Source organism: Pseudophryne corroboree, chromosome 2 (assembly GCF_028390025.1).
Source record: "Pseudophryne corroboree isolate aPseCor3 chromosome 2, aPseCor3.hap2, whole genome shotgun sequence".
Classification (NCBI taxonomy): Eukaryota; Metazoa; Chordata; class Amphibia; order Anura; family Myobatrachidae; genus Pseudophryne; species Pseudophryne corroboree.
Window position 1 is genome coordinate 987,961,519 of NC_086445.1, and position 72,089 is coordinate 988,033,607.

General features: G+C 48.6%; 2 protein-coding genes across 2 annotated transcripts; both read left to right on the top strand.

The window, feature by feature from the left end:
• Positions 1–30,866: 30,866 nt before the first annotated feature.
• On the top strand, positions 30,867–42,408 carry LOC135028554 (uncharacterized). The gene is made up of 3 exons (XM_063953785.1): positions 30,867–34,744; positions 37,173–37,810; positions 38,227–42,408. The coding sequence occupies exons 1-3, from the start codon at positions 31,044–31,046 to the stop codon at positions 42,090–42,092; spliced, it is 8,205 nt and encodes a 2,734-aa protein (XP_063809855.1). The 5' UTR covers positions 30,867–31,043; the 3' UTR covers positions 42,093–42,408.
• Positions 42,409–46,052: 3,644 nt separating this feature from the next.
• On the top strand, positions 46,053–57,005 carry LOC135028570 (uncharacterized). The gene is made up of 3 exons (XM_063953786.1): positions 46,053–49,378; positions 52,079–52,407; positions 52,824–57,005. Exons 1-3 carry the CDS (start codon positions 46,158–46,160, stop codon positions 56,687–56,689), a joined length of 7,416 nt encoding a protein of 2,471 aa, XP_063809856.1. The 5' UTR covers positions 46,053–46,157; the 3' UTR covers positions 56,690–57,005.
• Positions 57,006–72,089: the final 15,084 nt, after the last annotated feature.

Consider the following 72,089-nt stretch of genomic DNA (forward strand, 5'->3'; position numbering starts at 1 on the left):
CACCACAGGTATACAATGTAGATGGATGGATAGTATAGTATTATATTACTTATGGACGACGAGTGCACTGACGACACAGAGGTAGGTACAGCCGTGGCCTACCATACTGCTATATATAATATACTGTATAATAATAACGGACCTGGTGGACACTGTCAGCAGACTGCTAAACTAGTATGAAGAAAAAAAAAGCCACCACATTTATACAATGTAGATGGATGGATAGTATAGTATTATATTACTAATGGAGGACGAGTGCACTGACGACACAGAGGTAGGTACAGCCGTGGCCTACCGTACTGCTATATATATATATAATATACTGTATAATAATAACGGACCTGGTGGACACTGTCAGCAGACTGCTAAACTAGTATGAAGAAAAAAAAAGCCACCACATTTATACAATGTAGATGGATGGATAGTATAGTATTATATTACTAATGGAGGACGAGTGCACTGACGACACAGAGGTAGGTACAGCCGTGGCCTACCGTACTGCTATATATATATATAATATACTGTATAATAATAACGGACCTGGTGGACACTGTCAGCAGACTGCTAAACTAGTATGAAGATAAAAAAAGCCACCACAGGTATACAATGTAGATGGATGGATAGTATAGTATTATATTACTTATGGAGGACGAGTGCACTGACGACACAGAGGTAGGTACAGCCGTGGCCTACCGTACTGCTATATATATATATAATATACTGTATAATAATAACGGACCTGGTGGACACTGTCAGCAGACTGCTAAACTAGTATGAAGAAAAAAAAAGCCACCACAGGTATACAATGTAGATGGATGGATAGTATAGTATTATATTACTTATGGACGACGAGTGCACTGACGACACAGAGGTAGGTACAGCCGTGGCCTACCGTACTGCTATATATATATATATATATATATATATAATATACTGTATAATAATAACGGACCTGGTGGACACTGTCAGCAGACTGCTAAACTAGTATGAAGAAAAAAAAAAGCCACCACAGGAGTGTTTTTCAGGCAGACAAACGTATACTGGACTGGTGGTCACTGTCAGCAAAACTGTGCACTGTACTCCTGCTATAACTGCTCCCCAGTCCCCACAATTAGTCAGTGTGAGCAGTGCACTCAGCACAGATATATCATGCAGCAGTGCAGCACACTGAGCACAGATATGGTGGAGCATTTTTTCCAGGAAGAGAAACAACGGATTAAACTCACTGGTGGTATTATAATCAACACCCTGCACTGTACTCCCTAACAGCTGCTCCCCGTCCCCAATCCTCCCCACAATTATAACTAAGTCACTCTTTTCTACTATAACGGAGAGGACGCCAGCCACGTCCTCTCCCTATCAATCTCAATGCACGTGTGAAAATGGCGGCGACGCGCGGCTGCTTATATAGAATCCGAATCTCGCGAGAATCCGACAGCGGGATGATGACGTTCGGGCGCGCTCGGGTCAACCGAGCAAGGCGGGAGGATCCGAGTCTGACCCGTGTAAAAAGGCTGAAGTTCGGGTGGGTCGGTTTCCGAGAAACCGAACCCGCTCATCAATATACAAAATTGGATGGGATGTGGTATAGAAGATCTACAGTATTTAGGTTGACACCATATGGTCGACATACATTTGGTCGACAGGTACAAAAGGTTACAGAAAGGGGGGTGATTCTCCCCCCCCCCCCCCACCCGTATTACCCTGCACACTAAATAGTACTTGCAACTTTACTTGAAAGCTATATGAAAAATACATGGACCTGATGGTTTTATTGGAACCCTACTCTGAACCTAAGGACTCTGCAATCTCCCCGTTTGTGTTCTCTTTTAGGGGTGGACTATTCCACCCTGGGTAACCCTACGCAGAGCGCCTAAGATGGCTGCCACACCTGGTACCTTGTGAGGGTGGAATACACAACCCCTGGAGGTTATTACCCAAAATGCTTACACCAACCCCGCATTATGCTTTCTGTCTTTATTGTCTGTGTGGTTTATCTTTTGATGTAATACTTAAATCTTCTGTATTATGTGCATTGTTTGAGTTCTAGTTGGCGCCGCGGATGGCTGCCTCGATGCTGCTCTGCCAAGCAGCCTTTGTGTTTAGTCCTACGTGTATAATATGTCTAATATGTTGAGTCTATTGTACAGTTGCAATGTGCAGTATCAACTCATACGTGTAATGTGTGTAATGTATGCTATGTTCTTCCCCCTTCGTATGCTATGCATTCCCCCTTCATGTTGCAGCTTGGCGATGCATTGTACCACAAAGAATTCCTAGTGTACGTGAGTACACCTGGCCAATAAAGCTGATTCTGATGGTAATAGAAGTTCAGAGATACTGTATTTGTTGCATATATTTGCAAATACATGGTAGGCTGTCGAGCTACTTCAAGACTTCTCTGATTACCGGCAGTCCCTACACTGCCAGTCATAGTCCACGTGGATAGTGAGCAAATGTTGGGAAAACATGGGGAAAAAAACAAGAAATGTGTCAACCATTTGTGTGTCGACCATTGTCTTGTCGACCTATTGAACCTGACGACCTTAAGTACTGTCAAGCTTTCATCTGTTGACCTTTTGCACCTGTCGATCTAATGGGTGTCGACCTATTGACTGTCTGCCTAGACACTATAGATCTATCATTCGGATACCATATGGATGCGTGGTACCAGAAATGTAAGGGGCATTCCTGGAGGGTGACTGTAATTAGAGATGAGCGCCTGAAATTTTTCGGGTTTTGTGTTTTGGTTTTGGGTTCGGTTCCGCGGCCGTGTTTTGGGTTCGAACGCGTTTTGGCAAAACCTCACCGAATTATTTTTGTCGGATTCGGGTGTGTTTTGGATTCGGGTGTTTTTTTCCAAAAACACTAAAAAACAGCTTAAATCATAGAATTTGGGGGTCATTTTGATCCCAAAGTATTATTAACCTCAAAAACCATAATTTACACTCATTTTCAGTCTATTCTGAATACCTCACACCTCACAATATTATTTTTAGTCCTAAAATTTGCACCGAGGTCGCTGTGTGAGTAAGATAAGCGACCCTAGTGGCCGACACAAACACCGGGCCCATCTAGGAGTGGCACTGCAGTGTCACGCAGGATGTCCCTTCCAAAAAACCCTCCCCAAACAGCACATGACGCAAAGAAAAAAAGAGGCGCAATGAGGTAGCTGTGTGAGTAAGATTAGCGACCCTAGTGGCCGACACAAACACCGGGCCCATCTAGGAGTGGCACTGCAGTGTCACGCAGGATGGCCCTTCCAAAAAACCCTCCCCAAACAGCACATGACGCAAAGAAAAAAAGAGGCGCAATGAGGTAGCTGTGTGAGTAAGATTAGCGACCCTAGTGGCCGACACAAACACCGGGCCCATCTAGGAGTGGCACTGCAGTGTCACGCAGGATGGCCCTTCCAAAAAACCCTCCCCAAACAGCACATGACGCAAAGAAAAAAAGAGGCGCAATGAGGTAGCTGACTGTGTGAGTAAGATTAGCGACCCTAGTGGCCGACACAAACACCGGGCCCATCTAGGAGTGGCACTGCAGTGTCACGCAGGATGTCCCTTCCAAAAAACCCTCCCCAAACAGCACATGACGCAAAGAAAAAAAGAGGCGCAATGAGGTAGCTGTGTGAGTAAGATTAGCGACCCTAGTGGCCGACACAAACACCGGGCCCATCTAGGAGTGGCACTGCAGTGTCACGCAGGATGTCCCTTCCAAAAAACCCTCCCCAAACAGCACATGACGCAAAGAAAAAAAGAGGCGCAATGAGGTAGCTGTGTGAGTAAGATTAGCGACCCTAGTGGCCGACACAAACACCGGGCACATCTAGGAGTGGCACTGCAGTGTCACGCAGGATGTCCCTTCCAAAAAACCCTCCCCAAACAGCACATGACGCAAAGAAAAAAAGAGGCGCAATGAGGTAGCTGACTGTGTGAGTAAGATTAGCGACCCTAGTGGCCGACACAAACACCGGGCCCATCTAGGAGTGGCACTGCAGTGTCACGCAGGATGTCCCTTCCAAAAAACCCTCCCCAAACAGCACATGACGCAAAGAAAAAAAGAGGCGCAATGAGGTAGCTGTGTGAGTAAGATTAGCGACCCTAGTGGCCGACACAAACACCGGGCACATCTAGGAGTGGCACTGCAGTGTCACGCAGGATGTCCCTTCCAAAAAACCCTCCCCAAACAGCACATGACGCAAAGAAAAAAAGAGGCGCAATGAGGTAGCTGACTGTGTGAGTAAGATTAGCGACCCTAGTGGCCGACACAAACACCGGGCCCATCTAGGAGTGGCACTGCAGTGTCACGCAGGATGTCCCTTCCAAAAAACCCTCCCCAAACAGCACATGACGCAAAGAAAAAAAGAGGCGCAATGAGGTAGCTGACTGTGTGAGTAAGATTAGCGACCCTAGTGGCCGACACAAACACCGGGCCCATCTAGGAGTGGCACTGCAGTGTCACGCAGGATGTCCCTTCCAAAAAACCCTCCCCAATCAGCACATGATGCAAAGAAAAAGAAAAGAAAAAAGAGGTGCAAGATGGAATTGTCCTTGGGCCCTCCCACCCACCCTTATGTTGTATAAACAAAACAGGACATGCACACTTTAACCAACCCATCATTTCAGTGACAGGGTCTGCCACACGACTGTGACTGATATGACGGGTTGGTTTGGACCCCCCCCAAAAAAGAAGCAATTAATCTCTCCTTGCACAAACTGGCTCTACAGAGGCAAGATGTCCACCTCATCTTCACCCTCCGATATATCACCGTGTACATCCCCCTCCTCACAGATTATCAATTCGTCCTCACTGGAATCCACCATCTCAGCTCCCTGTGTACTTTGTGGAGGCAATTGCTGCTGGTCAATGTCTCCGCGGAGGAATTGATTATAATTCATTTTAATGAACATCATCTTCTCCACATTTTCTGGATGTAACCTCGTACGCCGATTGCTGACAAGGTGAGCGGCGGCACTAAACACTCTTTCGGAGTACACACTTGTGGGAGGGCAACTTAGGTAGAATAAAGCCAGTTTGTGCAAGGGCCTCCAAATTGCCTCTTTTTCCTGCCAGTATAAGTACGGACTGTGTGACGTGCCTACTTGGATGCGGTCACTCATATAATCCTCCACCATTCTATCAATGTTGAGAGAATCATATGCAGTGACAGTAGACGACATGTCCGTAATCGTTGTCAGGTCCTTCAGTCCGGACCAGATGTCAGCATCAGCAGTCGCTCCAGACTGCCCTGCATCACCGCCAGCGGGTGGGCTCGGAATTCTGAGCCTTTTCCTCGCACCCCCAGTTGCGGGAGAATGTGAAGGAGGAGATGTTGACAGGTCGCGTTCCGCTTGACTTGACAATTTTGTCACCAGCAGGTCTTTCAACCCCAGCAGACCTGTGTCTGCCGGAAAGAGAGATCCAAGGTAGGCTTTAAATCTAGGATCGAGCACGGTGGCCAAAATGTAGTGCTCTGATTTCAACAGATTGACCACCCGTGAATCCTTGTTAAGCGAATTAAGGGCTGCATCCACAAGTCCCACATGCCTAGCGGAATCGCTCCCTTTTAGCTCCTTCTTCAATGCCTCCAGCTTCTTCTGCAAAAGCCTGATGAGGGGAATGACCTGACTCAGGCTGGCAGTGTCTGAACTGACTTCACGTGTGGCAAGTTCAAAGGGCATCAGAACCTTGCACAACGTTGAAATCATTCTCCACTGCACTTGAGACAGGTGCATTCCATCTCCTATATCGTGCTCAATTGTATAGGCTTGAATGGCCTTTTGCTGCTCCTCCAACCTCTGAAGCATATAGAGGGTTGAATTCCACCTCGTTACCACTTCTTGCTTCAGATGATGGCAGGGCAGGTTCAGTAGTTTTTGGTGGTGCTCCAGTCTTCTGTACGTGGTGCCTGTACGCCGAAAGTGTCCCGCAATTTTTCTGGCCACCGACAGCATCTCTTGCACGCCCCTGTCGTTTTTTAAAAAATTCTGCACCACCAAATTCAAGGTATGTGCAAAACATGGGACGTGCTGGAATTTGCCCATATTTAATGCACACACAATATTGCTGGCGTTGTCCGATGCCACAAATCCACAGGAGAGTCCAATTGGGGTAAGCCATTCCGCGATGATCTTCCTCAGTTGCCGTAAGAGGTTTTCAGCTGTGTGCGTATTCTGGAAAGCGGTGATACAAAGCGTAGCCTGCCTAGGAAAGAGTTGGCGTTTGCGAGATGCTGCTACTGGTGCCGCCGCTGCTGTTCTTGCGGCGGGAGTCCATACATCTACCCAGTGGGCTGTCACAGTCATATAGTCCTGACCCTGCCCTGCTCCACTTGTCCACATGTCCGTGGTTAAGTGGACATTGGGTACAACTGCATTTTTTAGGAGACTGGTGAGTCTTTTTCTGACGTCCGTGTACATTCTCGGTATCGCCTGCCTAGAGAAGTGGAACCTAGATGGTATTTGGTAACGGGGGCACACTGCCTCAATAAATTGTCTAGTTCCCTGTGAACTAACGGCGGATACCGGACGCACGTCTAACACCAACATAGTTGTCAAGGACTCAGTTATCCGCTTTGCAGTAGGATGACTGCTGTGATATTTCATCTTCCTCGCAAAGGACTGTTGAACAGTCAATTGCTTACTGGAAGTAGTACAAGTGGGCTTACGACTTCCCCTCTGGGATGACCATCGACTCCCAGCGGCAACAACAGCAGCGCCAGCAGCAGTAGGCGTTACACGCAAGGATGCATCGGAGGAATCCCAGGCAGGAGAGGGATGCATCGGAGGAATCCCAGGCAGGAGAGGACTCGTCAGACTTGCCAGTGACATGGCCTGCAGGACTATTGGCATTCCTGGGGAAGGAGGAAATTGACACTGAGGGAGTTGGTGGGGTGGTTTGCGTGAGCTTGGTTACAAGAGGAAGGGATTTACTGGTCAGTGGACTGCTTCCGCTGTCACCCAAAGTTTTTGAACTTGTCACTGACTTATTATGAATGCGCTGCAGGTGACGTATAAGGGAGGATGTTCCGAGGTGGTTAACGTCCTTACCCCTACTTATTACAGCTTGACAAAGGGAACACACGGCTTGACACCTGTTGTCCGCATTTCTGGTGAAATACCTCCACACCGAAGAGCTGATTTTTTTGGTATTTTCACCTGGCATGTCAACGGCCATATTCCTCCCACGGACAACAGGTGTCTCCCCGGGTGCCTGACTTAAACAAACCACCTCACCATCAGAATCCTCCTGGTCAATTTCCTCCCCAGCGCCAGCAACACCCATATCCTCCTCATCCTGGTGTACTTCAACACTGACATCTTCAATCTGACTATCAGGAACTGGACTGCGGGTGCTCCTTCCAGCACTTGCAGGGGGCGTGCAAATGGTGGAAGGCGCATGCTCTTCACGTCCAGTGTTGGGAAGGTCAGGCATCGCAACCGACACAATTGGACTCTCCTTGTGGATTTGGGATTTCAAAGAACGCACAGTTCTTTGCGGTGCTTTTGCCAGCTTGAGTCTTTTCAGTTTTCTAGCGAGAGGCTGAGTGCTTCCATCCTCATGTGAAGCTGAACCACTAGCCATGAACATAGGCCAGGGCCTCAGCCGTTCCTTGCCACTCCGTGTGGTAAATGGCATATTGGCAAGTTTACGCTTCTCCTCCGACAATTTTATTTTAGGTTTTGGAGTCCTTTTTTTACTGATATTTGGTGTTTTGGTTTTGACATGCTCTGTACTATGCCATTGGGCATCGGCCTTGGCAGACGACGTTGCTGGCATTTCATCGTCTCGGCCATGACTAGTGGCAGCAGCTTCAGCACGAGGTGGAAGTGGATCTTGATCTTTCCCTAATTTTGGAACCTCAACATTTTTGTTCTCCATATTTTAATAGGCACAACTAAAAGGCACCTCAGGTAAACAATGGAGATGGATGGATTGGATACTAGTATACAATTATGGACGGGCTGCCGAGTGCCGACACAGAGGTAGCCACAGCCGTGAACTACCGCACTGTACTGTGTCTGCTGCTAATATATAGACTGGTTGATAAAGAGATAGTATACTCGTAACTAGTATGTATGTATAAAGAAAGAAAAAAAAACCACGGTTAGGTGGTATATACAATTATGGACGGGCTGCCGAGTGCCGACACAGAGGTAGCCACAGCCGTGAACTACCGCACTGTACTGTGTCTGCTGCTAATATATAGACTGGTTGATAAAGAGATAGTATACTCGTAACTAGTATGTATGTATAAAGAAAGAAAAAAAAACCACGGTTAGGTGGTATATACAATTATGGACGGGCTGCCGAGTGCCGACACAGAGGTAGCCACAGCCGTGAACTACCGCACTGTACTGTGTCTGCTGCTAATATATAGACTGGTTGATAAAGAGATAGTATACTCGTAACTAGTATGTATGTATAAAGAAAGAAAAAAAAACCACGGTTAGGTGGTATATACAATTATGGACGGGCTGCCGAGTGCCGACACAGAGGTAGCCACAGCCGTGAACTACCGCACTGTACTGTGTCTGCTGCTAATATATAGACTGGTTGATAAAGAGATAGTATACTCGTAACTAGTATGTATGTATAAAGAAAGAAAAAAAAACCACGGTTAGGTGGTATATACAATTATGGACGGGCTGCCGAGTGCCGACACAGAGGTAGCCACAGCCGTGAACTACCGCACTGTACTGTGTCTGCTGCTAATATATAGACTGGTTGATAAAGAGATAGTATACTCGTAACTAGTATGTATGTATAAAGAAAGAAAAAAAAACCACGGTTAGGTGGTATATACAATTATGGACGGGCTGCCGAGTGCCGACACAGAGGTAGCCACAGCCGTGAACTACCGCACTGTACTGTGTCTGCTTCTAATATATAGACTGGTTGATAAAGAGATAGTATACTCGTAACTAGTATGTATGTATAAAGAAAGAAAAAAAAACCACGGTTAGGTGGTATATACAATTATGGACGGGCTGCCGAGTGCCGACACAGAGGTAGCCACAGCCGTGAACTACCGCACTGTACTGTGTCTGCTGCTAATATATAGACTGGTTGATAAAGAGATAGTATACTCGTAACTAGTATGTATGTATAAAGAAAGAAAAAAAAACCACGGTTAGGTGGTATATACAATTATGGACGGGCTGCCGAGTGCCGACACAGAGGTAGCCACAGCCGTGAACTACCGCACTGTACTGTGTCTGCTGCTAATATATAGACTGGTTGATAAAGAGATAGTATACTCGTAACTAGTATGTATGTATAAAGAAAGAAAAAAAAACCACGGTTAGGTGGTATATACAATTATGGACGGGCTGCCGAGTGCCGACACAGAGGTAGCCACAGCCGTGAACTACCGCACTGTACTGTGTCTGCTGCTAATATATAGACTGGTTGATAAAGAGATAGTATACTCGTAACTAGTATGTATGTATAAAGAAAGAAAAAAAAACCACGGTTAGGTCACTGGTATATACAATTATGGACGGGCTGCCGAGTGCCGACACAGAGGTAGCCACAGCCGTGAACTACCGCACTGTACTGTGTCTGCTGCTAATATAGACTGGTTGATAAAGAGATAGTATACTACTAATATTATATACTGGTGGTCAGGTCACTGGTCACTAGTCACACTGGCAGTGGCACTCCTGCAGCAAAAGTGTGCACTGTTTAATTTTAATATAATATTATGTACTCCTGGCTCCTGCTATAACCTATAACTGGCACTGCAGTAGTGCTCCCCAGTCTCCCCCACAATTATAAGCTGTGTGAGCTGAGCAGTCAGACAGATATATAATATATATAGATGATGCAGCACACTGGCCTGAGCCTGAGCAGTGCACACAGATATGGTATGTGACTGAGTCACTGTGTGCTGTGTATCGCTTTTTTCAGGCAGAGAACGGATTATAAATAAAAGTGGTGGTCACTGGTCACTATCAGCAAAACTCTGCACTGTACACTACTGAGTACTCCTAATGCTCCCCAAAATTAGTAAATCAAGTGTCTCTCTAATCTATTCTAATTCTAAACGGAGAGGACGCCAGCCACGTCCTCTCCCTATCAATCTCAATGCACGTGTGAAAATGGCGGCGACGCGCGGCTCCTTATATAGAATCCGAGTCTCGCGATAGAATCCGAGCCTCGCGAGAATCCGACAGCGTCATGATGACGTTCGGGCGCGCTCGGGTTAACCGAGCAAGGCGGGAAGATCCGAGTCGCTCGGACCCGTGAAAAAAAACATGAAGTTCTGGCGGGTTCGGATTCAGAGAAACCGAACCCGCTCATCTCTAACTGTAATGCAGTGATGAGCGGGTTCGGTTTCTCAGAAACCGAACCCCCCCGAACTTCACCCTTTTTACACGGGTCCGAGGCATACTCGGATTCTCCCGTATGGCTCGGTTAACCCGAGCGCGCCCGAACGTCATCATCCCGCTGTCGGATTCTCGCGAGATTCGGATTCTATATAAGCAGCCACGCGTCACCGCCATTTTCACTCGTGCATTGGAAATGTTAGGGAGAGGACGTGGCTGGCGTCCTCTCCGTTTATTGTTGAACTTGATTGTGCTTTATTGCTTAATTGTGGGGAGGACTGGGGAGCAGCTGTATAATATAAGAGGAGTACAGTGCAGAGTTTTGCTAATCAGTGACCACCAGTTTTATCCGTTCTCTGCCTGAAAAAAACGCTCCTTATCTGTGCTCAGTGTGCTGCATATATCTGTGCTCACACTGCTTAATTGTGGGGACTGGGGAGCAGCTGTATTATATAGCAGGAGTACAGTGCAGAGTTTTGCTGACAGTGACCACCAGTATACGTTGTCTGCCTGAAAAACACTCCATATCTGTGCTCAGTGTGCTGCTTTATTGTGGGGACTGGGGACCACCAGTATAATATTATATAGGAGGAGTACAGTGCAGAGTTTTGCTGACCAGTGACCACCAGTATACGTTGTCTGCCTGAAAAACACTCCATATCTGTGCTGCATTGTAGACAGTATATAGTAGGAGTACAGTGCATAATTTTGCTGACCACCAGTATATAATATATAGGAGTACGGTACAGAAGGCCACTGCTGTACCTACCTCTGTGTCGTCAAGTATACTATCCATCCATACCTGTGGTGCATTTCATTTTTGCACAGTTTGCTGACCACCAGTATATAATATATAGCATTACGGTACAGTAGGCCACTGCTGTACCTACCTCTGTGTCGTCAAGTATACTATCCATCCATACCTGTGGTGCATTTCATTTTTGCACAGTTTGCTGACCACCAGTATATAATATATAGCAGTACGGTACAGTAGGCCACTGCTGTACCTACCTCTGTGTCGTCAAGTATACTATCCATCCATACCTGTGGTGCATTTCAGTTTTGCACAGTTTGCTGACCACCAGTATATAATATATAGCATTACGGTAAAGTAGGCCACTGCTGTACCTACCTCTGTGTCGTCAAGTATACTATCCATCCATACCTGTGGTGCATTTCAGTTGTGCGCAGTATATATAGTAGTAGGCCATTGCTATTGATACTGGCATATAATTCCACACATTAAAAAATGGAGAACAAAAATGTGGAGGTTAAAATAGGGAAAGATCAAGATCCACTTCCACCTCGTGCTGAAGCTGCTGCCACTAGTCATGGCCGAGACGATGAAATGCCATCAACGTCGTCTGCCAAGGCCGATGCCCAGTGTCATAGTAGAGAGCATGTAAAATCCAAAAAACAAAAGTTCAGTAAAATGACCCAAAAATCAAAATTGAAAGCGTCTGAGGAGAAGCGTAAACTTGCCAATATGCCATTTACGACACGGAGTGGCAAGGAACGGCTGAGGCCCTGGCCTATGTTCATGGCTAGTGGTTCAGATTCACATGAGGATGGAAGCACTCATCCTCTCGCTAGAAAAATGAAAAGACTTAAGCTGGCAAAAGCACAGCAAAGAACTGTGCGTTCTTCTAAATCACAAATCCCCAAGGAGAGTCCAATTGTGTCGGTTGCGAAGCCTGACCTTCCCAACACTGGACGGGAAGAGCTTGCGCCTTCCACCATTTGCACGCCCCCTGCAAGTGCTGGAAGGAGCACCCGCAGTCCAGTTCCTGATAGTCAAATTGTAGATGTCACTGTTGAAGTACACCAGGATGAGGATATGGGTGTTGCTGGCGCTGGGTAGGAAATTGACAAGGAGAATTCTGATGGTGATGTGGTTTGTTTAAGTCAGGCACCCGGGGAGAAACCTGTTGTCCGTGGGACGAATATGGCCATTGACATGCCTGGTCAAAATACAAAAAAAATCAGCTCTTCGGTGTGGAATTATTTCAACACAAATGCGGACAACAGGTGTCAAGCCGTGTGTTGCCTTTGTCAAGCTGTAATAAGTAGGGGTAAGGAAGTTAACCACCTAGGAACATCCTCCCTTATACGTCACCTGGACCGCATTCATCAGAAGTCAGTGACAAGTTCAAAAACTTTGGGTGACAGCGGAAGGAGTCCACTGACAACTAAATCCCTTCCTCTTGTAACCAAGCTCCTGCAAACCACATCACCAACTCCCTCAGTGTCAATTTCCTCCTTACACAGGAAAGCCAATAGTCATGCAGGCCATGTCACTGGCAAGTCTGACGAGTCCTCTCCTGCCTAGGATTCCTCCGATGCATCCTTGAGTGTAACGCCTACTGCTACTGGCGCTGCTGTTGTTGCTGCTGGGAGTCGATCGTCATCCCAGAGGGGAAGTCGGAAGACCACTTGTACTACTTCCAGTAAGCAATTGACTGTCCAACAGTCCTTTGCGAGGAAGATGAAATATCACAGCAGTCATCCTGCTGCAAAGCGGATAACTCAGGCCTTGGCAGCCTGGGCGGTGAGAAATGTGGTTCCGGTATCCACCGTTAATTCAGAGGCAACTAGAGACTTGATTGAGGTACTGTGTCCCCGGTATCAAATACCATCTAGGTTCCATTTCTCTAGGCAGGCGATACCGAAAATGTACACAGACCTCAGAAAAAGAGTCACCAGTGTCCTAAAAAATGCAGTTGTACCCAATGTCCACTTAACCATGGACATGTGGACAAGTGGAGCAGGGCAGACTCAGGACTATATGACTGTGACAGCCCACTGGGTAGATGTATTGCCTCCCGCAGCAAGAATAGCAGCGGCGGCACCAGTAGCAGCATCTCGCAAACGCCAACTCGTTCCTAAGCAGGCTACGCTTTGTATCACCGCTTTCCAGAAGAGGCATACAGCTGACAACCTCTTACGGAAACTGAGGAACATCATCGCAGAATGGCTTACCCCAATTGGACTCTCCTGGGGATTTGTGACATCGGACAACGCCACCAATATTGTGCGTGCATTACATCTAGGCAAATTCCAGCACGTCCCATGTTTTGCACATACATTGAATTTGGTGGTGCAGAATTATTTAAAAAACGACAGGGGCGTGCAAGAGATGCTGTCGGTGGCCTGAAGAATTGCGGGCCACTTTCGGCATTCAGCCACCGCGTGCCGAAGACTTGAGCACCACCAAACATTCCTGAACCTGCCCTGCCATCATCTGAAGCAAGAGGTGGTAACGAGGGGGAATTCAACCCTCTATATGCTTCAGAGGATGGAGGAGTAGCAAAAGGCCATTCAAGCCTATACATCTGCCCACGATATAGGCAAAGGAGGGGGAATGCACCTGACTCAAGCGCAGTGGAGAATGATTTCAACGTTGTGCAAGGTTCTGCAACCCTTTGAACTTGCCATACGTGAAGTAAGTTCAGACACTGCCAGCCTGAGTCAGGTCATTTCCCTCATCAGGCTTTTGCAGAAGAAGCTGGAGACATTGAAGGAGGAGCTAAAACAGAGCGATTCCGCTAGGCATGTGGGACTTGTGGATGGAGCCCTTAATTCGCTTAACCAGGATTCACGGGTGGTCAATCTGTTGAAATCAGAGCACTACATTTTGGCCACCGTGCTCGATCCTAGATTTAAAACCTACGTTGTATCTCTCTTTCCGGCAGACACAAGTCTGCAGAGGTTCAAGACCTGGTGAGAAAATTGTCAAGTCAAGCGGAACGTGACCCGTCAACATCTCCTCCTTCACATTCTCCCACAACTGGGGGTGCGAGGAAAAGGCTAAGAATTCCGAGCCCACTTGCTGGCGGTGATGCAGGGCAGTCTGGAGCGACTGCTGACATCTGGTCCGGACTGAAGGACCTGCCAACGATTACTGACATGTCGTCTACTGTCACTGCATATGATTCTCTCACCATTGAAAGAATGGTGGAGGATTATATGAGTGACCGCATCCAAGTAGGCACGTCAGACAGTCAATACGTATACTGGCAGGAAAAAGAGGCAATTTGGAGGCCCTTGCACAAACTGGCTTTATTCTACCTAAGTTGCCCTCCCTCCAGTGTGTACTCCGAAAGAGTGTTTAGTGCAGCCGCTCACCTTGTCAGCAATCGGCGTACGAGGTTACATCCAGAAAATGTGGAGAAGATGATGTTCATCAAAATGAATTATAATCAATTCCTCCGTGCAGAGCCGGATTAAGCCTTTAAGGGGCCCAGGGCACTTAAAATAGGGGGTCCCTGCATGTGTGTGTGTGTGTGTGGGGGGGAATCATGTATGCCTAGGGGGGGGGGGGGGGGGGGGTGGAGGAGGGGGGGCAACTCCCAAGGCGGGGGGGGGGGAATCAATAACTATTGGGGGTGAGGGAGGAATAATATACCGTTAAAATATGCTGAAGGAGAGGGGAGGTTAAAATAATAATAATAAAAAAAATACATTGGCCGCAGGGTGGGGTACTGTTTTTTTTGTTTAGTGCTTTTTAACGGGGGGGGGGGCGACTTTTTTTGCTTCTTAGGGATATGGGGTAACTATTATAAAGGTTTAAGTCCCTGCCCATTGAGATTTGACACAGTATGCAGTCTGCACTGCCACTGCTGCGGACTATAACAGTAAACTCATTACTGTGTGGGGTAGGCGCGCTCACCTCCGGACTATCCTGCTTGACAGCCCTCCTTATCAGTATAGCAGAGAGGTCTGTTCCGTCTCCAGTCCAGTCCGCTGATCCGGGTCCCTCTCTCCTCGGTGAAGCTGGGAAGAGGCATGGTCCCTGCAAGCCAGGCAGCTGCTACTGCTGTAGCTACTGCTCTGAGTAACCCTTTGTGCAGCGTGACTGTGTATGCTGTGCAGGTAGTAGGGTCAGATGGATCTAAGCAGCTCTGTCCGGGGGGCCCCTTCAGGGAGGAGGGCCCGGGATACTAACCCCCTCTGACCCCCCCTTAATCCGGCTCTGCCTCCGTGGAGACATTCACCAGCAGTAATTGCCTCCAGAAAGTACACAGGGACCTGAGATGGTGGATTCCAGTGGGGACGAATTAATAATCTGTGAGGAGGGGGATGTACACAGTGAAAGGGGTGAGGAATCGGAGGATGATGATGAGGTGGACATCTTGCCTCTGTAGAGCCAGTTTGTGCAAGGAGAGATTGATTGCTTCTTTTTTTGGTGGGGGCCCAAACCAACCAGTCATTTCAGTCACAGTCGTGTGGCAGACCGTGAAGCTGAAATGATAGGTTTATTAAAGTGTGCATGTTCTGTTTATACAACATAAGGGTGGGTGGGAGGGCCCAAGGACAATTCCATCTTGCACCTCTTTTTTCTTTCATTTTTCTTTGCATCATGTGCTGTTTGGGGACAATTTTTTTGAAGTGCCATCCTGCCTGACACTGCAGTGTCACTCCTAGATGGACCAGGTGTTTGTGTCGGCCACTTGGATCGCTTAGCTTAGTCACACAGCGACCTTGGTGCGCCTCTTTTTTTCTTTGCATCATGTGCTGTTAGGGGACTATTTTTTTAATCTGCCGTCCTGTCTGACACTGCAGTGCCACTCCTAGATGGGCCAGGTGTTTGTGTCGGCCACTTGTGTCGCTTAGCTTAGTCACACAGCTACCTCATTGCGCCTCTTTTTTTCTTTGCATCATGTGCTGTTTGGGGACAATTTTTTTAATCTGCCATCCTGTCTGACACTGCAGTGCCACTCCTAGATGGACCAGGTGTTTGTGTCGGCCACTTGGATCGCTTAGCTTAGTCACACAGCGACCTTGGTGCGCCTCTTTTTTTCTTTGCATCATGTGCTGTTAGGGGACTATTTTTTTAATCTGCCGTCCTGTCTGACACTGCAGTGCCACTCCTAGATGGGCCAGGTGTTTGTGTCGGCCACTTGGGTCGCTTAGCTTAGTCACACAGCTACCTCATTGCGTCTCTTTTTTTTTTTGCATCATGTGCTGTTTGGGGACTATTTTTTTGAAGTGCCATCCTGTCTGACACTGCAATGCCACTCCTAGATGGGCCAGGTGTTTGTGTTGGCCACTTGTGTCACTTAGCTTAGTCACACAGCTACCTCATTGCGCCTCTTTTTTTCTTTGCATCATGTGCTGTTTGGGGACAATTTTTTTAATCTGCCATCCTGTCTGACACTGCAGTGCCACTCCTAGATGGGCCAGGTGTTTGTGTCGGCCACTTGGGTCGCTTAGCTTAGTCACACAGCGACCTTGGTGTGCCTCTTTTTTTCTTTGCATCATGTGCTGTTTGGGGAAATTTTTTTTGAAGTGCCATCCTGCCTGACACTGCAGTGCCACTCCTAGATGGGCCAGGTGTTTGTGTCGGCCACTTGTGTCGCTTAGCTTAGTCACACAGCGACCTTGGTGTGCCTCTTTTTTTCTTTGCATCATGTGCTGTTTGGGGACTATTTTTTTAATCTGCCATCCTGCCTGACACTGCAGTGCCACTCCTAGATGAGCCAGGTGTTTGTGTCGGCCACTTGTGTCGCTTAGCTTAGTCACACAGCGACCTTGGTGCGCCTCTTTTTTTCTTTGCATCATGTGCTGTTTGGGGACAATTTTTTTAATCTGCCATCCTGCCTGACACTGCAGTGCCACTCCTAGATGAGCCAGGTGTTTGTGTCGGCCACTTGTGTCGCTTAGCTTAGTCACACAGCGACCTTGGTGCGCCTCTTTTTTTCTTTGCATCATGTGCTGTTTGGGGAAATTTTTTTTGAAGTGCCATCCTGCCTGACACTGCAGTGCCACTCCTAGATGGGCCAGGTGTTTGTGTCGGCCACTTGTGTCGCTTAGCTTAGCCATCCAGCGACCTCGGTGCAAATTTTAGTACTAAAAATAATATTGTGAGGTGTGAGGTGTTCAGAATAGACTGAAAATGAGTGTAAATTATGGTTATTGAGGTTAATAATACTATGGGATCAAAATTACCCCCAAATTCTATGATTTAAGCTGTTTTTGAGGGTTTTTTGTAAAAAAAAAAAACGAATCCAAAACACACCCGAATCCAACAAAAAATTTTCAGGGAGGTTTTGCCAAAACGCGTCCGAATCCAAAACACGGCCGCGGAACCGAATCCAAAACCAAAACACAAAACCCGAAAAATGTCCGGTGCACATCACTACTGTAAGGTAACGGGGGTTGCTTAGAAAATGCTCAGAGTTAAGGCTATAAATACAGAGGAGGATGCCGAGTCTCTTCAGAACGACTTAGTTAAATTAGAAGCATGGGCAGCCAAAAGGAGAATGCGCTTCAACACAGACAAGTGTAAGGTAATGCACTGTGGTAACAAGAACATAAATTACACCTACCTACTAAATGGGGTAAAATTAGGGGATTCTGTACTGGAAAAGGACTTAGGTGTCCTCATAGATAGCAAGCTAAGCAGTAGTACCCAAAGTAGGACTGCAGCAAAGAAGGCTAATAAGATATTAGCATGCATAAAATGGGGTATTGATGCTAGGGACGAGAGCATTATACTCCCGTTATATAAATCACTAGTGAGGCCACACCTTGAATACTGTGTACAATTCTGGGCACCGTACTACAAAAAGGATATCCTGGAGCTTGAAAAGGTACAGAGGAGGGCGACCAAACTAATTAAGGGCATGGAGACGATGGAATGCAAGGAAAGGCTTGAAAGACTAGGCATGTATACATTGGAAAAGCGGAGACTAAGAGGGGATATGATCAACATCTACAAATATATAAGGGGACAATACACAGAGCTTGCGCGGGACCTGTTTTTGGTTAGATCAACACAGAGGACTCGTGGACACTCGCTCAGGTTAGAGGAGAGGAGATTCCGCACAATACGGCGTAAAGGCTTTTTCACGGTAAGGACAATACATGTTTGGAATTCCCTGCCCGAGGGAGTTGTAATGGCGGAATCTGTCAACACCTTTAAGAATGGGTTAGATAAATTCCTAATGGATAAGGATATTCAGGGGTATGGTGCATAGTCATGCATTATAGTTACTATAAATAGGGATAAAATGCAACGGCTGACAGCAGCATCAGTCAGAAATTTTAGTCAAATCATCATGCATAGGAGACCACAAATAGGTTGAACTCGATGGACAATTGTCTTTTTTCAACCTCAGATACTATGTTACTATGTTACTATGTTACTATGTATCTTACGAGAGTATCGCAGGTCGGCTTCCCTGGCTCGGTCATCTTTATACCTGGAGCCATCATGCAACTACAGAATATTTTTTACATTTTTGAAGACAAGAAAAGCCGCCATACTTACAGTATATCACATCTTTATATTTGTGTTCAGACTGTGATAACTTTTTAACTGTAAACACATGATGATATGGTATTTAACAAGACTATAATGGATTCTTTTTCCCTTTTCTGTACATATACATTATACACCTTTATATTACGTTTTACAAGTGAGGCTTTTCGCCAGCTCGTCACACAGTTTATAGCTCCTGGCCAATTTATAAACTCACTCGTCACGTCACACTCGTCTGGACTATATAACAAAAAAACTAAAGCCACTTACACAATCTTATGGGAAGACTTAGTTAGACTGCCAGGAATCTCAGATCCATCCATGCATCAGTCTGCCAAACCAAGCACCAACTTCCCTGACATAATGTATCAGCTGCATACTGCAGACAATGTTAAAGTTCTTTTGCGTCACTTGCAGCCCTGCATCTGCTTTAATGTCTGTAGCCTTCGAGATAGAATACAAATTGCAGCAACAAAGGCATTGGTGGTGATAAGTTGCTATCCTCCTGTGTAAACTGGCTAAGAGAAAAGAAGCTTTCTACCTCGGCACGTCTGCCGCTGACAACGATCCGTGTAGTGATTCTAGCAAGGCGTATTCTCACAAATTGTACCAACCAATCAGCTTCTAAATGTAATTTTACTGGCTGTGTTTCAAAAACGACAGGAGCTAATTGGTTGGCACTTTATCTCTCTCTTTACTTTATCTCTTTCCAAGCTTTGAGAAATCTCCTCCAAAACACCATTTATGGTGCACTGCACTGCTTCCCTGCGACAAACAATTGAATCAAATGCATCTCTGTGAGTGGACATTCTGTATGAGTGTTAATGGACATGAGCCTCATAAGACAACAACCCTTAAAAACCTTTACAATCTGCACAATCTTACAGTAACACAGGTTGAGTTTACCATATAGGCAAGACAAAGGAGATATCTAACAAACCAGTGGTGCGCAGTGGAAAAGGACCAGCTTCCTAGGTACACCTCTAAGGGGAGAAAAAACACTATTTCTCTACAAGTGAAGTACTAGAGGTTTTGTAGAGGGTACCCCTGGCGCTTGGTCTTTTAAAGATGATTACAAATACAATTCAAAGATGACACCATACATAGCATGCCACATATCTCTAGATGGCCAATAGTGCTAATGCATATGACTCAATGGATAAAAAAAACAATATTTATTGAGCTAAAAGATAAATATGTACACATGACATGAACAATATGAGAGAGTGACTTGTGCATCCAGTGGTAAGCTGGATCAGCTGATATATAAGATCCTGCTGGGGGGATACTACCCCATTAGGTTGTTTCCTTGGTGAGTGCCACGACTGGTCACCTCAGACCTGATTAAAGTGCAGTGATGGTTTAGGTCTCTGTGCAAAAGCAGGCAATAAAGTGACTGGTGCGTGCGTGGAAATATAAATCTCTCACCGTTTGGTTCCCGTGCGGTGGGCTAGTTATAAATAAACAAGTTGGTCCAAGGCTGATAGGCCTGGCACCACCGCCACGGGTTTTATCAGCAGGGAGTCCTGGAAGTGTGCAGCTCCTTCTCCAAATAACGCGTTTCGGTCAAAGATGGCGACCTTTCTCAAAAAAATTTGAGAAAGGTCGCCATCTTTGACCGAAACGCGTTTGTTTATTTATAACTAGCCCACCGCACAGGAACCTAACGGTGAGAGATTTATATTTCCACGCACGCACCAGTCACTTTATTGCCTGCTTTTGCACAGAGACCTAAACCATCACTGCACTTTAATCAGGTCTGAGGTGACCAGTCGTGGCACTCACCAAGGAAACAACCTAATGGGGTAGTATCCCCCCAGCAGGATCTTATATATCAGTGTGGCACTATCCTGTGGTGTTCCCACTACAGTACAGGCCCATGCCTAGCAACGCAGCACTGCATAGGTTAACTATCCTCTAACTTTTAGTGATGTCAGCAGGAGCTGACATGGGGGGCACTAGGACCCAGGGAAGTCAAGTCTAGAACCAGAGGAGCCCAACTGTCACAGCCAGAGAGCTGGGAGAAAAGTACCCTGCGATTGGCTGACCCCATGACCTTTTCAGAGCGAGAAGCTGAGGAGGCAGGGTGACTGCTCTGAGGAGAGTGTGTGAGGCTGCAGTGTGGAGAGTTGTCGTCCAGAGAGCCCTAAAAGGGGTGACCAGCGGCGAAAAGAGAGCGGTCGCAAGTGGAGCAGTCTGCGCCCGACAACTGAGTGAGACGCTAGGGAAGGAAGCGTCACAGCTGCTGAGAGAGAAGTGCTGACAGGAATCATATCAGCGTGCGAACCGCAAGTGAAGCAGCAGGGAGTCTCTGTCATCACAGCTGGGAAGCACTGAAGAGGCTGCCTGACAGTGAGAGGATGGAGTGTAGCTGCGGGGAACAGTGAGTAACCTTGCCCCTTCACATTGTGTCTGTAACAGTGCCTCAGCACAGCCAGCCATACCTCAGTGACAGTGCCTCAGTACAGCCAGCCATACCCCAGTGACAGCCAGAACCCCTTTTTGTGTCATTCTCCAGTCAGCCCTGTTTAAGTCTGTCAGCACAGCCTAAGACCCCTGTCACCCATCACCTGAGGCTGCCAGGGTCAGACAGACAGTTAGAGGTGTTGTCAGTCAGTGAGGCCATTTCAGCAGCAGCTCAACTTGACAGCCAACCAACCCTTGCCAACTCAGCCAGGTGCTTCCCTCATGCAGCAATATTCCCATTTGTTACTACAGACAGAGAGGGGAAGAGCCCTGAGATATATGACACCTGTCAGCCAACCAGTACCGCAGCAGCACAGCCGTGTCCGACAGGCAGAGCCCAGGGGGAGAATTTGATGCTTTTAATCTACGCAAGGTCACCCGGGGACAGCGACAGTGTTGTGTTCAAGGAATGAGAAAAAAAGGTTACTGCCTATTAGGAGTTACCTTAAAGAAGGTGATATTAGTTAGCACTAGTACCGACAGAACCAGCCCGTGCGAACAGTATTGATCCCCCCCTTACCCTAAATAGTGAGTGGCTATCTGACAGAATTGCATCCAGTTATTTTAGTCCGTATTTACCTCAGGATTTATACTGAAAGCCTTCCTATAAGATATCGGAGATAATATACAAAACTCAGTTACTAGTCACTGCCGGATTGTACTCCTACACCCTCTAGTGGACACTTGAGATACTGTAAGGAACACTACGGTTAATAGTAATTCTACAGCCACCGTGTGGACACTTGGGACACTAATTTGGACACCGTTCCTGGTTACTTGCTGCCAGTCAATTGGTAGACATTTAAGGTTATGGTTAATAGTGACGTAATAGTATACGATAAATAATTTGTGAGAAGTTCATTTACGAGTATATTGAAGAAATACTTGCAATTGTGAGTTCTCCTAAAAGCCGTGAATTTGTTATATGTAACTAAAATGTTTAATGCTTGACTATATTACCTGTGATACCATATGATCTCGAACTGCTGATCTGCATATTGATCTGTTCCTATATATAGTGACATTGCTTAATTTCAATTCTACCCTACTAAACCGTTTAACACAATAGCAGTGACACCTTATTGGTGATAATAAAATACCAGTCACTGTCCAAAAGTGTGGTGACTTGTTTGTCTGGGGTCTGTTTGGGGGCCTCATCCTTCTGCTGGGTATCCAGAGGTGACAAGAAAGCAAAGTCCAAGAAGACTGGGACCGACATCATCAGGGGAAATTAAGGTACGAAACACCGCCACTTCACCACCCGGTGGCCTGTGACAACTTGGCGTCCACGAACAGGATCGAATCAGATTAAAGCAAGATGTCGGAACCACAACCCTCATCACTCGCGCCGGCCCAGGAGAAAGGATCAGGCCAGGAGGAAGGTCCCAGCCGGGCAAACCTGCCTCCACCAGCAGCAATGGCATCACCCATCACTATGCCATATTACATGGGGGCTCCATGGGTGTTGACGTATTCTGGTGATGACCACTTCCCTGGCACGAGTACTTTCAGAGACTTCAGAGATAATATGCGGACCTTGTTTCAACTATACCCACTGAGTGAAGCGCAGCAGGTGGCGATACTGATTGCCCAACTGAAGGGATCCGCTCTGGGTGAGGTGAAATCCTGGGAGAACGACCAGAGAGCAACTGTCGAGGGCATATTGGAAAAATTGAGGACCACCTTCGACTCACGGACAGTTACCGAGCTCAAAGAACTACTATATGCCCGGAAACAGAAGCCTCACGAGTCATTGAGGGACTTCACTCTGGGGCTGCATGAGGCGATGCAAGCTGTGATAGCTCTGGACCCAAATGAAGGACTGCAAAAAGATAAGATCCTTAGCGACCTTTTTATTAAGGGAGCAAGAGGAGAAGCCACTCGCGCACAGCTGAAGCTGTGGAAGGGGCAGAATGTTGGGTGCACTTTTGCCAAATTTAAAGAGACAATGATGGATGCTCTCGGAGGGGACCGGGTGAGACCAGGAGGTGACTTCTCGTCGAACTGTCTGACCGATGAAGAGCATGAGGATGTCCCGCAGCCCATACGATGTATACCTCAGACCACCAAGGGCACTGTTACCCAGCAGTCCCGATCCGCCCTTGCCCAAGATGAGGGCCTGGTCAACGCACTGGCAGAGATACGACAGGGTATGTCTGACATGGGTCGACAACTACAAGCACTTCAACAGAACCAACAGAGAGTCGGTTGCAGCGATTGGCACCACGAGCGCGGAGGAAGGAACATTTCCCAATGGCGAAGGGATTTCCCAAGATCTTCAGGCCGACGCCCTACAGACCAGTTCGATTCACAGGGGCGGCCGATATGTAGACGGTGCCGTCAGAGCGGTCACATCGAAAGAAACTGCCGGAGTGAGGCTTTAAACGACGAGATCCCGAGGCGAGGGACCGACCCTCGGGAGGAACCTCGCCAATAGGTCCATCAACGCAGGAATGGTGGCCTCGATATGTTGGAAAGTGCCCTCACTTGAAAATTTGGGTCAACGGAGTCGAAATACCAGCTCTTCTAGATACTGGGTCTCAAGTGACTACGATTCAACTTGCAGAGTTTCAACGGCATTGGGATGAAAGCGAGATTGTGACGCCACCAAACACATGGCTCCAGCTATTGGCTAGCAACGGAGAGCAGATAAAGTTCTGTGGCTACTGGGAGGCCAACTTAATGATCGGCAAGGCTAGCCTAAAGCAGCAAGGGTGTCTGGTGACCACAGCGAATAGTGGACACCTACCTCCCATCATACTCGGAATGAATGTCCTAAAGAATTGTCCCGATGAGTTGGTGGAGGCTCTCCGGTTCGAGATGCGATCTGCAGCCCCGCAGGAACGGAAGACGTTGCAGCAGACAGTACGGCTGCTTGAGGGTCAGAAGAGGTTCGTTAATGCCAGGGGAGAAGTGGGCAAGGCCAGAGTAGCTGATCATCGACCTGTAATTCTCCTACCCAATTCTGAACATGTCGTGTGGTGCAAGGCAAGGATCGGCCCAGGTGGGCAGGACTACGAGGCAATGATCGAATCCTGCGATACAGATGGACAACAACAATTTGCGGTGGCGAGGACCTTAGCAAAGGTGGAACATGGAAGAGTTCCAGTCCGTGTCTTGAACCCACACAGTTTTCCTATTCAGCTGTTCAAGCATTGCCCGGTGGCTAAAGTGATTCAAGTGGATTTTCAGGACGTGATGGAGACAAGTGTGCCGGTGGTCCAGCAGAGGGGTATGACAGGGCACAAGGCTACTGAAGATGAAACCCCATGGTGGGAGGAGATCCGAATTGGCGATTCTGACACCCCTGAGGAAAGACGCCAGGGAGTGCTTCAGGTGGTAAAGAAGAATGCCCAGGCCTTCAGTCAGTACCCATCCGACTTCGGAAAAGCAGAGAGTGTGTACCACCACATCCACACCGGGAGCAGTCCTCCCATCAAGGAACGGCACAGACCATTGCCACCAGCTATGTACCAACCTGTACGCAACATGATCTCCGAGATGAAGGATGCGGGTGTGATTCATGAAAGCCACAGCCCATGGGCCGCCCCTCTGGTGATAGTGAAGAAAAAGGATGGCAGTTTGCGCTTTTGTGTGGACTACCGGAAGTTGAATGCAGTGACTCACAAGGACGCCTATCCGCTACCGAGAATTGAAGAATCTCTGACGGCGTTGAAGACAGCGACGTACTTCTCCACTCTTGACCTCACAAGTGGGTACTGGCAGATCCCGATGGCTGTGGAGGACAGGGAGAAGACTGCGTTTACAACGCCGATGGGTCTCTTCGAGTTCGACAGGATGCCATTTGGACTCTGCAATGCCCCAGCCACCTTCCAGAGAGTCATGGAGCACTGTTTGGGACACAGGAACTTTGAGATGGTCCTGCTTTACCTGGATGACGTCATCATCTACTCCAGGAGCTATGAGGAGCACCTCCAGCACTTGGATGAGGTGTTTGCCCAGTTGACCAAATGCGGGCTGAAGTTAAAGCCATCGAAGTGTCATCTATTGAAGCCGAAAGTGCAATACCTCGGGCACATCGTCAGTGCTGAGGGTGTGAAGCCAGAACCAGAGAAGATCCGTGTTGTGAGAGATTGGCCTGTACCGAGGACAGTGAAGGATGTCCGAAGCTTCTTGGGCTTTGTTGGATACTACAGGCGCTTCATTGAAAACTTTGCAAAAGTGGCTACCCCATTAAATGAGCTGCTACGAGGCAAGTCAGGTCAAGAGCAGAGAAGTGCGTCCAGAGTCAAGTGGACAGAGGCACAACAGACCTCCTTTGATCAGCTGAAGGCATCATTGATTGAGGCACCGCTATTAGCCTATCCAGACTACGGGAGGCCTTTCAAGCTGTATACCGATGCCAGTCACCGTGGACTAGGAGCTGTACTATCCCAGGAGCAAGATGGCCGAGAGAGAGTCATTGCATACGCCAGCCGAGGCCTGAAGACGACCGAACGGAATTGTGAGAATTACTCGGCCTTCAAGTTGGAGCTTCTTGCCCTTGTCTGGGCCGTAACCGAGAAATTCAAAAACTACTTGGCCGCCACACCTTTCGAGATTGTGACAGACAATAACCCATTGGCACACTTGTCTACAGCACGCCTGCCGGCTCTGGAACAGCGGTGGATGTCCCGTCTCGCTGGGTTTCGCTACACGGTAGTCTACCGGAGTGGAAAATCTAACGGAAATGCCGACGCCTTGTCCCGCCTGCCCACTGATGACATAGCTGAAGAGGAGAAGGATTGGTCGGAAGATGTAGAGACCCCAACTTTCAAGCCACAAAGGAGGAGATACTGCATCGTCACTTCTGACCCTGTTGCCGCCACATCTGATGCGAGTCCTGATAGCCTGCCCTGTGACAACTTAGGGTTCGATTGGGTGAAAGTGCAACACGAGAGTCCAGTGATGCAAGAGTTGATGGGCCACCTTTGTCGCAAGAGTCAACTGACCCAGACCCAGAGAGCCGTTGCCGATCCCGAGTTGGTCAAACTGCTACGACACCGAGACCGTCTCAGCATCAAGCATGGACTATTGGTTCGAACCAGTACCGATCCCAGTACGAACCAGACCATCGTACAAACCGTGGTGCCCAGACAACAAGCCCACTTCCTGCTGACCGCTTATCACAATCAGTCCGGTCACTTTGGCACCCAGAAAACGGAAGCTACCTTGAGGAGGAGGTATTTCTGGGTCGGCATGAGAGAGGATATCGGGCAGTGGTGCCGTGATTGCGTGGCCTGCAACCTGAAGAGGAGGCCCGAAGCCAGCCAAAAGGATCCCCTGCATCCCATCAAAAGCCATCGGCCATTGGAGCTTGTGGCCCTGGACCATGTAAAACTCGAACCCAGTCCCAGTGGGTACCAGTATGCCTTAACAATGACTGATTACTATAGCAAGTTCCTGGTCGTTGCCCCTGTTCGTGACTTGACTGCTAAAACCACCGCAGAAGTATTCCTCAAGAACTTTGCAAGGCCCTATGGGTACCCCGATCGGATCTTAACTGACCAAGGCCCAGCATTTGAGTCACAGCTGTTTCAGGAGTTGTGCACCCTATATGGATGTCGGAAGCTGAGGACGACGGCCTATCACCCTCAGTGTAATGGACTGTGTGAGAGGGCAAATCAGACGGTAATCAACATGCTGCGAAGCCTATCTGCTGAGAAACGCTCACAATGGCCAACACTGCTACCTGAATTGGCCTACCTGTACAACAATACTGAGCATTGTTCCACTGGCTTCACCCCTTACTACCTTATGTTTGGACGTCAAGGAAAGCTTCCGAAGGACCTCGAGTTGACTCCTGTAGTGACTGAGCCAATGATTCCACAGAATGATTGGGTGCGGGAGCACCAACACCGTATTGAATCCGCACGAGAAATAGTTAATCAGCGCATGGAAGCAGCACATCACCGTCAAGAGATGGGCTATAACAGCAATATCCATGCTACACCCCTGCAACTCGGAGATTGTGTATGGAAAAAGAAAAATCACCGTTCGAGTAAGCTTGATGCCATGTGGGAGGATACCCCGTACATTGTGGTGGGAGTCCCCACTGATGGCCTGTATGCCTACAGAATTCAAAAAGGAAAAGAAGGTCCCATCAGCACAGTACCTCGTGATCAGATTAAAAGATGTAGCACCAAGGTGTGTGAATCCAAGCGAGAGGATGTACCTGTGGCAGAGGAATGCGGACCTTCAATGGGTGCCCCACTACATGACCCCATAGAGCTACTTCTCTTCATGTGTGGCTCAGTTCCTTCAGGCCCGTCAGGGGTCATCACCCTAGAACAGCCAGTACCCAGGCCTGTTGATAATCCAAGTGGTCCCAGTCATGCTGTTGAGCAATCTTTCAGTGATGTACCTGACCCTGCAGTCAGAAGGTCAGAAAGAAGCACCCAAGGTGTCTTGCCCCTAAGGTATAGGGAATAAATGTGTATGTGTTCACTGTATACATACTTACCTGTGATTGTAAAAATTGCATTCTTGATGTACTTTGTATTCATGCCAATTGAACTCTTAAGTAATGCATGAAGGACTACTTAACAAAGTGTTTGGACATCCAATTTTAAAGTTAGATGTTGTGTATGTTGCTATGAGAAAGACTGTCAGGACATTGTACATAAATGATGCTTTTGCGTGAGGACACGCAACCTTCAAGTGGGGGAATATGTGGCACTATCCTGTGGTGTTCCCACTACAGTACAGGCCCATGCCTAGCAACGCAGCACTGCATAGGTTAACTATCCTCTAACTTTTAGTGATGTCAGCAGGAGCTGACATGGGGGGCACTAGGACCCAGGGAAGTCAAGTCTAGAACCAGAGGAGCCCAACTGTCACAGCCAGAGAGCTGGGAGAAAAGTACCCTGCGATTGGCTGACCCCATGACCTTTTCAGAGCGAGAAGCTGAGGAGGCAGGGTGACTGCTCTGAGGAGAGTGTGTGAGGCTGCAGTGTGGAGAGTTGTCGTCCAGAGAGCCCTAAAAGGGGTGACCAGCGGCGAAAAGAGAGCGGTCGCAAGTGGAGCAGTCTGCGCCCGACAACTGAGTGAGACGCTAGGGAAGGAAGCGTCACAGCTGCTGAGAGAGAAGTGCTGACAGGAATCATATCAGCGTGCGAGCCGCAAGTGAAGCAGCATGGAGTCTCTGTCATCACAGCTGGGAAGCACTGAAGAGGCTGCCTGACAGTGAGAGGATGGAGTGTAGCTGCGGGGAACAGTGAGTAACCTTGCCCCTTCACATTGTGTCTGTAACAGTGCCTCAGCACAGCCAGCCATACCTCAGTGACAGTGCCTCAGTACAGCCAGCCATACCCCAGTGACAGCCAGAACCCCTTTTTGTGTCATTCTCCAGTCAGCCCTGTTTAAGTCTGTCAGCACAGCCTAAGACCCCTGTCACCCATCACCTGAGGCTGCCAGGGTCAGACAGACAGTTAGAGGTGTTGTCAGTCAGTGAGGCCATTTCAGCAGCAGCTCAACTTGACAGCCAGCCAACCCTTGCCAACACAGCCAGGTGCTTCCCTCATGCAGCAATATTCCCATTTGTTACTACAGACAGAGAGGGGAAGAGCCCTGAGATATATGACACCTGTCAGCCAACCAGTACCGCAGCAGCACAGCCGTGTCCGACAGGCAGAGCCCAGGGGGAGAATTTGATGCTTTTAATCTACGCAAGGTCACCCGGGGACAGCGACAGTGTTGTGTTCAAGGAATGAGAAAAAAAGGTTACTGCCTATTAGGAGTTACCTTAAAGAAGGTGATATTAGTTAGCACTAGTACCGACAGAACCAGCCCGTGCGAACAGTATTGATCCCCCCCTTACCCTAAATAGTGAGTGGCTATCTGACAGAATTGCATCCAGTTATTTTAGTCCGTATTTACCTCAGGATTTATACTGAAAGCCTTCCTATAAGATATCGGAGATAATATACAAAACTCAGTTACTAGTCACTGCCGGATTGTACTCCTACACCCTCTAGTGGACACTTGAGATACTGTAAGGAACACTACGGTTAATAGTAATTCTACAGCCACCGTGTGGACACTTGGGACACTAATTTGGACACCGTTCCTGGTTACTTGCTGCCAGTCAATTGGTAGACATTTAAGGTTATGGTTAATAGTGACGTAATAGTATACGATAAATAATTTGTGAGAAGTTCATTTACGAGTATATTGAAGAAATACTTGCAATTGTGAGTTCTCCTAAAAGCCGTGAATTTGTTATATGTAACTAAAATGTTTAATGCTTGACTATATTACCTGTGATACCATATGATCTCGAACTGCTGATCTGCATATTGATCTGTTCCTATATATAGTGACATTGCTTAATTTCAATTCTACCCTACTAAACCGTTTAACACAATAGCAGTGACACCTTATTGGTGATAATAAAATACCAGTCACTGTCCAAAAGTGTGGTGACTTGTTTGTCTGGGGTCTGTTTGGGGGCCTCATCCTTCTGCTGGGTATCCAGAGGTGACAAGAAAGCAAAGTCCAAGAAGACTGGGACCGACATCATCAGGGGAAATTAAGGTACGAAACACCGCCACTTCACCACCCGGTGGCCTGTGACAACTTGGCGTCCACGAACAGGATCGAATCAGATTAAAGCAAGATGTCGGAACCACAACCCTCATCACTCGCGCCGGCCCAGGAGAAAGGATCAGGCAGGAGGAAGGTCCCAGCCGGGCAAACCTGCCTCCACCAGCAGCAATGGCATCACCCATCACTATGCCATATTACATGGGGGCTCCATGGGTGTTGACGTATTCTGGTGATGACCACTTCCCTGGCACGAGTACTTTCAGAGACTTCAGAGATAATATGCGGACCTTGTTTCAACTATACCCACTGAGTGAAGCGCAGCAGGTGGCGATACTGATTGCCCAACTGAAGGGATCCGCTCTGGGTGAGGTGAAATCCTGGGAGAACGACCAGAGAGCAACTGTCGAGGGCATATTGGAAAAATTGAGGACCACCTTCGACTCACGGACAGTTACCGAGCTCAAAGAACTACTATATGCCCGGAAACAGAAGCCTCACGAGTCATTGAGGGACTTCACTCTGGGGCTGCATGAGGCGATGCAAGCTGTGATAGCTCTGGACCCAAATGAAGGACTGCAAAAAGATAAGATCCTTAGCGACCTTTTTATTAAGGGAGCAAGAGGAGAAGCCACTCGCGCACAGCTGAAGCTGTGGAAGGGGCAGAATGTTGGGTGCACTTTTGCCAAATTTAAAGAGACAATGATGGATGCTCTCGGAGGGGACCGGGTGAGACCAGGAGGTGACTTCTCGTCGAACTGTCTGACCGATGAAGAGCATGAGGATGTCCCGCAGCCCATACGATGTATACCTCAGACCACCAAGGGCACTGTTACCCAGCAGTCCCGATCCGCCCTTGCCCAAGATGAGGGCCTGGTCAACGCACTGGCAGAGATACGACAGGGTATGTCTGACATGGGTCGATAACTACAAGCACTTCAACAGAACCAACAGAGAGTCGGTTGCAGCGATTGGCACCACGAGCGCGGAGGAAGGAACATTTCCCAATGGCGAAGGGATTTCCCAAGATCTTCAGGCCGACGCCCTACAGACCAGTTCGATTCACAGGGGCGGCCGATATGTAGACGGTGCCGTCAGAGCGGTCACATCGAAAGAAACTGCCGGAGTGAGGCTTTAAACGACGAGATCCCGAGGCGAGGGACCGACCCTCGGGAGGAACCTCGCCAATAGGTCCATCAACGCAGGAATGGTGGCCTCGATATGTTGGAAAGTGCCCTCACTTGAAAATTTGGGTCAACGGAGTCGAAATACCAGCTCTTCTAGATACTGGGTCTCAAGTGACTACGATTCAACTTGCAGAGTTTCAACGGCATTGGGATGAAAGCGAGATTGTGACGCCACCAAACACATGGCTCCAGCTATTGGCTAGCAACGGAGAGCAGATAAAGTTCTGTGGCTACTGGGAGGCCAACTTAATGATCGGCAAGGCTAGCCTAAAGCAGCAAGGGTGTCTGGTGACCACAGCGAATAGTGGACACCTACCTCCCATCATACTCGGAATGAATGTCCTAAAGAATTGTCCCGATGAGTTGGTGGAGGCTCTCCGGTTCGAGATGCGATCTGCAGCCCCGCAGGAACGGAAGACGTTGCAGCAGACAGTACGGCTGCTTGAGGGTCAGAAGAGGTTCGTTAATGCCAGGGGAGAAGTGGGCAAGGCCAGAGTAGCTGATCATCGACCTGTAATTCTCCTACCCAATTCTGAACATGTCGTGTGGTGCAAGGCAAGGATCGGCCCAGGTGGGCAGGACTACGAGGCAATGATCGAATCCTGCGATACAGATGGACAACAACAATTTGCGGTGGCGAGGACCTTAGCAAAGGTGGAACATGGAAGAGTTCCAGTCTGTGTCTTGAACCCACACAGTTTTCCTATTCAGCTGTTCAAGCATTGCCCGGTGGCTAAAGTGATTCAAGTGGATTTTCAGGACGTGATGGAGACAAGTGTGCCGGTGGTCCAGCAGAGGGGTATGACAGGGCACAAGGCTACTGAAGATGAAACCCCATGGTGGGAGGAGATCCGAATTGGCGATTCTGACACCCCTGAGGAAAGACGCCAGGGAGTGCTTCAGGTGGTAAAGAAGAATGCCCAGGCCTTCAGTCAGTACCCATCCGACTTCGGAAAAGCAGAGAGTGTGTACCACCACATCCACACCGGGAGCAGTCCTCCCATCAAGGAACGGCACAGACCATTGCCACCAGCTATGTACCAACCTGTACGCAACATGATCTCCGAGATGAAGGATGCGGGTGTGATTCATGAAAGCCACAGCCCATGGGCCGCCCCTCTGGTGATAGTGAAGAAAAAGGATGGCAGTTTGCGCTTTTGTGTGGACTACCGGAAGTTGAATGCAGTGACTCACAAGGACGCCTATCCGCTACCGAGAATTGAAGAATCTCTGACGGCGTTGAAGACAGCGACGTACTTCTCCACTCTTGACCTCACAAGTGGGTACTGGCAGATCCCGATGGCTGTGGAGGACAGGGAGAAGACTGCGTTTACAACGCCGATGGGTCTCTTCGAGTTCGACAGGATGCCATTTGGACTCTGCAATGCCCCAGCCACCTTCCAGAGAGTCATGGAGCACTGTTTGGGACACAGGAACTTTGAGATGGTCCTGCTTTACCTGGATGACGTCATCATCTACTCCAGGAGCTATGAGGAGCACCTCCAGCACTTGGATGAGGTGTTTGCCCAGTTGACCAAATGCGGGCTGAAGTTAAAGCCATCGAAGTGTCATCTATTGAAGCCGAAAGTGCAATACCTCGGGCACATCGTCAGTGCTGAGGGTGTGAAGCCAGAACCAGAGAAGATCCGTGTTGTGAGAGATTGGCCTGTACCGAGGACAGTGAAGGATGTCCGAAGCTTCTTGGGCTTTGTTGGATACTACAGGCGCTTCATTGAAAACTTTGCAAAAGTGGCTACCCCATTAAATGAGCTGCTACGAGGCAAGTCAGGTCAAGAGCAGAGAAGTGCGTCCAGAGTCAAGTGGACAGAGGCACAACAGACCTCCTTTGATCAGCTGAAGGCATCATTGATTGAGGCACCGCTATTAGCCTATCCAGACTACGGGAGGCCTTTCAAGCTGTATACCGATGCCAGTCACCGTGGACTAGGAGCTGTACTATCCCAGGAGCAAGATGGCCGAGAGAGAGTCATTGCATACGCCAGCCGAGGCCTGAAGACGACCGAACGGAATTGTGAGAATTACTCGGCCTTCAAGTTGGAGCTTCTTGCCCTTGTCTGGGCCGTAACCGAGAAATTCAAAAACTACTTGGCCGCCACACCTTTCGAGATTGTGACAGACAATAACCCATTGGCACACTTGTCTACAGCACGCCTGCCGGCTCAGGAACAGCGGTGGATGTCCCGTCTCGCTGGGTTTCGCTACACGGTAGTCTACCGGAGTGGAAAATCTAACGGAAATGCCGACGCCTTGTCCCGCCTGCCCACTGATGACATAGCTGAAGAGGAGAAGGATTGGTCGGAAGATGTAGAGACCCCAACTTTCAAGCCACAAAGGAGGAGATACTGCATCGTCACTTCTGACCCTGTTGCCGCCACATCTGATGCGAGTCCTGATAGCCTGCCCTGTGACAACTTAGGGTTCGATTGGGTGAAAGTGCAACACGAGAGTCCAGTGATGCAAGAGTTGATGGGCCACCTTTGTCGCAAGAGTCAACTGACCCAGACCCAGAGAGCCGTTGCCGATCCCGAGTTGGTCAAACTGCTACGACACCGAGACCGTCTCAGCATCAAGCATGGACTATTGGTTCGAACCAGTACCGATCCCAGTACGAACCAGACCATCGTACAAACCGTGGTGCCCAGACAACAAGCCCACTTCCTGCTGACCGCTTATCACAATCAGTCCGGTCACTTTGGCACCCAGAAAACGGAAGCTACCTTGAGGAGGAGGTATTTCTGGGTCGGCATGAGAGAGGATATCGGGCAGTGGTGCCGTGATTGCGTGGCCTGCAACCTGAAGAGGAGGCCCGAAGCCAGCCAAAAGGATCCCCTGCATCCCATCAAAAGCCATCGGCCGTTGGAGCTTGTGGCCCTGGACCATGTAAAACTCGAACCCAGTCCCAGTGGGTACCAGTATGCCTTAACAATGACTGATTACTATAGCAAGTTCCTGGTCGTTGCCCCTGTTCGTGACTTGACTGCTAAAACCACCGCAGAAGTATTCCTCAAGAACTTTGCAAGGCCCTATGGGTACCCCGATCGGATCTTAACTGACCAAGGCCCAGCATTTGAGTCACAGCTGTTTCAGGAGTTGTGCACCCTATATGGATGTCGGAAGCTGAGGACGACGGCCTATCACCCTCAGTGTAATGGACTGTGTGAGAGGGCAAATCAGACGGTCATCAACATGCTGCGAAGCCTATCTGCTGAGAAACGCTCACAATGGCCAACACTGCTACCTGAATTGGCCTACCTGTACAACAATACTGAGCATTGTTCCACTGGCTTCACCCCTTACTACCTTATGTTTGGACGTCAAGGAAAGCTTCCGAAGGACCTCGAGTTGACTCCTGTAGTGACTGAGCCAATGATTCCACAGAATGATTGGGTGCGGGAGCACCAACACCGTATTGAATCCGCACGAGAAATAGTTAATCAGCGCATGGAAGCAGCACATCACCGTCAAGAGATGGGCTATAACAGCAATATCCATGCTACACCCCTGCAACTCGGAGATTGTGTATGGAAAAAGAAAAATCACCGTTCGAGTAAGCTTGATGCCATGTGGGAGGATACCCCGTACATTGTGGTGGGAGTCCCCACTGATGGCCTGTATGCCTACAGAATTCAAAAAGGAAAAGAAGGTCCCATCAGCACAGTACCTCGTGATCAGATTAAAAGATGTAGCACCAAGGTGTGTGAATCCAAGCGAGAGGATGTACCTGTGGCAGAGGAATGCGGACCTTCAATGGGTGCCCCACTACATGACCCCATAGAGCTACCTCTCTTCATGTGTGGCTCAGTTCCTTCAGGCCCGTCAGGGGTCATCACCCTAGAACAGCCAGTACCCAGGCCTGTTGATAATCCAAGTGGTCCCAGTCATGCTGTTGAGCAATCTTTCAGTGATGTACCTGACCCTGCAGTCAGAAGGTCAGAAAGAAGCACCCAAGGTGTCTTGCCCCTAAGGTATAGGGAATAAATGTGTATGTGTTCACTGTATACATACTTACCTGTGATTGTAAAAATTGCATTCTTGATGTACTTTGTATTCATGCCAATTGAACTCTTAAGTAATGCATGAAGGACTACTTAACAAAGTGTTTGGACATCCAATTTTAAAGTTAGATGTTGTGTATGTTGCTATGAGAAAGACTGTCAGGACATTGTACATAAATGATGCTTTTGCGTGAGGACACGCAACCTTCAAGTGGGGGAATATGTGGCACTATCCTGTGGTGTTCCCACTACAGTACAGGCCCATGCCTAGCAACGCAGCACTGCATAGGTTAACTATCCTCTAACTTTTAGTGATGTCAGCAGGAGCTGACATGGGGGGCACTAGGACCCAGGGAAGTCAAGTCTAGAACCAGAGGAGCCCAACTGTCACAGCCAGAGAGCTGGGAGAAAAGTACCCTGCGATTGGCTGACCCCATGACCTTTTCAGAGCGAGAAGCTGAGGAGGCAGGGTGACTGCTCTGAGGAGAGTGTGTGAGGCTGCAGTGTGGAGAGTTGTCGTCCAGAGAGCCCTAAAAGGGGTGACCAGCGGCGAAAAGAGAGCGGTCGCAAGTGGAGCAGTCTGCGCCCGACAACTGAGTGAGACGCTTGGGAAGGAAGCGTCACAGCTGCTGAGAGAGAAGTGCTGACAGGAATCATATCAGCGTGTGAGCCGCAAGTGAAGCAGCATGGAGTCTCTGTCATCACAGCTGGGAAGCACTGAAGAGGCTGCCTGACAGTGAGAGGATGGAGTGTAGCTGCGGGGAACAGTGAGTAACCTTGCCCCTTCACATTGTGTCTGTAACAGTGCCTCAGCACAGCCAGCCATACCTCAGTGACAGTGCCTCAGTACAGCCAGCCATACCCCAGTGACAGCCAGAACCCCTTTTTGTGTCATTCTCCAGTCAGCCCTGTTTAAGTCTGTCAGCACAGCCTAAGACCCCTGTCACCCATCACCTGAGGCTGCCAGGGTCAGACAGACAGTTAGAGGTGTTGTCAGTCAGTGAGGCCATTTCAGCAGCAGCTCAACTTGACAGCCAGCCAACCCTTGCCAACTCAGCCAGGTGCTTCCCTCATGCAGCAATATTCCCATTTGTTACTACAGACAGAGAGGGGAAGAGCCCTGAGATATATGACACCTGTCAGCCAACCAGTACCGCAGCAGCACAGCCGTGTCCGACAGGCAGAGCCCAGGGGGAGAATTTGATGCTTTTAATCTACGCAAGGTCACCCGGGGACAGCGACAGTGTTGTGTTCAAGGAATGAGAAAAAAAGGTTACTGCCTATTAGGAGTTACCTTAAAGAAGGTGATATTAGTTAGCACTAGTACCGACAGAACCAGCCCGTGCGAACAGTATTGATCCCCCCCTTACCCTAAATAGTGAGTGGCTATCTGACAGAATTGCATCCAGTTATTTTAGTCCGTATTTACCTCAGGATTTATACTGAAAGCCTTCCTATAAGATATCGGAGATAATATACAAAACTCAGTTACTAGTCACTGCCGGATTGTACTCCTACACCCTCTAGTGGACACTTGAGATACTGTAAGGAACACTACGGTTAATAGTAATTCTACAGCCACCGTGTGGACACTTGGGACACTAATTTGGACACCGTTCCTGGTTACTTGCTGCCAGTCAATTGGTAGACATTTAAGGTTATGGTTAATAGTGACGTAATAGTATACGATAAATAATTTGTGAGAAGTTCATTTACGAGTATATTGAAGAAATACTTGCAATTGTGAGTTCTCCTAAAAGCCGTGAATTTGTTATATGTAACTAAAATGTTTAATGCTTGACTATATTACCTGTGATACCATATGATCTCGAACTGCTGATCTGCATATTGATCTGTTCCTATATATAGTGACATTGCTTAATTTCAATTCTACCCTACTAAACCGTTTAACACAATAGCAGTGACACCTTATTGGTGATAATAAAATACCAGTCACTGTCCAAAAGTGTGGTGACTTGTTTGTCTGGGGTCTGTTTGGGGGCCTCATCCTTCTGCTGGGTATCCAGAGGTGACAAGAAAGCAAAGTCCAAGAAGACTGGGACCGACATCATCAGGGGAAATTAAGGTACGAAACACCGCCACTTCACCACCCGGTGGCCTGTGACAACTTGGCGTCCACGAACAGGATCGAATCAGATTAAAGCAAGATGTCGGAACCACAACCCTCATCACTCGCGCCGGCCCAGGAGAAAGGATCAGGCCAGGAGGAAGGTCCCAGCCGGGCAAACCTGCCTCCACCAGCAGCAATGGCATCACCCATCACTATGCCATATTACATGGGGGCTCCATGGGTGTTGACGTATTCTGGTGATGACCACTTCCCTGGCACGAGTACTTTCAGAGACTTCAGAGATAATATGCGGACCTTGTTTCAACTATACCCACTGAGTGAAGCGCAGCAGGTGGCGATACTGATTGCCCAACTGAAGGGATCCGCTCTGGGTGAGGTGAAATCCTGGGAGAACGACCAGAGAGCAACTGTCGAGGGCATATTGGAAAAATTGAGGACCACCTTCGACTCACGGACAGTTACCGAGCTCAAAGAACTACTATATGCCCGGAAACAGAAGCCTCACGAGTCATTGAGGGACTTCACTCTGGGGCTGCATGAGGCGATGCAAGCTGTGATAGCTCTGGACCCAAATGAAGGACTGCAAAAAGATAAGATCCTTAGCGACCTTTTTATTAAGGGAGCAAGAGGAGAAGCCACTCGCGCACAGCTGAAGCTGTGGAAGGGGCAGAATGTTGGGTGCACTTTTGCCAAATTTAAAGAGACAATGATGGATGCTCTCGGAGGGGACCGGGTGAGACCAGGAGGTGACTTCTCGTCGAACTGTCTGACCGATGAAGAGCATGAGGATGTCCCGCAGCCCATACGATGTATACCTCAGACCACCAAGGGCACTGTTACCCAGCAGTCCCGATCCGCCCTTGCCCAAGATGAGGGCCTGGTCAACGCACTGGCAGAGATACGACAGGGTATGTCTGACATGGGTCGACAACTACAAGCACTTCAACAGAACCAACAGAGAGTCGGTTGCAGCGATTGGCACCACGAGCGCGGAGGAAGGAACATTTCCCAATGGCGAAGGGATTTCCCAAGATCTTCAGGCCGACGCCCTACAGACCAGTTCGATTCACAGGGGCGGCCGATATGTAGACGGTGCCGTCAGAGCGGTCACATCGAAAGAAACTGCCGGAGTGAGGCTTTAAACGACGAGATCCCGAGGCGAGGGACCGACCCTCGGGAGGAACCTCGCCAATAGGTCCATCAACGCAGGAATGGTGGCCTCGATATGTTGGAAAGTGCCCTCACTTGAAAATTTGGGTCAACGGAGTCGAAATACCAGCTCTTCTAGATACTGGGTCTCAAGTGACTACGATTCAACTTGCAGAGTTTCAACGGCATTGGGATGAAAGCGAGATTGTGACGCCACCAAACACATGGCTCCAGCTATTGGCTAGCAACGGAGAGCAGATAAAGTTCTGTGGCTACTGGGAGGCCAACTTAATGATCGGCAAGGCTAGCCTAAAGCAGCAAGGGTGTCTGGTGACCACAGCGAATAGTGGACACCTACCTCCCATCATACTCGGAATGAATGTCCTAAAGAATTGTCCCGATGAGTTGGTGGAGGCTCTCCGGTTCGAGATGCGATCTGCAGCCCCGCAGGAACGGAAGACGTTGCAGCAGACAGTACGGCTGCTTGAGGGTCAGAAGAGGTTCGTTAATGCCAGGGGAGAAGTGGGCAAGGCCAGAGTAGCTGATCATCGACCTGTAATTCTCCTACCCAATTCTGAACATGTCGTGTGGTGCAAGGCAAGGATCGGCCCAGGTGGGCAGGACTACGAGGCAATGATCGAATCCTGCGATACAGATGGACAACAACAATTTGCGGTGGCGAGGACCTTAGCAAAGGTGGAACATGGAAGAGTTCCAGTCCGTGTCTTGAACCCACACAGTTTTCCTATTCAGCTGTTCAAGCATTGCCCGGTGGCTAAAGTGATTCAAGTGGATTTTCAGGACGTGATGGAGACAAGTGTGCCGGTGGTCCAGCAGAGGGGTATGACAGGGCACAAGGCTACTGAAGATGAAACCCCATGGTGGGAGGAGATCCGAATTGGCGATTCTGACACCCCTGAGGAAAGACGCCAGGGAGTGCTTCAGGTGGTAAAGAAGAATGCCCAGGCCTTCAGTCAGTACCCATCCGACTTCGGAAAAGCAGAGAGTGTGTACCACCACATCCACACCGGGAGCAGTCCTCCCATCAAGGAACGGCACAGACCATTGCCACCAGCTATGTACCAACCTGTACGCAACATGATCTCCGAGATGAAGGATGCGGGTGTGATTCATGAAAGCCACAGCCCATGGGCCGCCCCTCTGGTGATAGTGAAGAAAAAGGATGGCAGTTTGCGCTTTTGTGTGGACTACCGGAAGTTGAATGCAGTGACTCACAAGGACGCCTATCCGCTACCGAGAATTGAAGAATCTCTGACGGCGTTGAAGACAGCGACGTACTTCTCCACTCTTGACCTCACAAGTGGGTACTGGCAGATCCCGATGGCTGTGGAGGACAGGGAGAAGACTGCGTTTACAACGCCGATGGGTCTCTTCGAGTTCGACAGGATGCCATTTGGACTCTGCAATGCCCCAGCCACCTTCCAGAGAGTCATGGAGCACTGTTTGGGACACAGGAACTTTGAGATGGTCCTGCTTTACCTGGATGACGTCATCATCTACTCCAGGAGCTATGAGGAGCACCTCCAGCACTTGGATGAGGTGTTTGCCCAGTTGACCAAATGCGGGCTGAAGTTAAAGCCATCGAAGTGTCATCTATTGAAGCCGAAAGTGCAATACCTCGGGCACATCGTCAGTGCTGAGGGTGTGAAGCCAGAACCAGAGAAGATCCGTGTTGTGAGAGATTGGCCTGTACCGAGGACAGTGAAGGATGTCCGAAGCTTCTTGGGCTTTGTTGGATACTACAGGCGCTTCATTGAAAACTTTGCAAAAGTGGCTACCCCATTAAATGAGCTGCTACGAGGCAAGTCAGGTCAAGAGCAGAGAAGTGCGTCCAGAGTCAAGTGGACAGAGGCACAACAGACCTCCTTTGATCAGCTGAAGGCATCATTGATTGAGGCACCGCTATTAGCCTATCCAGACTACGGGAGGCCTTTCAAGCTGTATACCGATGCCAGTCACCGTGGACTAGGAGCTGTACTATCCCAGGAGCAAGATGGCCGAGAGAGAGTCATTGCATACGCCAGCCGAGGCCTGAAGACGACCGAACGGAATTGTGAGAATTACTCGGCCTTCAAGTTGGAGCTTCTTGCCCTTGTCTGGGCCGTAACCGAGAAATTCAAAAACTACTTGGCCGCCACACCTTTCGAGATTGTGACAGACAATAACCCATTGGCACACTTGTCTACAGCACGCCTGCCGGCTCTGGAACAGCGGTGGATGTCCCGTCTCGCTGGGTTTCGCTACACGGTAGTCTACCGGAGTGGAAAATCTAACGGAAATGCCGACGCCTTGTCCCGCCTGCCCACTGATGACATAGCTGAAGAGGAGAAGGATTGGTCGGAAGATGTAGAGACCCCAACTTTCAAGCCACAAAGGAGGAGATACTGCATCGTCACTTCTGACCCTGTTGCCGCCACATCTGATGCGAGTCCTGATAGCCTGCCCTGTGACAACTTAGGGTTCGATTGGGTGAAAGTGCAACGCGAGAGTCCAGTGATGCAAGAGTTGATGGGCCACCTTTGTCGCAAGAGTCAACTGACCCAGACCCAGAGAGCCGTTGCCGATCCCGAGTTGGTCAAACTGCTACGACACCGAGACCGTCTCAGCATCAAGCATGGACTATTGGTTCGAACCAGTACCGATCCCAGTACGAACCAGACCATCGTACAAACCGTGGTGCCCAGACAACAAGCCCACTTCCTGCTGACCGCTTATCACAATCAGTCCGGTCACTTTGGCACCCAGAAAACGGAAGCTACCTTGAGGAGGAGGTATTTCTGGGTCGGCATGAGAGAGGATATCGGGCAGTGGTGCCGTGATTGCGTGGCCTGCAACCTGAAGAGGAGGCCCGAAGCCAGCCAAAAGGATCCCCTGCATCCCATCAAAAGCCATCGGCCGTTGGAGCTTGTGGCCCTGGACCATGTAAAACTCGAACCCAGTCCCAGTGGGTACCAGTATGCCTTAACAATGACTGATTACTATAGCAAGTTCCTGGTCGTTGCCCCTGTTCGTGACTTGACTGCTAAAACCACCGCAGAAGTATTCCTCAAGAACTTTGCAAGGCCCTATGGGTACCCCGATCGGATCTTAACTGACCAAGGCCCAGCATTTGAGTCACAGCTGTTTCAGGAGTTGTGCACCCTATATGGATGTCGGAAGCTGAGGACGACGGCCTATCACCCTCAGTGTAATGGACTGTGTGAGAGGGCAAATCAGACGGTCATCAACATGCTGCGAAGCCTATCTGCTGAGAAACGCTCACAATGGCCAACACTGCTACCTGAATTGGCCTACCTGTACAACAATACTGAGCATTGTTCCACTGGCTTCACCCCTTACTACCTTATGTTTGGACGTCAAGGAAAGCTTCCGAAGGACCTCGAGTTGACTCCTGTAGTGACTGAGCCAATGATTCCACAGAATGATTGGGTGCGGGAGCACCAACACCGTATTGAATCCGCACGAGAAATAGTTAATCAGCGCATGGAAGCAGCACATCACCGTCAAGAGATGGGCTATAACAGCAATATCCATGCTACACCCCTGCAACTCGGAGATTGTGTATGGAAAAAGAAAAATCACCGTTCGAGTAAGCTTGATGCCATGTGGGAGGATACCCCGTACATTGTGGTGGGAGTCCCCACTGATGGCCTGTATGCCTACAGAATTCAAAAAGTAAAAGAAGGTCCCATCAGCACAGTACCTCGTGATCAGATTAAAAGATGTAGCACCAAGGTGTGTGAATCCAAGCGAGAGGATGTACCTGTGGCAGAGGAATGCGGACCTTCAATGGGTGCCCCACTACATGACCCCATAGAGCTACTTCTCTTCATGTGTGGCTCAGTTCCTTCAGGCCCGTCAGGGGTCATCACCCTAGAACAGCCAGTACCCAGGCCTGTTGATAATCCAAGTGGTCCCAGTCATGCTGTTGAGCAATCTTTCAGTGATGTACCTGACCCTGCAGTCAGAAGGTCAGAAAGAAGCACCCAAGGTGTCTTGCCCCTAAGGTATAGGGAATAAATGTGTATGTGTTCACTGTATACATACTTACCTGTGATTGTAAAAATTGCATTCTTGATGTACTTTGTATTCATGCCAATTGAACTCTTAAGTAATGCATGAAGGACTACTTAACAAAGTGTTTGGACATCCAATTTTAAAGTTAGATGTTGTGTATGTTGCTATGAGAAAGACTGTCAGGACATTGTACATAAATGATGCTTTTGCGTGAGGACACGCAACCTTCAAGTGGGGGAATATGTGGCACTATCCTGTGGTGTTCCCACTACAGTACAGGCCCATGCCTAGCAACGCAGCACTGCATAGGTTAACTATCCTCTAACTTTTAGTGATGTCAGCAGGAGCTGACATGGGGGGCACTAGGACCCAGGGAAGTCAAGTCTAGAACCAGAGGAGCCCAACTGTCACAGCCAGAGAGCTGGGAGAAAAGTACCCTGCGATTGGCTGACCCCATGACCTTTTCAGAGCGAGAAGCTGAGGAGGCAGGGTGACTGCTCTGAGGAGAGTGTGTGAGGCTGCAGTGTGGAGAGTTGTCGTCCAGAGAGCCCTAAAAGGGGTGACCAGCGGCGAAAAGAGAGCGGTCGCAAGTGGAGCAGTCTGCGCCCGACAACTGAGTGAGACGCTTGGGAAGGAAGCGTCACAGCTGCTGAGAGAGAAGTGCTGACAGGAATCATATCAGCGTGTGAGCCGCAAGTGAAGCAGCATGGAGTCTCTGTCATCACAGCTGGGAAGCACTGAAGAGGCTGCCTGACAGTGAGAGGATGGAGTGTAGCTGCGGGGAACAGTGAGTAACCTTGCCCCTTCACATTGTGTCTGTAACAGTGCCTCAGCACAGCCAGCCATACCTCAGTGACAGTGCCTCAGTACAGCCAGCCATACCCCAGTGACAGCCAGAACCCCTTTTTGTGTCATTCTCCAGTCAGCCCTGTTTAAGTCTGTCAGCACAGCCTAAGACCCCTGTCACCCATCACCTGAGGCTGCCAGGGTCAGACAGACAGTTAGAGGTGTTGTCAGTCAGTGAGGCCATTTCAGCAGCAGCTCAACTTGACAGCCAGCCAACCCTTGCCAACTCAGCCAGGTGCTTCCCTCATGCAGCAATATTCCCATTTGTTACTACAGACAGAGAGGGGAAGAGCCCTGAGATATATGACACCTGTCAGCCAACCAGTACCGCAGCAGCACAGCCGTGTCCGACAGGCAGAGCCCAGGGGGAGAATTTGATGCTTTTAATCTACGCAAGGTCACCCGGGGACAGCGACAGTGTTGTGTTCAAGGAATGAGAAAAAAAGGTTACTGCCTATTAGGAGTTACCTTAAAGAAGGTGATATTAGTTAGCACTAGTACCGACAGAACCAGCCCGTGCGAACAGTATTGATCCCCCCCTTACCCTAAATAGTGAGTGGCTATCTGACAGAATTGCATCCAGTTATTTTAGTCCGTATTTACCTCAGGATTTATACTGAAAGCCTTCCTATAAGATATCGGAGATAATATACAAAACTCAGTTACTAGTCACTGCCGGATTGTACTCCTACACCCTCTAGTGGACACTTGAGATACTGTAAGGAACACTACGGTTAATAGTAATTCTACAGCCACCGTGTGGACACTTGGGACACTAATTTGGACACCGTTCCTGGTTACTTGCTGCCAGTCAATTGGTAGACATTTAAGGTTATGGTTAATAGTGACGTAATAGTATACGATAAATAATTTGTGAGAAGTTCATTTACGAGTATATTGAAGAAATACTTGCAATTGTGAGTTCTCCTAAAAGCCGTGAATTTGTTATATGTAACTAAAATGTTTAATGCTTGACTATATTACCTGTGATACCATATGATCTCGAACTGCTGATCTGCATATTGATCTGTTCCTATATATAGTGACATTGCTTAATTTCAATTCTACCCTACTAAACCGTTTAACACAATAGCAGTGACACCTTATTGGTGATAATAAAATACCAGTCACTGTCCAAAAGTGTGGTGACTTGTTTGTCTGGGGTCTGTTTGGGGGCCTCATCCTTCTGCTGGGTATCCAGAGGTGACAAGAAAGCAAAGTCCAAGAAGACTGGGACCGACATCATCAGGGGAAATTAAGGTACGAAACACCGCCACTTCACCACCCGGTGGCCTGTGACAACTTGGCGTCCACGAACAGGATCGAATCAGATTAAAGCAAGATGTCGGAACCACAACCCTCATCACTCGCGCCGGCCCAGGAGAAAGGATCAGGCCAGGAGGAAGGTCCCAGCCGGGCAAACCTGCCTCCACCAGCAGCAATGGCATCACCCATCACTATGCCATATTACATGGGGGCTCCATGGGTGTTGACGTATTCTGGTGATGACCACTTCCCTGGCACGAGTACTTTCAGAGACTTCAGAGATAATATGCGGACCTTGTTTCAACTATACCCACTGAGTGAAGCGCAGCAGGTGGCGATACTGATTGCCCAACTGAAGGGATCCGCTCTGGGTGAGGTGAAATCCTGGGAGAACGACCAGAGAGCAACTGTCGAGGGCATATTGGAAAAATTGAGGACCACCTTCGACTCACGGACAGTTACCGAGCTCAAAGAACTACTATATGCCCGGAAACAGAAGCCTCACGAGTCATTGAGGGACTTCACTCTGGGGCTGCATGAGGCGATGCAAGCTGTGATAGCTCTGGACCCAAATGAAGGACTGCAAAAAGATAAGATCCTTAGCGACCTTTTTATTAAGGGAGCAAGAGGAGAAGCCACTCGCGCACAGCTGAAGCTGTGGAAGGGGCAGAATGTTGGGTGCACTTTTGCCAAATTTAAAGAGACAATGATGGATGCTCTCGGAGGGGACCGGGTGAGACCAGGAGGTGACTTCTCGTCGAACTGTCTGACCGATGAAGAGCATGAGGATGTCCCGCAGCCCATACGATGTATACCTCAGACCACCAAGGGCACTGTTACCCAGCAGTCCCGATCCGCCCTTGCCCAAGATGAGGGCCTGGTCAACGCACTGGCAGAGATACGACAGGGTATGTCTGACATGGGTCGACAACTACAAGCACTTCAACAGAACCAACAGAGAGTCGGTTGCAGCGATTGGCACCACGAGCGCGGAGGAAGGAACATTTCCCAATGGCGAAGGGATTTCCCAAGATCTTCAGGCCGACGCCCTACAGACCAGTTCGATTCACAGGGGCGGCCGATATGTAGACGGTGCCGTCAGAGCGGTCACATCGAAAGAAACTGCCGGAGTGAGGCTTTAAACGACGAGATCCCGAGGCGAGGGACCGACCCTCGGGAGGAACCTCGCCAATAGGTCCATCAACGCAGGAATGGTGGCCTCGATATGTTGGAAAGTGCCCTCACTTGAAAATTTGGGTCAACGGAGTCGAAATACCAGCTCTTCTAGATACTGGGTCTCAAGTGACTACGATTCAACTTGCAGAGTTTCAACGGCATTGGGATGAAAGCGAGATTGTGACGCCACCAAACACATGGCTCCAGCTATTGGCTAGCAACGGAGAGCAGATAAAGTTCTGTGGCTACTGGGAGGCCAACTTAATGATCGGCAAGGCTAGCCTAAAGCAGCAAGGGTGTCTGGTGACCACAGCGAATAGTGGACACCTACCTCCCATCATACTCGGAATGAATGTCCTAAAGAATTGTCCCGATGAGTTGGTGGAGGCTCTCCGGTTCGAGATGCGATCTGCAGCCCCGCAGGAACGGAAGACGTTGCAGCAGACAGTACGGCTGCTTGAGGGTCAGAAGAGGTTCGTTAATGCCAGGGGAGAAGTGGGCAAGGCCAGAGTAGCTGATCATCGACCTGTAATTCTCCTACCCAATTCTGAACATGTCGTGTGGTGCAAGGCAAGGATCGGCCCAGGTGGGCAGGACTACGAGGCAATGATCGAATCCTGCGATACAGATGGACAACAACAATTTGCGGTGGCGAGGACCTTAGCAAAGGTGGAACATGGAAGAGTTCCAGTCCGTGTCTTGAACCCACACAGTTTTCCTATTCAGCTGTTCAAGCATTGCCCGGTGGCTAAAGTGATTCAAGTGGATTTTCAGGACGTGATGGAGACAAGTGTGCCGGTGGTCCAGCAGAGGGGTATGACAGGGCACAAGGCTACTGAAGATGAAACCCCATGGTGGGAGGAGATCCGAATTGGCGATTCTGACACCCCTGAGGAAAGACGCCAGGGAGTGCTTCAGGTGGTAAAGAAGAATGCCCAGGCCTTCAGTCAGTACCCATCCGACTTCGGAAAAGCAGAGAGTGTGTACCACCACATCCACACCGGGAGCAGTCCTCCCATCAAGGAACGGCACAGACCATTGCCACCAGCTATGTACCAACCTGTACGCAACATGATCTCCGAGATGAAGGATGCGGGTGTGATTCATGAAAGCCACAGCCCATGGGCCGCCCCTCTGGTGATAGTGAAGAAAAAGGATGGCAGTTTGCGCTTTTGTGTGGACTACCGGAAGTTGAATGCAGTGACTCACAAGGACGCCTATCCGCTACCGAGAATTGAAGAATCTCTGACGGCGTTGAAGACAGCGACGTACTTCTCCACTCTTGACCTCACAAGTGGGTACTGGCAGATCCCGATGGCTGTGGAGGACAGGGAGAAGACTGCGTTTACAACGCCGATGGGTCTCTTCGAGTTCGACAGGATGCCATTTGGACTCTGCAATGCCCCAGCCACCTTCCAGAGAGTCATGGAGCACTGTTTGGGACACAGGAACTTTGAGATGGTCCTGCTTTACCTGGATGACGTCATCATCTACTCCAGGAGCTATGAGGAGCACCTCCAGCACTTGGATGAGGTGTTTGCCCAGTTGACCAAATGCGGGCTGAAGTTAAAGCCATCGAAGTGTCATCTATTGAAGCCGAAAGTGCAATACCTCGGGCACATCGTCAGTGCTGAGGGTGTGAAGCCAGAACCAGAGAAGATCCGTGTTGTGAGAGATTGGCCTGTACCGAGGACAGTGAAGGATGTCCGAAGCTTCTTGGGCTTTGTTGGATACTACAGGCGCTTCATTGAAAACTTTGCAAAAGTGGCTACCCCATTAAATGAGCTGCTACGAGGCAAGTCAGGTCAAGAGCAGAGAAGTGCGTCCAGAGTCAAGTGGACAGAGGCACAACAGACCTCCTTTGATCAGCTGAAGGCATCATTGATTGAGGCACCGCTATTAGCCTATCCAGACTACGGGAGGCCTTTCAAGCTGTATACCGATGCCAGTCACCGTGGACTAGGAGCTGTACTATCCCAGGAGCAAGATGGCCGAGAGAGAGTCATTGCATACGCCAGCCGAGGCCTGAAGACGACCGAACGGAATTGTGAGAATTACTCGGCCTTCAAGTTGGAGCTTCTTGCCCTTGTCTGGGCCGTAACCGAGAAATTCAAAAACTACTTGGCCGCCACACCTTTCGAGATTGTGACAGACAATAACCCATTGGCACACTTGTCTACAGCACGCCTGCCGGCTCTGGAACAGCGGTGGATGTCCCGTCTCGCTGGGTTTCGCTACACGGTAGTCTACCGGAGTGGAAAATCTAACGGAAATGCCGACGCCTTGTCCCGCCTGCCCACTGATGACATAGCTGAAGAGGAGAAGGATTGGTCGGAAGATGTAGAGACCCCAACTTTCAAGCCACAAAGGAGGAGATACTGCATCGTCACTTCTGACCCTGTTGCCGCCACATCTGATGCGAGTCCTGATAGCCTGCCCTGTGACAACTTAGGGTTCGATTGGGTGAAAGTGCAACGCGAGAGTCCAGTGATGCAAGAGTTGATGGGCCACCTTTGTCGCAAGAGTCAACTGACCCAGACCCAGAGAGCCGTTGCCGATCCCGAGTTGGTCAAACTGCTACGACACCGAGACCGTCTCAGCATCAAGCATGGACTATTGGTTCGAACCAGTACCGATCCCAGTACGAACCAGACCATCGTACAAACCGTGGTGCCCAGACAACAAGCCCACTTCCTGCTGACCGCTTATCACAATCAGTCCGGTCACTTTGGCACCCAGAAAACGGAAGCTACCTTGAGGAGGAGGTATTTCTGGGTCGGCATGAGAGAGGATATCGGGCAGTGGTGCCGTGATTGCGTGGCCTGCAACCTGAAGAGGAGGCCCGAAGCCAGCCAAAAGGATCCCCTGCATCCCATCAAAAGCCATCGGCCGTTGGAGCTTGTGGCCCTGGACCATGTAAAACTCGAACCCAGTCCCAGTGGGTACCAGTATGCCTTAACAATGACTGATTACTATAGCAAGTTCCTGGTCGTTGCCCCTGTTCGTGACTTGACTGCTAAAACCACCGCAGAAGTATTCCTCAAGAACTTTGCAAGGCCCTATGGGTACCCCGATCGGATCTTAACTGACCAAGGCCCAGCATTTGAGTCACAGCTGTTTCAGGAGTTGTGCACCCTATATGGATGTCGGAAGCTGAGGACGACGGCCTATCACCCTCAGTGTAATGGACTGTGTGAGAGGGCAAATCAGACGGTCATCAACATGCTGCGAAGCCTATCTGCTGAGAAACGCTCACAATGGCCAACACTGCTACCTGAATTGGCCTACCTGTACAACAATACTGAGCATTGTTCCACTGGCTTCACCCCTTACTACCTTATGTTTGGACGTCAAGGAAAGCTTCCGAAGGACCTCGAGTTGACTCCTGTAGTGACTGAGCCAATGATTCCACAGAATGATTGGGTGCGGGAGCACCAACACCGTATTGAATCCGCACGAGAAATAGTTAATCAGCGCATGGAAGCAGCACATCACCGTCAAGAGATGGGCTATAACAGCAATATCCATGCTACACCCCTGCAACTCGGAGATTGTGTATGGAAAAAGAAAAATCACCGTTCGAGTAAGCTTGATGCCATGTGGGAGGATACCCCGTACATTGTGGTGGGAGTCCCCACTGATGGCCTGTATGCCTACAGAATTCAAAAAGTAAAAGAAGGTCCCATCAGCACAGTACCTCGTGATCAGATTAAAAGATGTAGCACCAAGGTGTGTGAATCCAAGCGAGAGGATGTACCTGTGGCAGAGGAATGCGGACCTTCAATGGGTGCCCCACTACATGACCCCATAGAGCTACTTCTCTTCATGTGTGGCTCAGTTCCTTCAGGCCCGTCATGGGTCATCACCCTAGAACAGCCAGTACCCAGGCCTGTTGATAATCCAAGTGGTCCCAGTCATGCTGTTGAGCAATCTTTCAGTGATGTACCTGACCCTGCAGTCAGAAGGTCAGAAAGAAGCACCCAAGGTGTCTTGCCCCTAAGGTATAGGGAATAAATGTGTATGTGTTCACTGTATACATACTTACCTGTGATTGTAAAAATTGCATTCTTGATGTACTTTGTATTCATGCCAATTGAACTCTTAAGTAATGCATGAAGGACTACTTAACAAAGTGTTTGGACATCCAATTTTAAAGTTAGATGTTGTGTATGTTGCTATGAGAAAGACTGTCAGGACATTGTACATAAATGATGCTTTTGCGTGAGGACACGCAACCTTCAAGTGGGGGAATATGTGGCACTATCCTGTGGTGTTCCCACTACAGTACAGGCCCATGCCTAGCAACGCAGCACTGCATAGGTTAACTATCCTCTAACTTTTAGTGATGTCAGCAGGAGCTGACATGGGGGGCACTAGGACCCAGGGAAGTCAAGTCTAGAACCAGAGGAGCCCAACTGTCACAGCCAGAGAGCTGGGAGAAAAGTACCCTGCGATTGGCTGACCCCATGACCTTTTCAGAGCGGGAAGCTGAGGAGGCAGGGTGACTGCTCTGAGGAGAGTGTGTGAGGCTGCAGTGTGGAGAGTTGTCGTCCAGAGAGCCCTAAAAGGGGTGACCAGCGGCGAAAAGAGAGCGGTCGCAAGTGGAGCAGTCTGCGCCCGACAACTGAGTGAGACGCTAGGGAAGGAAGCGTCACAGCTGCTGAGAGAGAAGTGCTGACAGGAATCATATCAGCGTGCGAGCCGCAAGTGAAGCAGCATGGAGTCTCTGTCATCACAGCTGGGAAGCACTGAAGAGGCTGCCTGACAGTGAGAGGATGGAGTGTAGCTGCGGGGAACAGTGAGTAACCTTGCCCCTTCACATTGTGTCTGTAACAGTGCCTCAGCACAGCCAGCCATACCTCAGTGACAGTGCCTCAGTACAGCCAGCCATACCCCAGTGACAGCCAGAACCCCTTTTTGTGTCATTCTCCAGTCAGCCCTGTTTAAGTCTGTCAGCACAGCCTAAGACCCCTGTCACCCATCACCTGAGGCTGCCAGGGTCAGACAGACAGTTAGAGGTGTTGTCAGTCAGTGAGGCCATTTCAGCAGCAGCTCAACTTGACAGCCAGCCAACCCTTGCCAACTCAGCCAGGTGCTTCCCTCACGCAGCAATATTCCCATTTGTTACTACAGACAGAGAGGGGAAGAGCCCTGAGATATATGACACCTGTCAGCCAACCAGTACCGCAGCAGCACAGCCGTGTCCGACAGGCAGAGCCCAGGGGGAGAATTTGATGCTTTTAATCTACGCAAGGTCACCCGGGGACAGCGACAGTGTTGTGTTCAAGGAATGAGAAAAAAAGGTTACTGCCTATTAGGAGTTACCTTAAAGAAGGTGATATTAGTTAGCACTAGTACCGACAGAACCTGCCCGTGCGAACAGTATTGATCCCCCCCTTACCCTAAATAGTGAGTGGCTATCTGACAGAATTGCATCCAGTTATTTTAGTCCGTATTTACCTCAGGATTTATACTGAAAGCCTTCCTATAAGATATCGGAGATAATATACAAAACTCAGTTACTAGTCACTGCCGGATTGTACTCCTACACCCTCTAGTGGACACTTGAGATACTGTAAGGAACACTACGGTTAATAGTAATTCTACAGCCACCGTGTGGACACTTGGGACACTAATTTGGACACCGTTCCTGGTTACTTGCTGCCAGTCAATTGGTAGACATTTAAGGTTATGGTTAATAGTGACGTAATAGTATACGATAAATAATTTGTGAGAAGTTCATTTACGAGTATATTGAAGAAATACTTGCAATTGTGAGTTCTCCTAAAAGCCGTGAATTTGTTATATGTAACTAAAATGTTTAATGCTTGACTATATTACCTGTGATACCATATGATCTCGAACTGCTGATCTGCATATTGATCTGTTCCTATATATAGTGACATTGCTTAATTTCAATTCTACCCTACTAAACCGTTTAACACAATAGCAGTGACACCTTATTGGTGATAATAAAATACCAGTCACTGTCCAAAAGTGTGGTGACTTGTTTGTCTGGGGTCTGTTTGGGGGCCTCATCCTTCTGCTGGGTATCCAGAGGTGACAAGAAAGCAAAGTCCAAGAAGACTGGGACCGACATCATCAGGGGAAATTAAGGTACGAAACACCGCCACTTCACCACCCGGTGGCCTGTGACAACTTGGCGTCCACGAACAGGATCGAATCAGATTAAAGCAAGATGTCGGAACCACAACCCTCATCACTCGCGCCGGCCCAGGAGAAAGGATCAGGCCAGGAGGAAGGTCCCAGCCGGGCAAACCTGCCTCCACCAGCAGCAATGGCATCACCCATCACTGTGCCATATTACATGGGGGCTCCATGGGTGTTGACGTATTCTGGTGATGACCACTTCCCTGGCACGAGTACTTTCAGAGACTTCAGAGATAATATGCGGACCTTGTTTCAACTATACCCACTGAGTGAAGCGCAGCAGGTGGCGATACTGATTGCCCAACTGAAGGGATCCGCTCTGGGTGAGGTGAAATCCTGGGAGAACGACCAGAGAGCAACTGTCGAGGGCATATTGGAAAAATTGAGGACCACCTTCGACTCACGGACAGTTACCGAGCTCAAAGAACTACTATATGCCCGGAAACAGAAGCCTCACGAGTCATTGAGGGACTTCACTCTGGGGCTGCATGAGGCGATGCAAGCTGTGATAGCTCTGGACCCAAATGAAGGACTGCAAAAGATAAGATCCTTAGCGACCTTTTTATTAAGGGAGCAAGAGGAGAAGCCACTCGCGCACAGCTGAAGCTGTGGAAGGGGCAGAATGTTGGGTGCACTTTTGCCAAATTTAAAGAGACAATGATGGATGCTCTCGGAGGGGACCGGGTGAGACCAGGAGGTGACTTCTCGTCGAACTGTCTGACCGATGAAGAGCATGAGGACGTCCCGCAGCCCATACGATGTATACCTCAGACCACCAAGGGCACTGTTACCCAGCAGTCCCGATCCGCCCTTGCCCAAGATGAGGGCCTGGTCAACGCACTGGCAGAGATACGACAGGGTATGTCTGACATGGGTCGACAACTACAAGCACTTCAACAGAACCAACAGAGAGTCGGTTGCAGCGATTGGCACCACGAGCGCGGAGGAAGGAACATTTCCCAATGGCGAAGGGATTTCCCAAGATCTTCAGGCCGACGCCCTACAGACCAGTTCGATTCACAGGGGCGGCCGATATGTAGACGGTGCCGTCAGAGCGGTCACATCGAAAGAAACTGCCGGAGTGAGGCTTTAAACGACGAGATCCCGAGGCGAGGGACCGACCCTCGGGAGGAACCTCGCCAATAGGTCCATCAACGCAGGAATGGTGGCCTCGATATGTTGGAAAGTGCCCTCACTTGAAAATTTGGGTCAACGGAGTCGAAATACCAGCTCTTCTAGATACTGGGTCTCAAGTGACTACGATTCAACTTGCAGAGTTTCAACGGCATTGGGATGAAAGCGAGATTGTGACGCCACCAAACACATGGCTCCAGCTATTGGCTAGCAACGGAGAGCAGATAAAGTTCTGTGGCTACTGGGAGGCCAACTTAATGATCGGCAAGGCTAGCCTAAAGCAGCAAGGGTGTCTGGTGACCACAGCGAATAGTGGACACCTACCTCCCATCATACTCGGAATGAATGTCCTAAAGAATTGTCCCGATGAGTTGGTGGAGGCTCTCCGGTTCGAGATGCGATCTGCAGCCCCGCAGGAACGGAAGACGTTGCAGCAGACAGTACGGCTGCTTGAGGGTCAGAAGAGGTTCGTTAATGCCAGGGGAGAAGTGGGCAAGGCCAGAGTAGCTGATCATCGACCTGTAATTCTCCTACCCAATTCTGAACATGTCGTGTGGTGCAAGGCAAGGATCGGCCCAGGTGGGCAGGACTACGAGGCAATGATCGAATCCTGCGATACAGATGGACAACAACAATTTGCGGTGGCGAGGACCTTAGCAAAGGTGGAACATGGAAGAGTTCCAGTCCGTGTCTTGAACCCACACAGTTTTCCTATTCAGCTGTTCAAGCATTGCCCGGTGGCTAAAGTGATTCAAGTGGATTTTCAGGACGTGATGGAGACAAGTGTGCCGGTGGTCCAGCAGAGGGGTATGACAGGGCACAAGGCTACTGAAGATGAAACCCCATGGTGGGAGGAGATCCGAATTGGCGATTCTGACACCCCTGAGGAAAGACGCCAGGGAGTGCTTCAGGTGGTAAAGAAGAATGCCCAGGCCTTCAGTCAGTACCCATCCGACTTCGGAAAAGCAGAGAGTGTGTACCACCACATCCACACCGGGAGCAGTCCTCCCATCAAGGAACGGCACAGACCATTGCCACCAGCTATGTACCAACCTGTACGCAACATGATCTCCGAGATGAAGGATGCGGGTGTGATTCATGAAAGCCACAGCCCATGGGCCGCCCCTCTGGTGATAGTGAAGAAAAAGGATGGCAGTTTGCGCTTTTGTGTGGACTACCGGAAGTTGAATGCAGTGACTCACAAGGACGCCTATCCGCTACCGAGAATTGAAGAATCTCTGACGGCGTTGAAGACAGCGACGTACTTCTCCACTCTTGACCTCACAAGTGGGTACTGGCAGATCCCGATGGCTGTGGAGGACAGGGAGAAGACTGCGTTTACAATGCCGATGGGTCTCTTCGAGTTCGACAGGATGCCATTTGGACTCTGCAATGCCCCAGCCACCTTCCAGAGAGTCATGGAGCACTGTTTGGGACACAGGAACTTTGAGATGGTCCTGCTTTACCTGGATGACGTCATCATCTACTCCAGGAGCTATGAGGAGCACCTCCAGCACTTGGATGAGGTGTTTGCCCAGTTGACCAAATGCGGGCTGAAGTTAAAGCCATCGAAGTGTCATCTATTGAAGCCGAAAGTGCAATACCTCGGGCACATCGTCAGTGCTGAGGGTGTGAAGCCAGAACCAGAGAAGATCCGTGTTGTGAGAGATTGGCCTGTACCGAGGACAGTGAAGGATGTCCGAAGCTTCTTGGGCTTTGTTGGATACTACAGGCGCTTCATTGAAAACTTTGCAAAAGTGGCTACCCCATTAAATGAGCTGCTACGAGGCAAGTCAGGTCAAGAGCAGAGAAGTGCGTCCAGAGTCAAGTGGACAGAGGCACAACAGACCTCCTTTGATCAGCTGAAGGCATCATTGATTGAGGCACCGCTATTAGCCTATCCAGACTACGGGAGGCCTTTCAAGCTGTATACCGATGCCAGTCACCGTGGACTAGGAGCTGTACTATCCCAGGAGCAAGATGGCCGAGAGAGAGTCATTGCATACGCCAGCCGAGGCCTGAAGACGACCGAACGGAATTGTGAGAATTACTCGGCCTTCAAGTTGGAGCTTCTTGCCCTTGTCTGGGCCGTAACCGAGAAATTCAAAAACTACTTGGCCGCCACACCTTTCGAGATTGTGACAGACAATAACCCATTGGCACACTTGTCTACAGCACGCCTGCCGGCTCTGGAACAGCGGTGGATGTCCCGTCTCGCTGGGTTTCGCTACACGGTAGTCTACCGGAGTGGAAAATCTAACGGAAATGCCGACGCCTTGTCCCGCCTGCCCACTGATGACATAGCTGAAGAGGAGAAGGATTGGTCGGAAGATGTAGAGACCCCAACTTTCAAGCCACAAAGGAGGAGATACTGCATCGTCACTTCTGACCCTGTTGCCGCCACATCTGATGCGAGTCCTGATAGCCTGCCCTGTGACAACTTAGGGTTCGATTGGGTGAAAGTGCAACACGAGAGTCCAGTGATGCAAGAGTTGATGGGCCACCTTTGTCGCAAGAGTCAACTGACCCAGACCCAGAGAGCCGTTGCCGATCCCGAGTTGGTCAAACTGCTACGACACCGAGACCGTCTCAGCATCAAGCATGGACTATTGGTTCGAACCAGTACCGATCCCAGTACGAACCAGACCATCGTACAAACCGTGGTGCCCAGACAACAAGCCCACTTCCTGCTGACCGCTTATCACAATCAGTCCGGTCACTTTGGCACCCAGAAAACGGAAGCTACCTTGAGGAGGAGGTATTTCTGGGTCGGCATGAGAGAGGATATCGGGCAGTGGTGCCGTGATTGCGTGGCCTGCAACCTGAAGAGGAGGCCCGAAGCCAGCCAAAAGGATCCCCTGCATCCCATCAAAAGCCATCGGCCGTTGGAGCTTGTGGCCCTGGACCATGTAAAACTCGAACCCAGTCCCAGTGGGTACCAGTATGCCTTAACAATGACTGATTACTATAGCAAGTTCCTGGTCGTTGCCCCTGTTCGTGACTTGACTGCTAAAACCACCGCAGAAGTATTCCTCAAGAACTTTGCAAGGCCCTATGGGTACCCCGATCGGATCTTAACTGACCAAGGCCCAGCATTTGAGTCACAGCTGTTTCAGGAGTTGTGCACCCTATATGGATGTCGGAAGCTGAGGACGACGGCCTATCACCCTCAGTGTAATGGACTGTGTGAGAGGGCAAATCAGACGGTCATCAACATGCTGCGAAGCCTATCTGCTGAGAAACGCTCACAATGGCCAACACTGCTACCTGAATTGGCCTACCTGTACAACAATACTGAGCATTGTTCCACTGGCTTCACCCCTTACTACCTTATGTTTGGACGTCAAGGAAAGCTTCCGAAGGACCTCGAGTTGACTCCTGTAGTGACTGAGCCAATGATTCCACAGAATGATTGGGTGCGGGAGCACCAACACCGTATTGAATCCGCACGAGAAATAGTTAATCAGCGCATGGAAGCAGCACATCACCGTCAAGAGATGGGCTATAACAGCAATATCCATGCTACACCCCTGCAACTCGGAGATTGTGTATGGAAAAAGAAAAATCACCGTTCGAGTAAGCTTGATGCCATGTGGGAGGATACCCCGTACATTGTGGTGGGAGTCCCCACTGATGGCCTGTATGCCTACAGAATTCAAAAAGGAAAAGAAGGTCCCATCAGCACAGTACCTCGTGATCAGATTAAAAGATGTAGCACCAAGGTGTGTGAATCCAAGCGAGAGGATGTACCTGTGGCAGAGGAATGCGGACCTTCAATGGGTGCCCCACTACATGACCCCATAGAGCTACTTCTCTTCATGTGTGGCTCAGTTCCTTCAGGCCCGTCAGGGGTCATCACCCTAGAACAGCCAGTACCCAGGCCTGTTGATAATCCAAGTGGTCCCAGTCATGCTGTTGAGCAATCTTTCAGTGATGTACCTGACCCTGCAGTCAGAAGGTCAGAAAGAAGCACCCAAGGTGTCTTGCCCCTAAGGTATAGGGAATAAATGTGTATGTGTTCACTGTATACATACTTACCTGTGATTGTAAAAATTGCATTCTTGATGTACTTTGTATTCATGCCAATTGAACTCTTAAGTAATGCATGAAGGACTACTTAACAAAGTGTTTGGACATCCAATTTTAAAGTTAGATGTTGTGTATGTTGCTATGAGAAAGACTGTCAGGACATTGTACATAAATGATGCTTTTGCGTGAGGACACGCAACCTTCAAGTGGGGGAATATGTGGCACTATCCTGTGGTGTTCCCACTACAGTACAGGCCCATGCCTAGCAACGCAGCACTGCATAGGTTAACTATCCTCTAACTTTTAGTGATGTCAGCAGGAGCTGACATGGGGGGCACTAGGACCCAGGGAAGTCAAGTCTAGAACCAGAGGAGCCCAACTGTCACAGCCAGAGAGCTGGGAGAAAAGTACCCTGCGATTGGCTGACCCCATGACCTTTTCAGAGCGAGAAGCTGAGGAGGCAGGGTGACTGCTCTGAGGAGAGTGTGTGAGGCTGCAGTGTGGAGAGTTGTCGTCCAGAGAGCCCTAAAAGGGGTGACCAGCGGCGAAAAGAGAGCGGTCGCAAGTGGAGCAGTCTGCGCCCGACAACTGAGTGAGACGCTAGGGAAGGAAGCGTCACAGCTGCTGAGAGAGAAGTGCTGACAGGAATCATATCAGCGTGCGAACCGCAAGTGAAGCAGCAGGGAGTCTCTGTCATCACAGCTGGGAAGCACTGAAGAGGCTGCCTGACAGTGAGAGGATGGAGTGTAGCTGCGGGGAACAGTGAGTAACCTTGCCCCTTCACATTGTGTCTGTAACAGTGCCTCAGCACAGCCAGCCATACCTCAGTGACAGTGCCTCAGTACAGCCAGCCATACCCCAGTGACAGCCAGAACCCCTTTTTGTGTCATTCTCCAGTCAGCCCTGTTTAAGTCTGTCAGCACAGCCTAAGACCCCTGTCACCCATCACCTGAGGCTGCCAGGGTCAGACAGACAGTTAGAGGTGTTGTCAGTCAGTGAGGCCATTTCAGCAGCAGCTCAACTTGACAGCCAGCCAACCCTTGCCAACTCAGCCAGGTGCTTCCCTCATGCAGCAATATTCCCATTTGTTACTACAGACAGAGAGGGGAAGAGCCCTGAGATATATGACACCTGTCAGCCAACCAGTACCGCAGCAGCACAGCCGTGTCCGACAGGCAGAGCCCAGGGGGAGAATTTGATGCTTTTAATCTACGCAAGGTCACCCGGGGACAGCGACAGTGTTGTGTTCAAGGAATGAGAAAAAAAGGTTACTGCCTATTAGGAGTTACCTTAAAGAAGGTGATATTAGTTAGCACTAGTACCGACAGAACCAGCCCGTGCGAACAGTATTGATCCCCCCCTTACCCTAAATAGTGAGTGGCTATCTGACAGAATTGCATCCAGTTATTTTAGTCCGTATTTACCTCAGGATTTATACTGAAAGCCTTCCTATAAGATATCGGAGATAATATACAAAACTCAGTTACTAGTCACTGCCGGATTGTACTCCTACACCCTCTAGTGGACACTTGAGATACTGTAAGGAACACTACGGTTAATAGTAATTCTACAGCCACCGTGTGGACACTTGGGACACTAATTTGGACACCGTTCCTGGTTACTTGCTGCCAGTCAATTGGTAGACATTTAAGGTTATGGTTAATAGTGACGTAATAGTATACGATAAATAATTTGTGAGAAGTTCATTTACGAGTATATTGAAGAAATACTTGCAATTGTGAGTTCTCCTAAAAGCCGTGAATTTGTTATATGTAACTAAAATGTTTAATGCTTGACTATATTACCTGTGATACCATATGATCTCGAACTGCTGATCTGCATATTGATCTGTTCCTATATATAGTGACATTGCTTAATTTCAATTCTACCCTACTAAACCGTTTAACACAATAGCAGTGACACCTTATTGGTGATAATAAAATACCAGTCACTGTCCAAAAGTGTGGTGACTTGTTTGTCTGGGGTCTGTTTGGGGGCCTCATCCTTCTGCTGGGTATCCAGAGGTGACAAGAAAGCAAAGTCCAAGAAGACTGGGACCGACATCATCAGGGGAAATTAAGGTACGAAACACCGCCACTTCACCACCCGGTGGCCTGTGACATCAGCTGATCCAGCTTACCACTGGATGCACAAGTCACTCTCTCATATTGTTCATGTCATGTGTACATATGTTTATCTTTTAGCTCAATAAATATTGTTTTTTTTATCCATTGAGTCATATGCATTAGCACTATTGGCCATCTAGAGATATGTGGCATGCTATGTATGGTGTCATCTTTGAATTGTATTTGTAATCACATATAGGCAAGACAGTCAGATGTTAAGGGCTGCACTGTTTAAGGGGCAACATAGAAGTGTCTTTATACTCATTTACATATTTGCTGCTGTTAGTTTGCTAGACTTACTGTAGGGACAAGAAGTCACCCCCAACCCAACATTAACTAGAAATGTGCAGTTCAGTTCTACAGTAATCCAAATCCACCCGAATTTTGTGGATCCGAACCAAAACCTGGTCTGGATCTCCCGCGGACATCTGATCCAAACTGAGTCTCAGTTTGGATCTTCACGCGGTCTGTAATCTGGATTTTAAATCCTATTTTTGGGGTTTGGATTGCAAAAATTTCATGATTTTAGTTGATTTATCGATTTTTATCGGTGATTATCGATTTTATTTTTTAAATTAATTTTAAACCAAAATCCAAATCCGAACCAAAACACTTGAGGGTGGTTTTGCAAAGCCCAAACCCGAGAATGAAATTAGAACCGTGCACATCTCTAATAGTATCTTTAATGTGCCTTTTCTTTTTCAGTATTTTTTTTTCCTACTGTATTTGAATTTATTGTGTCAGTAAAAAGAAGGAGGGGCTGTTGTATAGAGGAGTATCACAGAGTGGATATTTACTAATAGTTATCAACCTTGGTGCAGGGAGATTGCACACACTCCTCCCACCACAGGTGGCGCTGTTACTATCATAGGATGGGGTTTCCCGCGATATTCTAAATAGCACATAGGGGGTAATTCTAAGTTGGTCGCAGCAGGACATTCTTTAGCAATTGGGCAAAACCATGTGCACTGCAGGGGGGCAGATATAACATTTGCAGAGACAGTTAGATTTGAATGGGTTATTTTGTTTCTGTGCAGGGTAAATACTGGCTGCTTTATTTTTACACTGCAATTTAGATTGCAGATTGAACTCACCACACCTAAATCTATCTCTCTCTGCACATGTTATATCTGCCCCTCCTGCAGTGCACATGGTTTTGCCCAATTGCTAACAAAGTTCCTGCTGCGATCAACTCAGAATTACCCCCATAATCCTTAGATACACGACATGTGTGACTGTTCACTATTCCTCACTTGCCCATTTCACCAGTTAATTATCAGATTTCTACACATGGGAGAAAATAGTAATTACTGTGATTATTCTTTGAAATCTATAACAGCTCTCTGCTTATTATTAATTGCTGCCTCTGGTTCCCATTATACATTACTGTTGTCAGGGCCATAACTAGGTGTGGCCAAGATTACTGCTTCCAAGGGCACAGTGCCTTTTTGGTGGCACCGTTGCTGCCCCATGGCACCTGTATTTAGCATTCCTGGCACCCTGCAGCACAGAAAGCTGCTGTCTAGACTCAGAGTGTCCATTGGGCACTCCAGGCGTTCAGCTTCTCTTTAGTCCCGATGGCAACCTGCCGGAGAGCCACCCAGAGAATCCTTGGGACACTCTGCTTCTGCTGCTGTAGAGCTGCCGCTTCTGGTCCTGGTGGCCCTGCCCCCTCAATGAGACATCATAACATCACATGTTCAGGGGCGGCGCTGGATCAGGGCATATTGGGGTAGATGTATTAACCTGGAGAAGGCATAAGGAAGTGATAAACCAGTGATAAGTGCAAGGTAATAAACGCACCAGCCAATGAGCTCCAATGTGTAAATTAACAGGAGCCGATTGGCTGGTGCGTTTATAACCTTGCACTTATCACTAGTTTATCACTTCCTTATGCCGTCTCCAGGCTTAATACATCTGCCCCATTATCACCCCGTTATGGCCCTGATTATTGTACACTAGCATATTGGACCCTGCCCCACAGAACTTACCCTGACTGCAACATCTCGACCTTGCAGCAACTTACCTCTTCACTCTGTTTCACAAAGTTGAGAGCTCTTGGTGGGTGGAGACACTGTGCATTTCAATCTCAGGACAGACCATTGTTGTATAGATATGAAACAGACTTTCTCTGGGTGCATGTTCCGTGTTACTACAGGGACCATCGTCTAAAACCCAGCAGGTAAAGCACTGACACAAGGGCCAGTTAGATAAATTACATTACCCAGAAGCCTATAAAAAAGAATAGATAACGTGAATACTGTCACTAGCAAGGCTGCAGGAGTTCATGGCAGGGACCCTACGATGCTGCTGAAGCTTTCCGGTGGCCCTGCTCTCAAAAGGACAGAGGAGGCCTATTCTGATCATGTGACTCCTGTGTGTGCTATCTGTGCACATGCTGTTCAGAAGAGTACTCAGGAGTACACTGGAAGAATGGTCATCGACCATCAATAGTCAACACCATTGATGATGGGTCTCTGCCATCAATGGCAGCCCCACAGCAATGGTTTTGTTATGTTTTTTCTCTGTCGCAGCCGGCATGGAGCTTAGCTGTTCCCTCCGTCACGCTGCTAAGCCGCTGCCCGATATGGTGCAAACCCATCAATGATTCTCCATTGATGGTTTCTTGATGTTAAGCACTAATGGCACCATCGATGGGTACCCATTAGATGTCCATTCCTAGTGCCTTAGAAGGTGGCGGTGCCCTGGAGTAGCGGCCACAGACCATATACTTATAATTCAACCACTAGGTAATATAGCTTGAAAGATAGCCTTCCTCTGATTGTTTCGGTGGAGCCAAAATGTATATATAAAATTCAGGACTTCACTTAAAGTTTTAATCATTTATGGTGCAAAAAGGACATCAGTTGAGTGTTTTTCTGCAGGCCGTGGTCTCTCTGAGGTGACTTCTAATATCAGTAATAATTTAAAGTAGGGGGTGCTTTATTTCATGCAATGCACAAGTTTTCATAATGATCAAAGCAGAACTCACGGTGGAATCAACCACTGTGGTTAATAAACTCTAATCCATCAAGGAAAGCAGCGTTCATGACACGCGGCAGTTCCATCCGCATTCAGGATTGAGGCGCCAGAGCGAGCAGGGTTTCCTTTGAGATTCATTGATATTACTATAGAAATCTTTGTAATGTGATTCCCTTTGAATCTCAGCACATACTTAGTTTACACTAAGGGGGTTGGAACTGCGCATGCGTGGCAGCCGCATTGCGCAGGCACCTCGTTGCCCGGTGCCGGACGGCGCCAGGCAGCGACGTCGCTAACGAAGAAAGCGATCGCAGCGGCGACTGCAAGAAGATTGACAGGAGGAAGGCATTCCGGGGCATCAACTCACCGTTTTTTGGGCGTGGAGATCTGAACGCAGGTGTGTCGAGGCGTTTGGAGGGCGGATGTCTGATGTCAATTCCGGGACCTGCAACGCTGGATTGATCGCACAGAGTAAGTAACTCTTACCCTGGCCTTGTTCTACAGAAAACTTTTTTTGAATAGCAGGGCTGCACAAGCGATCGCAGCCTTGATATGCAAAAATCCACTCCCCCATAGGCGGCGTCTAGTTGATCGCACGGGCAGCAAAAAGTTACAGCGTGCGATCAACTCGGAATGACCCCCTAAATCGTATATAGCAAACACAATTACACATTTCTTTAGCTGAGTGTATTGGGAAGATTAAACGTAGTTGTGTTTTGTGTGAGGGATTTGCTGTCAGAGTTTCTGCATTTTAGAAAATGTTGCACAAAAAAAAAAATCCTTCAATTATGGGAGCTTAGCCCTTTCCCTGTGAAATAGCTACAAATAAGCCGTTAATGACCACCTGATATAAAGCATTCAGCAACAATTTTGTTATCAATCAGACGTCATCAAAGACATTTCTCTCACTGCGGGCATTAGCTGCTGTGACTGGCAGCGGATGGCAGAACTAATCTCGCCCGTTGAAATGACACAGCTATGCCAGTAATCCAGCTGACTGTAGCTGCCAGCCTTCCTCGTTTTTTCAGATGTGACATGCAATATTCATGCCATATGGCAATATACATGCCATATTATTCAGTTGTTGTAGATATCAGTTTATCTCCAAGGCAACAAGGGTCATTTCTGAAAGTCCAAAAATGCATGACTGGTATACAGTGGTGTCTAGAGAGGGGGGGAGAGGGTACAAATTACCCGGGCCCAGGACTGAAGGAGAGGCCCAGTGAGGCCCCCCGGGGCACCTCCCCCTTACATAGCTGCAGCAGCTGTGTGCAGGGCTGCAGTGTGGCCATGGAGGCATTTAAAATAAAAAACAATCAGTTTTTTGTTCTAAGGGTGCATGACCACGCTTGCTGTGATTAGGCCACTCCTCCTGAAAAGTACCTGGGCCCGGCCAGGCTCTCTACTGCCCTGCTGGTATAGGGAAGACTGCTGAAACTTATTCCTACTGTAAAATACCGTTGGAGCCCTTCAGGTGCCAGAAATGAAGGGTATTCCTATTGTGACAAAACCACATAGACGGAGTACAGTCTAACTCACTTAATTTCTCACCTCAGGCAGGTTACACAATTCATGCAGGATTTGCAGGTCAGGTTTTACAGGCATACTTAAAACAGCAGCACAAAATTCCAAGTTCTGATAAACACAAATAGTACAGATTCCAAATAGCTCCTAACGTAACCCCAGACCCCCAACCTATCGCCTGGCCACTTGCTGGCATCAGGAGCAATAACCTACTGAACAAACACATTTTTAAAGGTATCAGAAAAGTTGTAGTAGTTAGCCCAGCTGTGGCTTACAACAGACTCAGCTAAACCCAGACTGGATTCCATCAGACCTGTTGCTGCTTCCAGGACCAGATTAACAATGGGGTGGATGGAACTAAAGCTCCAGGCCTCCACATAAAAATAGGCCATCATCATGGCAGAATGATGATCATTAGTCATCAGCTGGCCACATAGTTGGGTATAAATCATATCTATAAGGTTTGCATTTCTATTTTTACAAATGTAATTCATACTTGCCTACCTGACCCTCTCCATGAGGGAGAAAATGCTCTGTTCCTGGACTTTCCTGGTAATGTATGATTGCCATCACCTGTGGTGAGCTAGTTAATTGATAAGAAAGGTGTTTCACCACAGGTGATGGCAATCATACATTACCAGAAAAGTCCAGGAACAGAGCATTTTCTCCCTCATGGAGAGGGTCAGGTAGGCAAGTATGAAATGTATGCAATTTTTAATATTTTGAAATATTTAGCGAGACATTGGAGCTGATAGTGTAAGGGATGTACACCCCACATGGCCCTGGCCACACCCACACAGTACTAATCACACATCCCCTGTTTCTCACAATAGGCCCTTGAATATTTTCAGAATAGGCCCATGTGGCCCTTAATTCAACCCTCCAATCCTGCAAAAGCCTGCTATTCCACATTAACCTCATGTGGAATCATGCTGTCCCTCTGAGTGTAGTATGGTATGCCGGCGGCCGGGCTCCCGGCGACCAGCATACCAGCGCCGGAATCCCGACCGCCGGCATACCGACAGCGCGGCGAGCGCAAATGAGCCCCTTGCGGGCTCGCTGCACTCGCCACGCTGCGGGCACGGTGGCACGCTACGCACGCCACGCTATTTATTCTCCCTCCAGGGGGGTCGTGGACCCCTAAGAGGGAGAAAAAGTGTCAGGATGTCGGCTGTCGGGATTCCGGCGCCGGTATACTGTGCGCCGGGACCCCGACAGCAGGCAAACTGAAGACCACCCGTCCCTGACACACTATATTTTCAATGGGGCACCTTTTTACTAGAGATGTGCACCGGAAATTTTTCGGGTTTTGTGTTTTGGTTTTGGGTTCGGTTCCGCGGCCGTGTTTTGGGTTCGAACGCGTTTTGGCAAAACCTCACCGAATTTTTTTTGTCGGATTCGGGTGTGTTTTGGATTCGGGTGTTTTTTTCAAAAAACCCTAAAAAACAGCTTAAATCATAGAATTTGGGGGTCATTTTGATCCCAAAGTATTATTAACCTCAATAACCATAATTTCCACTCATTTTCAGTCTATTCTGAACACCTCACACCTCACAATATTATTTTTAGTCCTAAAATTTGCACCAAGGTCGCTGGATGACTAAGCTCAGCGACCCAAGTGGCCGACACAAACACCTGGCCCATCTAGGAGTGGCACTGCAGTGTCACGCAGGATGGCCCTTCAAAAAAACACTCCCCAAACAGCACATGACGCAAAGAAAAAAAGAGGCGCAATGAGGTAGCTGTGTGAGTAAGCTAAGCGACCCTAGTGGCCGACACAAACACCTGGCCCATCTAGGAGTGGCACTGCAGTGTCACGCAGGCTGGCCCTTCCAAAAAACACTCCCCAAACAGCACATGACGCAAAGAAAAATGAAAGAAAAAAGAGGTGCAAGATGGAGTTGTCCTTGGGCCCTCCCACCCACCCTTATGTTGTATAAACAGGACATGCACACTTTAACCAACCCATCATTTCAGTGACAGGGTCTACCACACGACTGTGACTGAAATGACTGGTTGGTTTGGACCCCCACCAAAAAAGAAGCAATTAATCTCTCCTTGCACAAACTGGCTCTACAGAGGCAAGATGTCCACCTCATCATCATCCTCCGATTCATCACCGTGTACATCCCCCTCCTCACAGGTTATCAATTCGTCCCCACTGGAATCCACCATCACAGCTCCCTGTGTACTTTGTGGAGGCAATTGCTGCTGGTGAATGTCTCCATGGAGGAATTGATTATAATTCATTTTAATGAACATCATCTTCTCCACATTTTCTGGAAGTAACCTCGTACGCCGATTGCTGACAAGGTGAGCGGCGGCACTAAACACTCTTTCGGAGTACACACTTGTGGGAGGGCAACTTAGGTAGAATAAAGCCAGTTTGTGCAAGGGCCTCCAAATTGCCTCTTTTTCCTGCCAGTATACGTACGGACTGTCTGACGTGCCTACTTGGATGCGGTCACTCATATAATCCTCCACCATTCTTTCAATGGGGAGAGAATCATATGCAGTGACAGTAGACGACATGTCCGTAATCGTTGGCAGGTCCTTCAGTCCGGACCAGATGTCAGCATCAGCAGTCGCTCCAGACTGCCCTGCATCACCGCCAGCGGGTGGGCTCGGAATTCTGAGCCTTTTCCTCGCACCCCCAGTTGCGGGAGAATGTGAAGGAGGAGATGTTGACAGGTCGCGTTCCGCTTGACTTGACAATTTTCTCACCAGCAGTTCTTTGAACCCCTGCAGACTTGTGTCTGCCGGAAAGAGAGATCCAAGGTAGGTTTTAAATCTAGGATCGAGCACGGTGGCCAAAATGTAGTGATCTGATTTCAACAGATTGACCACCCGTGAATCCTTCTTAAGCGAATTAAGGGCTCCATCCACAAGTCCCACAAGCCTAGCGGAATCGCTCTGTGTTAGCTCCTCCTTCAATGTCTCCAGCTTCTTCTGCAAAAGCCTGATGAGGGGAATGACCTGACTCAGGCTGGCAGTGTCTGAACTGACTTCACGTGTGGCAAGTTCAAAAGGTTGCAGAACCTTGCACAACGTTGAAATCATTCTCCACTGCGCTTGAGACAGGTGCATTCCACCTCCTATATCGTGCTCAGTTGTATAGGCTTGAATGGCCTTTTGCTGCTCCTCCAACCTCTGAAGCATATAGAGGGTTGAATTCCACCTCGTTACCACTTCTTGCTTCAGATGATGGCAGGGCAGGTTCAGGCGTTTTTGGTGGTGCTCCAGTCTTCTGTACGTGGTGCCTGTACGCCGAAAGTGTCCCGCAATTCTTCTGGCCACCGACAGCATCTCTTGCACGCCCCTCTCGTTTTTTAAATAATTCTGCACCACCAAATTCAAGGTATGTGCAAAACATGGGACGTGCTGGAATTTGCCCATATTTAATGCACACACAATATTGCTGGCGTTGTCCGATGCCACAAATCCACAGGAGAGTCCAATTGGGGTAAGCCATTCTGCGACGATCTTCCTCAGTTGCCGTAAGAGGTTTTTAGCTGTGTGCGTATTCTGGAAAGCGGTGATACAAAGCGTAGCCTGCCTAGGAAAGAGTTGGCGTTTGCGAGATGCTGCTACTGGTGCCGCCGCTGCTGTTCTTGCGGCGGGAGTCCATACATCTACCCAGTGGGCTGTCACAGTCATATAGTCCTGAGTCTGCCCTGCTCCACTTGTCCACATGTCCGTGGTTAAGTGGACATTGGGTACAACTGCATTTTTTAGGACACTGGTGAGTCTTTTTCTGAGGTCTGTGTACATTTTCGGTATCGCCTGCCTAGAGAAATGGAACCTAGATGGTATTTGGTACCGGGGACACAGTACCTCAAACAAGTCTATAGTTGGCTCTGCAGTAATGATGGATACCGGAACCACGGTTCTCACCGCCCAGGATGCCAAGGCCTCAGTTATCCGCTTTGCAGCAGGATGACTGCTGTGATATTTCATCTTCCTCGCAAAGGACTGTTGGACAGTCAATTGCTTGGTGGAAGTAGTAAAAGTGGTCTTACGACTTCCCCTCTGGGATGACCATCGACTCCCAGCAGCAACAACAGCAGCGCCAGCAGCAGTAGGCGTTACACGCAAGGATGCATCGGAGGAATCCCAGGCAGGAGAGGACTCGTCAGAATTGCCAGTGACATGGCCTGCAGGACTATTGGCATTCCTGGGGAAGGAGGAAATTGACACTGAGGGAGTTGGTGGGGTGGTTTGCGTGAGCTTGGTTACAAGAGGAAGGGATTTACTGGTCAGTGGACTGCTTCCGCTGTCGCCCAAAGTTTTTGAACTTGTCACTGACTTATGATGAATGCGCTGCAGGTGACGTATAAGGGAGGATGTTCCGAGGTGGTTAACGTCCTTACCCCTACTTATTACAGCTTGACAAAGGCAACACACGGCTTGACAAATGTTGTCCGCATTTCTGTTGAAATACTTCCACGCCGAAGAGCTGATTTTTTTGGTATTTTCACCAGGCATGTCAATGGCCATATTCCTCCCACGGACAACAGGTGTCTCCCCGGGTGCCTGACTTAAACAAACCACCTCACCATCAGAATCCTCCTGGTCAATTTCCTCCCCAGCGCCAGCAACACCCATATCCTCCTCATCCTGGTGTACTTCAACACTGACATCTTCAATCTGACTATCAGGAACTGGACTGCGGGTGCTCCTTCCAGCACTTGCAGGGGGCGTGCAAATGGTGGAAGGCGCATGCTCTTCACGTCCAGTGTTGGGAAGGTCAGGCATCGCAACCGACACAATTGGACTCTCCTTGTGGATTTGTGATTTCGAAGAACGCACAGTTCTTTGCTGTGCTTTTGCCAACTTAAGTCTTTTCATTTTTCTAGCGAGAGGCTGAGTGCTTCCATCCTCATGTGAAGCTGAACCACTAGCCATGAACATAGGCCAGGGCCTCAGCCGTTCCTTGCCACTCCGTGTGGTAAATGGCATATTGGCAAGTTTACGCTTCTCCTCCGACAATTTTATTTTAGATTTTTGAGTCCTTTTTTTACTGATATTTGGTGTTTTGGATTTTACATGCTCTGTACTATGACATTGGGCATCGGCCTTGGCAGACGACGTTGATGGCATTTCATCGTCTCGGCCATGACTAGTGGCAGCAGCTTCAGCACGAGGTGGAAGTCGATCTTGATCTTTCCCTATTTTTGGAACCTCAACATTTTTGTTCTCCATATTTTAATAGGCACAACTAAAAGGCACCTCAGGTAAACAATGGAGATGGATGGATACTAGTATACTTATGGATGACGAGTGACTGCCGACACAGAGGTAGCTACAGCCGTGGACTACCGTACTGCGTCTGCTAGTATAGACTGGATGATAATGATATAAAAAATATATATATATCACTACTGCAGGACAGGTATATATTATATAATGACGGACCTGCTGGACACTGTCAGCAGCAGACTCCTAAACTACTAGTATGAAGAAGATAGAAAAAAAAACCCCACCACAGGTAGGTATACAATTATGGACGAGCACTGCCGACTCAGAGGTAGCTACAGCCGTGGACTACCGTACTGCGTCTGCTAGTATAGACTGGATGATAATGATGTAAAATATATATATATATCACTACTGCAGGACAGGTATATATTATATAATGACGGACCTGCTGGACACTGTCAGCAGTAGACTCCTAAACTACTAGTATGAAGAAGATAGAAAAAAAAACCACCACAGGTAGGTATACAATTACGGACGAGCACTGCCGACACAGAGGTAGCTACAGCCGTGGACTACCGTACTGCGTCTGCTAGTATAGACTGGATGATAATGATATAAAATATATATATATATCACTACTGCAGGAGAGGTATATATTATATAATGACGGACCTGCTGGACACTGTCAGCAGCAGACTCCTAAACTACTAGTATGAAGAAGATAGAAAAAAAAACCCCACCACAGGTAGGTATACAATTATGGACGAGCACTGCCGACACAGAGGTAGCTACAGCCGTGGACTACCGTACTGCATCTGCTAGTATAGACTGGATGATAATGATATAAAAAATATATATATATCACTACTGCAGGACAGGTATATATTATATAATGACGGACCTGCTGGACACTGTCAGCAGCAGACTCCTAAACTACTAGTATGAAGAAGATAGAAAAAAAAACCCCACCACAGGTAGGTATACAATTATGGACGAGCACTGCCGACACAGAGGTAGCTACAGCCGTGGACTACCGTACTGCGTCTGCTAGTATAAACTGGATGATAATGATATAAAAAATATATATATATCACTACTGCAGGACAGGTATATATTATATAATGACGGACCTGCTGGACACTGTCAGCAGCAGACTCCTAAACTACTAGTATGAAGGAGATAGAAAAAAAACCCCACCACAAGTAGGTATACAATTATGGACGAGCACTGCCGACACAGAGGTAGCTACAGCCGTGGACTACCGTACTGCGTCTGCTAGTATAGACTGGATGATAATGATATAAAAAATATATATATATCACTACTGCAGGACAGGTATATATTATATAATGACGGACCTGCTGGACACTGTCAGCAGCAGACTCCTAAACTACTAGTATGAAGAAGATAGAAAAAAAAAACCCCACCACAGGTAGGTATACAATTATGGACGAGCACTGCCGACACAGAGGTAGCTACAGCCGTGGACTACCGTACTGCGTCTGCTAGTATAGACTGGATGATAATGATATAAAAAATATATATATATCACTACTGCAGGACAGGTATATATTATATAATGACGGACCTGCTGGACACTGTCAGCAGCAGACTCCTAAACTACTAGTATGAAGAAGATAGAAAAAAAAAACCACCACAGGTAGGTATACAATTATGGACGAGCACTGCCGACACAGAGGTAGCTACAGCCGTGGACTACCGTACTGCGTCTGCTAGTATAGACTGGATGATAATGATATAAAAAATATATATATATCACTACTGCAGGACAGGTATATATTATATAATGACGGACCTGCTGGACACTGTCAGCAGCAGACTCCTAAACTACTAGTATGAAGAAGATAGAAAAAAAAAACCCACCACAGGTAGGTATACAATTATGGACGAGCACTGCCGACCCAGAGGTAGCTACAGCCGTGGACTACCGTACTGCGTCTGCTAGTATAGACTGGATGATAATGATATAAAAAATATATATATATCACTACTGCAGGACAGGTATACATTATATAATGACGGACCTGCTGGACACTGTCAGCAGCACACTCCTAAACTACTAGTATGAAGAAGATAGAAAAAAAAAACCCACCACAGGTAGGTATACAATTATGGACGAGCACTGCCGACACAGAGGTAGCTACAGCCGTGGACTACCGTACTGCGTCTGCTAGTATAGACTGGATGATAATGATATAAAAAATATATATATATCACTACTGCAGGTATATATTATAATATAATGAATGACGGACCTGCTGGACACTGTCTGTCAGCAGAATGCGTTTATAGAATAAAAAAAGAAAACACCACACGAGTGTTTAACTTTTTCAGGCAGACAATATACTGGTGGTCACTGGTCAGTCACACTGGCAGCAAAAGTGTGCACTGTTATGTACTCCTGCTATAACTGCTCCCCAGTCTCCCCCACAATTAAGCTGTGTGAGCAGTGAGCACTCAGCACAGTCAGATATACATAGATGATATTATCATGTAGCACACTGAGGCTGAGCACAGATATGGTATGTGACTGTGTAATGTATCGTTTTTTTTCAGGCAGAGAACGGATTTTAAATAATAAATAAAACTGGTGGTCACTAGTATAACTATCTGCAAAACTCTGCACTCTCTGAGTACTCCTAATGCTCCCCAAAATTACTAAAATTAAATTACTAGTAAATCAAGTGTCTCACTCTCTATCTAAACGGAGAGGACGCCAGCCACGTCCTCTCCCTATCAATCTCAATGCACGTGTGAAAATGGCGGCGACGCGCGGCTCCTTATATAGAATCCGAGTCTCGCGATAGAATACGAGCCTCGCGAGAATCCGACAGCGGGATGATGACGTTCGGGCGCGCTCGGGTTAGCCGAGCAAGGCGGGAAGATCCGAGTCTGCCTCGGACCCGTGTAAAAAGGCTGAAGTTCGGGGGGGTTCGGATTCCGAGGAACCGAACCCGCTCATCTCTACTTTTTACCCCAACCATCCAGGGCCTCTATTCCCCATATGCATGACTCTGTCACTGCCTAGATCATGCTCTGAAATGCCCTATTTCACGGAATGACAGAATCGGATGGACATATGCAAAGATGCGTAAATTCAGTACTGCGCATATGCTGTATATATAATAAATCGCCATTTGCGCCTGTGAATAGAGATCCATCTGACTCAGACTCCCAGTGAGAGAAAACTCAGCGAGGCGCACAAATACTCGTATATTACTCTGTTAGAAGAACATATTCATACATTTAGCGGGTCATTTTGACCCGATCGCACGCTGCAGTTTATCGCGATCGGGTCAGTACTGCGCATGTGCCGGCGCCGCAGTGCGCTGACGCATGCCAGATGTCCGAAGGCCATTGTTGCCTAGCGATCGCCTCTGCCTGATTGACAGGCAGAGGTGGTCGCTGGATGGGAGGGGGCTGGACGGCACGCAGCTGCTGCGACCCGGGCAGCAAAGAGGTTCTCCCGGCCATCTGCAGGAGTTGCGCTGGCCGGGAGTTACTCCTCAAATGCAAAAGCATCGCC

What these genes read in the sequence shown, in the direction of transcription:
- LOC135028554 (XM_063953785.1), top strand. Translation starts at nt 31,044, where the DNA reads ATGATCGGCAAGGCTAGCCTAAAGCAGCAAGGGTGTCTGGTGACCACA. An exon ending in CCTGACCCTGCAGTCAGAAG is followed by an intron (nt 34,745 to 37,172) that starts GTCAGAAAGAAG and finishes GAGTACTTTCAG; the next exon opens with AGACTTCAGAGATAATATGC. An exon ending in ACTGGCAGAGATACGACAGG is followed by an intron (nt 37,811 to 38,226) that starts GTATGTCTGACA and finishes TTCAACTTGCAG; the next exon opens with AGTTTCAACGGCATTGGGAT.
- LOC135028570 (XM_063953786.1), top strand. Translation starts at nt 46,158, where the DNA reads ATGGAGACAAGTGTGCCGGTGGTCCAGCAGAGGGGTATGACAGGGCAC. An exon ending in CAAGGTGTCTTGCCCCTAAG is followed by an intron (nt 49,379 to 52,078) that starts GTATAGGGAATA and finishes ACCCAAATGAAG; the next exon opens with GACTGCAAAAGATAAGATCC. An exon ending in ACTGGCAGAGATACGACAGG is followed by an intron (nt 52,408 to 52,823) that starts GTATGTCTGACA and finishes TTCAACTTGCAG; the next exon opens with AGTTTCAACGGCATTGGGAT.